Source organism: Saccopteryx bilineata, chromosome 6 (genome assembly GCF_036850765.1).
Source record: "Saccopteryx bilineata isolate mSacBil1 chromosome 6, mSacBil1_pri_phased_curated, whole genome shotgun sequence".
NCBI lineage: Eukaryota > Metazoa > Chordata > Mammalia > Chiroptera > Emballonuridae > Saccopteryx > Saccopteryx bilineata.
The window spans coordinates 208517842-208588187 of NC_089495.1; the positions used below are offsets into that span (position 1 = coordinate 208517842).

General features: G+C 56.9%; 1 non-coding gene across 1 annotated transcript; it reads right to left on the reverse strand.

Moving 5' to 3' along the window:
- Positions 1-49853: 49853 nt before the first annotated feature.
- Positions 49854-49929, reverse strand: TRNAG-ACC (transfer RNA glycine (anticodon ACC)). The gene has a single exon. It is a non-coding gene; the product is annotated as a tRNA-Gly (tRNA).
- Positions 49930-70346: the final 20417 nt, after the last annotated feature.

Below are 70346 nucleotides of genomic sequence, written 5' to 3' on the forward strand. Positions count from 1 at the left end.
AAATAAAACGGAAATAATGTAAGTTATTTATTCTTTCTCTGTGGACTGGTACCAAATGGCCCATGGATCGGTACTGGTCCGCAGCCCGGGGGTTGGGGACCACTGCTTTATACGATGTAGACATATGACAAGTATTTTGTGAAATAAACTTTAAAATGGCACATTAACAAATTAACTACTGGCACGCCCTCCAGAGAAAATAATATGACTGTCAGCGCTGCGCAGAGCTCAGGAACGTGCCTTCGCAGAGGTTTTGAGAGATGTGGACTGAGGCAGGCAGCGGGTCTGCTGGGCTAGCGAGCCCCTGCCAGTGCTCCTCTTCACCCTCCATCACCAGAGCCACAGGGAAGGACGGTTTATGGAGACCTGGAGGCTTTCTGCTGACTCACATGGGGGCTGGCCCTTTGGTAAAGTACTCGCAGAGCAAGGAAACAGGGCGAGCCCAGATGTTTGGGGAAGTCTTCACGGGGCCCTGTCCCCTCCTGCTGGTGGCAGGACTAGTGGACGGAAAAGGAGCTGGGCTTGGAGAGCAGCCTCTGGTGGACGAGGAGCCTTCCTGCGCGTCAGAGACGTCCTGCTGCCCCCCTGCCCCCCTGCCCCCCAGCCCTGACTGTCTCCTGGTTGTCCACACAGAAATAGTTCTCGAAAGTCCCCTGCCTTCCCACGCCCCATCCTTCCCACTCACAGGCGAGCTATGAGCTGTGTATTGCTCGGGTACGAACTTGATGTTGATGCGGTCGTGCTGGGTTCCTGTGGGAGGAGTGGGGGGTCATCAGCATATGTCAACCCCCCCCAGTTTCTAAATAAGTGAGAAATAAAATAGTGTCGTTCCCCTTGGGCACCTGGCCACCTATTTCCTTTTCCGTAGGCATAACGCATCCGTTTGCTGTTCCCTGTTCCCAGAATCAACCCAGATGGGAATAGTTGATGCTGCGGACAGGGAGCTCAGAGCGAGTCCTGAGTGCCAGGCCTCTGGGGCGGGGCCCGTGGGCTCCTGGCACAGCTCATGAGCAAGTGCAGGGGAGACCCGGCCACACGCCCCGGGGTGGGCTCCCTCTCTGGGCAGCACCGGTCACCTCCAGAATCGAGTGTAACTGGAAGTCTTGATTGGAATTACCCACGCCATTACCCCGGCGCTGCGTTCGCTCTGCCCTTGAGCGCTCTTGACTGCGTATCGTGGGGATGGAGTGCTTCGTCAATTGGAACTCAAGCCTCCGGTCTTAATTAGAGATGTGCCAGAGTACCTGCATTTAATGGAGAAGGTTGGCAGACAGTTCTCTCTCCATTTAATGACTTCATTACTGATTACTGTCCACGGCATGCAGAAATTGGACACGCTCTGCGGAGAGCAGCGAGCTGCCATGCAGCGGCCTCTGCACGTGGGTCCCAGGGCTGGTGCTGCCCGGCCTGCAGACCAGGGGACACCGCCTGCCCCTACCCGGCCCAGGGCAGCCCGGCCTCGCAGCCTAGCGGATGCCCGAGCTGGGCGGGATGCATTATTCATGCGCTGGTTCCGTCCTCAGATAATTCAATATTCCGCCCTCAGTACACTTCTCCTGCGTTATCTGGATTCATCCTCTTGGTGCGTAGAGAAGGCTGCTAAGTAATTGTTAAATATCTCTCCTGCTCCCGGAATAAATTGGAGATACAGAAAAATAATAGGGATATGACTGCAACATACTCATTGGGTTGTGTTTGCTCTGACTCAGCGATGCAGACCAGCAGCCAGAGCCGCTGCTTCCCAGAACTAACTGCCCAGGGGGCCCCGCCACTCCTCCCTTACCAACAGAGGCTCCCCCACGTGGCCCTCCTTCACGCGGGGTGGGGGTGGGGTGGGGGGGGTGAGGGGGCGAGGGGGGCCCCGCCACTGCTCCCTTACCAACAGAGGCTCCCCCACGTGGCCCTCCTTCACGCGGGGTGGGGCTGGGGGTGGGGGTGGGGTGGGGGGGTGAGGGGGCGAGGGGGGCCCGCCACTGCTCCCTTACCAACAGAGGCTCCCCCACGTGGCCCTCCTTCACACGCGGTGGGGCTGGGGGTGGGGGTGGGGGGGATGACACGCCACTTTACTGTCAGTGGGGGGGTGGGGGGCGACACGCCACTTTACTGTCAGTGGCTTGCTTTCCTCCAAGAACCAGGTGGCGGTCCCACTCACCTGGAAATGCGGCCAGCCTCGTTCTCTTATTTAAGCTAAATATTGCGTTTGAGGCAGGAACACTTGAATTGTTACATCATGTGCTTTGCAAAGCGAATTTGCAGGTTCGGTCTTTCCTAGTCCAAGCGTAGGCTTGTGAGCGCAGTGCGTGCAGTGGAGGGAACTGTGTCTGTGACGCTCCCCGCCCGGGAGGAGCACCCACACTGGGTGCTGAGGGGCGGTGAACTAGTCCCAGAGCTCTGAGCGTAGGCTTGTGAGCGCAGTGCGTGCAGTGGAGGGAACTGTGTCTGTGACGCTCCCCGCCCGGGAGGAGCACCCACACTGGGTGCTGAGGGGCGGTGAACTAGTCCCAGAGCTCTGAGCGTAGGCTTGTGAGCGCAGTGCGTGCAGTGGAGGGAACTGTGTCTGTGACGCTCCCCACCTGGGAGGAGCACCCACACTGGGTGCTGAGGGGGAAGGTGAACTAGTCCCAGAGCTCTGAGCGTAGGCTTGTGAGCGCAGTGCGTGCAGTGGAGGGAACTGTGTCTGTGACGCTCCCCACCTGGGAGGAGCACCCACACTGGGTGCTGAGGGGGAAGGTGAACGAGTCCCAGAGCTCTGAGCGTAGGCTTGTGAGCGCAGTGCGTGCAGCGGAGGGAACTGTGTCTGTGACGCTCCCCGCCCGGGAGGAGCACCCACACTGGGTTCTAGGGGAAGGTGAACTAGTCCCAGAGCTTTGGCCAGGGGAGGGGAACAGGAAGCCTCGCTGTCCTGGAGAAGAGCTTCACCTGGAAGAGCTTTGGTGCACAAAGAAGAGTCAAGGAGAGTGGTTTGGGATGACGACGATGGACGTGACCGTTGTTCCCGAGGGAACCCAGCATTAGCGGACCCTGGCTCTGGTCAGGGGGCCCCGTTTCGTCCCCTTCCTGTGGTCCCTGGGGCTCCCAGCAGGAAAGCAAGCAGGTGCTTTTGGGGAAGAGCCTGTAGGGGTGGGGTCTGCCTGGCTGTGTGGATGGAGCTCTGGAGAGGTGGCCAGCGTGGGTCACCCTGGGGGTGGTGGCCTTTGGACAGCTGGGCTCTGCTCTGATCAAGGCTGTTTGTGGCGCTGCTGCGGCCGTTGGCCTTGAGCTGTCACAGTACCCGGAGGCTCTGAACGCTTCCTATCCTGGGAGCTTCACCTAAGCCCACGGGTCACAGAGGCTACACCCTGGGGAGGAAACACCTGCCGGTCCGTCTCCCGGGGTCAGACCTGCCTTCTTCCTCCTGGCTGTCCCGTCTCCGTCAGCCTGTCCTCACCAGATTCTCCCGCCTGCCGCTGGCGGTGCTGCCGGGGCCACAGCGTCCTGCCCCCTCGGCCTCTGCCGGCAGCTTCTTGCTGCACACCCTCTCTCCTCCCCTTGTCCTCACTCACCGTCTGTGTTTGCTCCTGCTCTTCAGGTTAACGGCTCACACCCTTGACATCTGTTTTGCTCTGGAGCTTGTCCCACCAGTCCCTCCCCAGCCCTCCTCCACGGGCCCTCCAGAAATCTGGGATGCGCCCTCCACCAAACTAACGTCTCCTTCGGCTCTGAGAGCCTTTACCCAGAGCCACGGTCCTCCACTCGCCCGGCCCGGTGCCTGCCCACCGGTTGCCCTGGCCTGCTTCCCGTGCCCTTCGCTGACCTTTGCTTCTAGCCTGATCTCCCTGCCGGGCCCTGTCCCAGCCCCTGGTGCCCACACCCCCTGCTCCCCCACTCTCCGCGGGTGCGACAGGGGCTCTCTGGAGCAGGGGGGTGCGTGTGGGGGTGCGTGTGGGCTGCACCGTCACTGCTTTCTGAAACACAGCATGTTTGGTATTTGCACACCGCCCTGTGTGCGGGGTGTCGATGGCATTAGGGCGTGTGTCATCCAGAGGTAAAGATGGACGGTCAGGAACGTGGCAGAAAGCACCCCAGAATATGGACATTTCGGACCCGGCGCTCACCGGCTTCTCCCCAGCTCTGTGACCCGGGCTGGCCGCTGCTCTCCCCTGAGCTGTCTCTCCCCAGAAGACGGGGACAATACCAAGTATTTTACTGGGCGCTCAGGAAGCCGATGACATAGATAGTGGCTGTTTAAGCCCACTCACTGTTCTTCTCTGTTAGGCGGGCCCCCCTTTTCCCAGGCAGAGGACATTTGATTTGGATCAATCTACCCATACCCACTTAGAGATGGGCACACGCCCCAGCCTTGGCCAAAACAGCTCACCTAGGGACTGGTCACCTGGCCAGGACTGATCCATCAGCTCAGGAACACTTCCATAGCCCCAGTCAATTCCAGTCACACGCCTGACCAGGTAGCCCTGGACCTCCTCAATTCCAGTCACACACCTGACCAGGTAGCTCTGGACCTCCCCTTGAATCATTAGCAGGTGTGCATCCCGAGAAGAGGGTTGGACCGAAGGTTGCTCTTACAACACCTGGACTTAGGTCAGCCTGGAGCCACGGAGCTCTCTGAGTATGTGAGAGTTTTCTCTCCTCCTCGCCCAGGCTGGTGGGATGGAGAGTTCCTGTAACTGGAACCGGCCCAGCATACACAGCGCTCAGCACAGAGCAGAGGTCGGCGTTTGAGGGTGAAGTGGCACCCCGGTCTCTGGGGACACAGACGGGCCTTTCCCACTTCTGCCTGGGCCGGGTGGCAGCTGGCTGGGGGGGCGGGGGCGGGGGCGGAAGGGCCCTGCAATCCTGTCATGGAGGCCCCGACCCCTGAAGCATCTGGGAGGACCACAGGCACCTGTTTCACGCCCTCAGCGCTCAGCCGCTTAGCAGGATGAAGAGCCCCCATCTTTAGAATGGGCGCAGAAAGAAAATGTATTTCTTTAGTGCAGCTCGGAGAGAGATTTCCTTCTCACTCAGTGATTCCCCAGCCTCCAATAGAGGCTAATGAAAACGCACTTCCCTCCCAGTGGCTCACGCAGTGCATCCCCCTCAGCCGCGCGGAGTGTCGCCCGACACCCAGGGATCACAGCAAGGGCGGGGGTCCCCATTCCAGAGAAGAGACTCCAGGCTCAGCCCTGTGCTGTCACATCCTGATGTAACTCGAGTCAGCGTTTCAGGGGCAGAGTGCATTCAGCCCCTTCGAGCTTTGGCCTTGGAGGCAGGAGCTGTCCTGATGAGCTAGACTGAGTCAGGAAGGCCCTTGTTGGTACGTGACAGTCGACAGTCTCTCAGGATTTCGGGAAGTGGAGTAAACCGGGAGAGGCACTTAGGGCCGACATGGGGTCTGGCTCCCCGGAGCTTGGCAGTCGAGGGCCACACGTCACTAGGACTATTGGTCCCAAGCCATGAGCCATTCCCACATCAGGACAGACGCCCTTCCAGAGTGAGACAGAAGCTTGCGTCACCTCATTACTGGCCTGGGACTGTTCCGCAGAAACCACGAGGAAACACCCCCCATGGAGGACTGCATCCATCGGGTGGAAATGGTCTGCTCAGTCAAAGAGCTCTCAAATCAGGTGTCCTGGGTGATGAGAGTCCGGGAGGTCCCAGGAGGCTGAGCTGGAGGGGGACATCTTCACAGTACCCCTGCCGGGACATCTTTGCCCTGTGCCCAAGGAACGGCTACTTCTGATGTCCTGGAAGCCGTATGGCTGTGGATGAGAAAAGTCTGAGACCAGCCAGCCAAGGGCGCCTCCTCTAGGTCAGTTTGGGGATCTTCAGAGAGGGGGTTCTGGCAATGGGGTCACCCTTGGAGATGCACCGGTTGGGGCAGGCAATAATAATCTGGGGACCTGGGCACGACAGAGCTGGCTTGGTCCACAGGTTAGGTCTTCATGCCCGTCCTTCTCGGACCACTCAACACTGTGTGCCACTGGGCTCCGGGGGGCTTTCAGTGGTCTCAGGGCATGAAGGGAAGTCACAGGCATATACCCAGGCGGTGCCTTTTATCAGTGAGGCAAGTTAGGAGGCGTGCTTTAGAAGGAGCGGTGGAGGGGGCGTGAGCGTCTTACGAAGTGAGGCTCAGTGCTTTAGCACATGGGGGCTGCACCCAGGCTGCTGGGTCCCTTGTCGGCCTCTGCTGCTCACTGGCTAGGGACTCGGAGTCTTAGTCCACTGGGGCTGCTATCACAGACTACCCCAGCCTGGGTGATAAACGACCAACATTGATTTCCACAGCCCTGGAGCCTGGGCAGCCAGCCGCTCAGAGATCAGGCGCTGGCCGGTCTGGTGTCCCACGAGCCCTCGCTGCTGGTTCACAGCAGTGTCTTCTCACGTGTCCTCACTGGGCGGGAGGGGTGGGGGCTCTCTGGGCTCTCTTTTCAAAGGTCGCTGGCCCTGGCTGGTCAGCTCAGTAGGTTAGAGCATCATCCTGAAATGCCAAGGTTTCAGGTTTGATCCTCGGTCGGGGCACGTACAGGAGGCAACCAGTGAATGCACAACAAAGGGGAACAATAAACGAATGCTTCCCTCTCTGTCTCTGGGAAATCAATCAATCAATCACAAGGGTTTCATCTTAATGAGTTAATCACCTCCTAAAGTCCCTACCTCCTAAAACCACTGCCTTATGGGTCAGGATCTCAGCCCACGAATACGATAGGGGTGCGGGGAGGGTGGAGGCGGCCACACACATTCGGACTGTAGCCCTTGGGGAAGCGACGGACCCACCCTGTCTCAGTTTCTCCATAGCCCTTGGGGAAGTGACGGACCCGCCCTGTCTCAGTTTCTCCGACCATAGCACTTGGGGAAGTGACGGACCCGCCCTGTCTCAGTTTCTCGTGTGTGAATGCGATGCCGGCACCGTCTCCCTCCCAGGTAGGTGGTTAGTGAGGACCCAGCCTTTTAGCATATAAAACACATACTGTCAGGAACACAGGTGGAAATGCCAGCCTTCACTTTTCACAGGTCACGGCCTGAAATATTGAGTTGAAATCTTGACAGGGAAGAATAAAAACACTTACATTTTAGAAACCATGTTGATAGGCACTAAAAATGAATGCGTATTACCCCTCCAATGACAATGCAGGTTCACAGAAAATGACTACCCTGCCATACCCAGATTTCCACCGCCCCCCACATCTTCAGGAATAATCCATGTGCATAATAAAGTGGGGCCCTCCTCGTGAGCGAGCCCCCGTCCCAGAGAGAGTCGATGCCTCTACACTCCCAATCTGACCTGGCTCGATTTCTCTCCCGGAGAGGCCAGGAGGCGAGGAAGGAACGCCTCTTCCAGACGTTCTGTCACCCCTGTGATCCGACCCACCCGGGGGTGTCCCCAGAGGCGTTGCCACCCCAGGACGCAGGCTCCGGTATCTGAGGGCTGCGGCAGGAGGAAGCACAGGCTTCTTCCAGAGACGGGCTCCAGAGCGTCCCTGGAGGGCTGGCTGGTAGTGACTGCAGAATCTGTCTCCCCTGGAAGGCAGAGGAGGCTGGCGCAGCGTTAGCTCGGGCCTGGGAGAGGGAGGCTGGTCTGAGGAGGGAAAGCTCACCGGGCCCTCACCCCTGCCCCCCTGCCGGGCAGGAGCTTCGCAAAGCAAAGCTGATGTACTTATTCCCCCGTCCAGGCTGCCGCGCTGGTCCCAGGGGCCTGGGGCGGGACTTGGGCTCAGATCCCTGCGAGGCGTGCCTGAGGGTGGAGGGAGGTCAGGGGCGGTGGGGGCTGCTGTCGGATATTAGAGCCCAGCCTGACAAACTGGGAGTGCTTCAGGTGAGGAGAACTCAGAGAGGAGAGGTGGGCTTGGGAAGAGGATGGAAATCGAGATAACGGTGTCCCCGTTTTCTGGCGATGATGTTACGTGGCACAGAAGAAATCAAATGCAGCCGTTGCTTGGGAATGCTGACGGGGGCTGGGCGTGTGGGTTTCGGAGCAGCCGCGCTGGGGGAAGCGCAGGGTGTTGGGAAGGAGAGCGGTTTTATTTCTCCCAACACAGGGACTTTCCTCCAGACAGCAGTCTCCCCTGGCTTTCCGAGTAGACAGAAGGGGCTGCCACTCACGGGTCAATGGCCAGGGGCTTCTGGACTGCCTGAGGTGCTGGAAGAAGGACTCGGGTCTTGCCCACACTGTGTGTGCCGTGTAGTGACTCCGCCGTGCGGAGGGTGACACCTTCGGAAGGGGCCGATTGTCATGGTCTGAATGTGGCAGTTTCTGTATAATATTTGCCTCTGGTGCCTCGGTGAAAACAGCTGAAAATAAGGATTTTTGCACAGAAGACTCATCACGTGGGAGAGCTCAGGCCTGGAGGAGGGTCCTCAGGAGACAAGAAGATGAGCTTTCCTGTGGGCAGAGGCCGCTGGGACCCCATGAGGACTTTCCAAGAAGTCAGTTCCACAAAGGTGTCTAGACTATGCTATTGTTTATTTACCCGATGCCGGCCATTAAGAAATGCTTTCTCCCTACAAAGTAACCAGCATCTGCACTGGTGATCTGCGGTTTTCCCAGCCCTTTGGCGCTCGGGTCCGCATGCACCCGGGAGGAAAGGGAACGGGTTCTGTGACGCTGGGGCCTGAGAACGGCCTGAGCGACGAGGCCCCGCGGTCACATGGCTGAGCCGGGCTCTGACCCGGTCTTCCCACTGTCCGATTCCTGGGGTCCCTCTCCCCTGGCGAACCCCGTGCCCGCCGCGAGTCCCGAGGGAATTAGCACGTTCCGTGTGCAGGCTCTACCCTCCACGTTTATTTAGAGAACACAGAAATGGAGAGAGATGCCTCACTTCGAAAATTTCTTTCCCCTTCGCAAGAGTTTGCCATGAGTTTCTCTAAATAAAAAAGATTAGGCTGCACACTGTCATTCAATTTACAAAGAACATGGCGTAACTTTTTGGGGGCACACCCCCTGGGTCGATGGAGACACATCTAAGACCGGAGTCGTCCTGCTCAGGAAGGGCGGTGTCATGCCCCCAGCCTCGCTGCCTGGGCAGGGCAGGCCCAGCCTGTGTGTGTTTAAACCGCTCGTCTGTCTGGTTCCCGACTGGCGTGCGCGGCTGCGGAGTTTCAAACCTTGCTCAGCAACTGCACATGATTGGCAAACTGTTCCATGGTCTGGCTGCTCCTGTCCCGACTTTTAGCCACTTTTTTTTGAAAGACCGGGCAGATGAAGGTGTTCCTGAAAGTCTGGGCTTAAATGAAGTCCCCATATTTTAGCTTCAAGGATCGCTTCGCTTCCTGCCAACCCCTTCTAGGTGCACAGCAGAGTGCTTGCGTGCCCACAGTCTCTCCTCAGGTGAAGGGCGCACCGAGGCATCCTCTTCACAGCCTGAGCACTCCTGAGACCCTGACTGTGACGGCTTTTCTCAGCAGTCCTCTGGCCACGTCAGTGTTCACCGTCCTGTGTCTCTGGGTGGCTCTCCTAGCCTAACAGAGCATCCACTTGTCTTAAATCTATATAGTGGTTTTCAACGGAGGGTGATTTTGATCTGCCCTGGGGATGTCTGGGCAACATCTGGAGATATTCTTGGTGGTCAGACCGCAGGGCCTGCTACTGGCATCTGGTGAGCTGGGGCGAGGAAGCTGCTGACCACCCTCCATGCATAAGACAGCTGCCAGCAGGGAATGGTCCAGAGTAAATGTCACTCGTGCCGAGGCCAGGAAGCCCCGGTCTGTCGGGGACCCTGCGGAGGGGTCGAGTAACCCACAGTGAAGTGTGGACGAGGGACCCTGGACCACAGCGAGTGGCCAGCACTGGTACCTTTCTCTGGAAAACGGGCAAAGGAGGAACACCCTGCCCTCCCCCCTGCACCTCACAGAACCATGCATCATTAAGAACAGCAACGGTAACCTGGCGACGGAAACTTCTTGTAATCAAAAGGTAAGGCTCGGGAGCTCAGCACCAGGACTTCCGAGTCCGAGTCCTCTACGTGGCCCAGGCGGGAGAAGAAAGCCCCTCTGAGGATCACAGGTGAGCTGCAGGCGAGGAGAACAACGTGGTCTTTTCTGAAAGACTTTGCCTCCTGTGATTAAGAGATGGCACTGAAAAGAGACGCTTTACTAATTCTCCATCTGCGACTTCACCACATCCCCAGAGAAGCAGAGTTCCCAGTCCCTGCACCACCACACAGTTCTTGCTGGGCTGGACGGGCTGATGGAGACCGCCGGACGCAGGGGTTGCAGGGGCCTGCCCGCGCGCATGCGCATGCGTCCGCGCAGCGAGGAGGGGAGCCCTGCAATTTAACATGAGGGTGGCGTTTGAGTAGGAGCGGGAGCGTCACCACTGTGGGAAGTAGAAGCCTTCTTTTTGACTCATGAAAGTATTAGATACAGTTTGCCATGGAATGCACAAACTATATTTAGCTGGAAGTTGGAAAGGGGAGAAGAAGGATCTGTTTAAATAAAGGTTTGGACAGCCTGTCGTATGCGGACTCATCACACTGCCCGTGCACCTCTCTCCGCAAGTGAAGGGAGAAAGCGAGCTTCCAAGCGGTGGCTCCCCGAAACGCACGCGGTTTCTGCTCCCGTCCAATCTCGGGAACCCCGGGCGCTGCGGTCCTCCCTCATTAGCACAGATTTTAATGGGAGATATTTGTCTGCACCGCTCCGTCGTTTCCACTTGCGTGAGAATGCCATTTGCCAATAGCAAGTGTAATAGCATCTTTGAGCTTTTTAATTAAAAATTAATTAGGAGATTTAAGAACAAACTCATTGGGGGTTACTGTACAATAACATGTTTACAGAATTAGGCCTGGGCTTTCTGTTCCAGCTGTGTTTCAATCAATTCTCTGTCTATTAAATGTAATTACGTATGATGCTTCCTCAAGATTATAATGTAGCATTTAAAAAAAAGCAGCTGGGAGAAAAGTATGTAGTTTTAAGTTTGGAATTAGGGGAACCATCAAAATGCAAATAAAGGCAACCTTGGTTGGTTGGTTGGAGGGCGAGGGCGGGGACAAGACTCTTAGAAACAGAGTTTCAGCCTGGAGTCTGTTGGGAAGGCCTTTCTCTTGGTCTTGCCTTCTCCTGCGAGGGTATTTCCTTGGGGAACAGCCAGCAGAGTGATACAAAATGACAAGGACAGGGAGTGGAAAGATCATATCTTCTGGCACACGTCCTTGGCATACATTGTGGCTGTTATTGCTTTTTAATGGGAGGTATTAATTGATTAAATGTTCGTTTTGGACTTTGGCCCTTTAACAGCACATGCTTCCAGAACACTCTTTATTTTCTCAGTTCAGAGATAGCCATTGTAAAAACTCCAGAAAGCAGGTTCCGTATTAGATTCTTTTCCCAAGTACCTCTCTTCAGAGGGTAGTCATTAGAAGAGAGGGTTTCAACATGTGCGTGGACAAAAGTTTAGGCTGGGGGACATCTCCGTTCTTTCTCATCCCTTCATTCCTGCGGCTCCGTGCTGTGGCCTCCGTGTATGTGACAGAGTCAGTCCCAGCTGCTTGAGAGCCTCTGTTAGATGGATGGGACTGTGTCACAGCTCAGAAAACCACATGACATCCGTAATGAACAGTGCTTCCCAGAGAAGAAGGCCGGGTCTGGTCCTGCGGCCGCCCCCTTCTCCGAGACTCGTGGTGGGAGGGGAGAGGCTAGGCCACGTCTAACTAGAGCAGACACAGAAGCAGCTTGCCATGGTGGGGCTCTCCCCCGGATAGCAACATAAAGCCCAGATCAGAGCGACCTCTCTGAGCTGTCACAAAAGACAGAGAGACCCAGGCTCCTGGTGGACACAGGAGGCACGGCCCTTGACTTGCTGGTGCAGACAGGGGAGGCCCAGCAAGATGGTGCCTGTCTCCTTGCCTAACAGGACCTGCAGCCCATGGTGGCCTGTGCTTTGGGGGCCAGAGAGAGCACCATGGGGCTGTCCCCTGGACCGCAGTGCATTGGAGCCGCTTGTGTGAATCAAAGACCAGCCTGAGCGTGCTTCCGGAGTGCACTTTGCAAACGCGGCCCTGCGGCCTCCGTCAGCTGAGGAGCCCAGCGCTCCCCCCAGGGTGTCTCCTCCCGTGGCGTCTCCCCCCGTGGCGTCTCCTCCCGTGGCGTCTCCCCCCGGGGTGTCTCCCCCGTGGCGTCTCCTCCCGTGGCATCTCCCCCTGTGGCGTCTCCCACCATGGCATCTCCCCCGTGGCGTCTCCCCCCGTGGCATATCCCCCCGTGGCGTCTCCCCCCGTGGTGTCTCCCCCCATGGCGTCTCCCCCGTGGCATCTCCCCCCGTGGCGTCTCCCCCGTGGCGTCTCCCCCCGTGGCGTCTCCCCCGTGGCGTCTCCCCCCGTGGCGTCTCCCCCGTGGTGTCTCCCCCGTGGCGTCTCCCCCGTGGCGTCTCCCCCCGTGGCGTCTCCCCCGTGGCGTCTCCCCCCGTGGCGTCTCTTTTGCTGTGGTGCCTTCGGAACGTGCTTCTCAGTGAGAGGCCTGCTGGGGACCTGCAGAGAGTGACGTCTTAGTGCCCTGACGTCGCTCCTGGTCATCGTGTGGCCGCAGGTAGTGCAGAGGAGGGGGGATGCTCGCTCTCACCAGAGACCCACCTCCACTCAGCATCGTTCCAGCCTTTCCAAGGAAAAAGGGGACTCTGCTACCTCCCCACCCTCCCCGTTCTGTCCACAGGGACCAGTGAGCGGGCACAGCCCTGCGGGAAGGATCCCAGTGGGGGAAGCACGGCTTCTCTGTTTATACAGCATTTGGGGAGTTGGATGAAGGGTCAGACTTCTTTTCAAGGCTCCGTGGAGCCTCATGCAACTTAGTGGGGTTGCCTTCTTTTTGTTTCTTTCCTTAAGCGCAAAGTTAAAAATTCAAACTAAAAGGCTGTGGTGTTTCCCCCACTGGGCGTGCTGATAACCAGATCTCAGCCACGGTTGATTCACCGTAGCTCCTGAGTACAAAGATCTATTTTCCCAAAAGCCATTCATTCCTCAGAAAGTGTGTGTCACACTGTGTTTGCGTTTTTTAAATGTCTCTCCTTTCCTGTGGCTCAGTCTTCATTTTGAATAACGAAGTTTTGACTCAGGAAGGCCCGTGAAGCTGCGAGAGCCCCGTTCACTTCCAGCTCGGGAGGCTCCCGGAGGGCAGTGTCGGAGCTGGTGTTGGGGAGACTCTTTAAGGCAGTGGGAGAGTTCAGCATACGTTTGGCAATTATCCCATGGATGGGACTCCCTCACAAGCATTGCGTGTTCCTGTGCACGGGCCTTAGAAGAACCACTTTGAAGTGACACGGGAGGGAGTTACTTTGGTGATAGCTGAAGTACACCTGTAAGAAAAGTAAAAGAAGGGCCCTGGCCGGTTGGCTCAGTGGTAGAGCATCAGCCCAGTGTGTGGAAGTCCCGGGTTCGATTCCTGGCCAGGGCACACAGGAGAAGCGCGCATCTGCTTCTCCACCCCTCCCCCTCTCCTTCCTCTCTGTCTCTCTCTTCCCCTCCTGCAGCCAGGGCTCCACTGGAGCAAAGTTGGCCCGGGTGCTGAGGATGGCTCTGTGGCCTCTGCCTCAGGCGCTGGAATGGCTCTGGTTGCAACAGAGCGACGCCCCAGATGGGCAGAGCATCGCCCCCCGGTGGGCATGCCAGTGGATCCTGGTCGAGCGCATGCGGGAGTCTGTCTCTCTGCCTCCCTGCTTCTAACTTCAGAAAAATACAAAAAAAAAAAAAAGTCAAAAAGAAAAACAAACTGCCCCATGTTATGTAAGTGAGTCCTTGGATTAGGGACCTATTTCCAGAAACACATTCATTCATGGCATCAGAAAGTGCTTGTTTTGTGGACATCATAGGTGAAAGGTGGAGGAACGCACCCCGGGACACTGTGAAGAGTGATCAGTGGCCCTCGAGGCGACAGAGACGTGATGTCAGAACTGTGTGCCGTGTCAATAAAATCCTCATCTCACCACATGTGAGGAGGGAAAAGCTGTGCTTTCAGATGGGTCTTTTCTGTGACTCACTGCACACCTGTGCCTGAATCAGCCACTGAAACGTCAGTAACAGACGCTGGGCTCCTCCTGCCCCGGACGGGGGTCTTTGCAGTCGCACCCCGTCCTTAGAAAGGTGACACTTCTGTGGAGGTAACACATTTCTTAACCACTGCAACTAGCAGGCAGCCCCGCCCAGGTGTCCAACGCAATGACCCACCGCCCTCAATTCTGGCAGTGTACGGCTCCGGTGTCAGCTGCGGACCCAGGGCCACGCCCCACGCAGGTTAAATGAGGCCTGTCAAATTCTAGCTATGCGTTTTGTCAACAGTTCCAGTAAAAACTGGTGATAATTAGATGAGAAGGAACCTATAGGTTTTTCACGTGGAAGGAGAAATCAGTTGCTTAGATAGGTCAGTTTGAAAAAAAACCCCACGAAACTGCTTGTATTATGTATTTCTGGAGTAGAAACCCATTTTTCCATCCAATTTTAGCTTGCTATTTTATGTCGGGTAACAGGCTCTTCCGAGAGCAGCCACCACCTCTGATGGAAAACGCAGGTGCTGTCTCACAATTGGTTCCCTTTGGACCCAGATCAGTGATTGAAAATGGTTGTTGAGGTTTGAACACCTCCATCGACCCAGGCTAACTACAGTGGGGGTGGCATTTACCACCTGCTTTCCATCCCTCTGTGCCCTGTTTCTGTTCTTTATAATTCTTACCTCGGTGCTTAAACTTGAAGCTCCCTCCTCCGTGAAGTCTGCCATGGTTGCCTCTGGATGGAGTGAGCTGTGCTTGCTGGTCACCATTGCCTCTCAGACCTGTCCTCTGACCTCTCTAACTCTGTTCTCAGGACAAGTCTGAGAAGAAGAGGAAACATTTGCCATTTTGCCGCCCGATTTCTGCTCAGCCCCCTCACAGGAAATCTGTTGGTGGAACTGACAGGCCACTCCCCAGCTCTAGGGGGGTGTCCTCTGCCAGCCTGGGTCCTTCCCAGCTCATGGGAAGAGTCAGGACCTTGGGTGGGAGGCCGGGAAGGAGACCATGAGGCAGAGGAAGTCACCAGTGAAGGTGGACTTGGGGAAGACTTGCTCTCTGGAAAGCAAGAGTCAGAGGCGGCCCTGGCCAGTTGGCTCAGTGGTAGAGCATCGGCCTGGCATGTGGAAGTCCTGGGTTCGATTCCTGGCCAGGGCACACAGGAGAAGCGCCCATCTGCTTCTCCATCCCTCCCCCTCTCCTTCCTCTCTGTCTCTCTCTTCCCCTCCCGCAGCCAAGGCTCCATTGGAGCAAAGTTGGCCCGGGCGCTGAGGATGGCTCCATGGCCTCCACCTCAGGCGCTAGAGTGGCTCTGGTTGCAACGGAGCAACAGCCCCTCGTGGGCGTGCCAGGTGGATCCCAGTCGGGCACATGTGGGAGTCTGTCTGTCTGCCTCCCTGCTTCTCACTTCAGAAAAATACAAAAAACAAACAAACAAAAAAGTCAGAGGAGAGTGGAAAGGGGAGATGAGCACTAGGTTTGTGAAGAATTTTCAGGTTTTTTTTTTTAAAGTTCTCTCTTTTTTTTAAATTTTATTTATTCATTTTTAAGAGGAGAGAGAGAGGGAGAGAGAGAAACAGAGAGAGAGAAAGGGGAGGAGCTAGAAGCATCAACTCCCATATGTGCCTTGACCAGGCAAGCCCAGGGTTTTGAACCGGCGACCTCAGCATTTCCAGGTTGACGCTTTATCCACTGTGCCACCACAGGTCAGGCAGAATTTTCAGTTTTTTTGGATTGGAAGTCGAGAGGGAAATAGAGAGAGAGAGAGAGGGTTTGAGGGCACAGCATGAGGGAGAGACTGGGAGTGGGTGGGAAGGGGAAGGGAGACTGAAAATGAAAGTCTCCTTGTTACTCTGACAAAAAACAGGAAGGACCTCTGACTGCTCCGTGTGAGGCCGTGTGGGTGTGGTTTTTAAGTGACTCCATTAGGGGCTGGGTTGTCCCCTGTGGGTTACACCTGGCCGCCTTGTGTAGGACCTGGAGCCAGAGACCTGGGTTCGAATCCTGGCTTGGCCACTGGAAAGCTGGATGGGAGACCCTGAGCAGGGTGCTTAGCAGTCTCTAGGCCTCCCACGTCCTGAGCTGTGGAACAGGCACGCAACATTGTATCTTCTTGCTGAGTTGTTTTGAGAGCAACATGAGAGAAAGTGAAGACAGGGCGCGGTCAGTGGTTAGTGGGTGTTCCCTTCTTCATCCTCCTCCTCCTCACCGTCCCCGTGTTTATGCTCTTGGTAGAAAGGACCAGGCCCGTGACTTGTCAGTGGCCCGGAGCTGTCCCGGGTGGGTGCGCGTGGGAGCTCAGGGAGGCCAGCTGGTTGTTGCGTCCATCCCGTAACTGCAGTAGGACCAGTCCTATGGTCACACACTTGCCTGGTGGGCCTCCCCCTCTCTGGCTGCGTCGGAGCTTCCAGACTCTGACTGTGGGGGTCTCAGGGGAGGCTCTTGGGTCCGGTCTGCTTTGTCAACCTCGAGCAACATAGCACATGCACAAGTCGGCTCTCACCGAGGTCCCTGCAAGGAATCACCAATTCCTAACCACATTTAATTCCTCAACAAAAGACATGCACTTGACTCAGGGCTAACCACTGAAAAATTCATAGAGCAGGGAAGAACCGTCAACAAGAATGTAACTTAGAGCCCCATGACTAATTATTAATTTAAAGTGTTTTGGCTTGATCAAAGCCGGCTGTGTTTGTAAACAGCAGATCGCGTGGGAGGCGGAGAGCGGCTCCAGGTCATCCTGAGCAGGGCTGGCAGGTGGGTGGGAGCCCTTGCGTGTGACCCAGGTGGCTCTGGCAGACGTGGCACCGCCCTGGACCTCAGTTTCCCCGTCTGTGCAGAAGAAACTGAGATGCTGTGTGCAAACTGACCAGCACCCGGCCGAGTGCTCAGGAGTGCTAATACCATCTGCTCCTCCTGAGAAATAACAGTATCTTTATTTTTAAAAATTTTTTTTGTATCCTGAAGTGAGATAAATATTTTACTTGATTGGTACAGCATCTGACATCCTAAAGCACACTCACTGGTTATAAAAGAAGCAGAGTGTCAGTTCTGCAAAAAGACGGATCTTTTCAACCAACAGACGTATTGTTCATCACTGTAGACACCAGTGGGCTTCCAGCTGTGTGAATGTGTGCCCTCACCAAAAATACAGGGGCTGTTGCACGACATTAAATATTTACATTGGAACAACAGGTAGCCATGAACATACAAACTCTTGCACCAAAACTAAGAGCAAAGACAGTTGTGAACATTTCATACAGAGGAGGATGAAAATCCCGTTCCCTCCCAAGCTTGTACCTTCTCACTTGGAAGGGATTTTACTGAGGAAAACATGGGGACAGTGGGGTGATTTCTCAGACCAGAGTCCCCAGGATCTGTGGAAAAGACCCAGGTGTTTGATGGAGACCCAGTGCCTGTGCTTTAGGACTGTTTTAAGATAAATAGCCTGAAAGGCATACATACTGACTGAGCTTGATTCAATACTTGTGAGGAAAAAAGAACTAAGATAGGCAAAGAGAAGCTATCAGAGGTTGGGTGATTGTGGGGTGTTGGGCTTCTCCACTGCTCCACCCCAAAGCCCAGGCTGGGCGTTACCCATGACTTCTGCTGCCTCTTGGATCCGACGCGGCAACAGGGGCCAGCCAGGGTCTCGGTTTTTCTGTGAGAATAACGAGAAGTTACTGAAGGGTTATAGGCAGAGGGAGAGGATGAGACTCCATTCTGCCAAGTTCCCTTCCCTGCGGTGGGGACAGGAATGTTAGCCCCAGAAGGGGCCCGGTGGGCAGGTCCCCGCATGAGGGGAGATGAGAAACATGGACCTGCCAACAGTGTTGACCGATGGAGATTTCGGAGAAGGGCCTCCGTCTTCTGTTCTGGGTCCCCAGGCTGGCTCTTAGCAAAGAGCTTTCGAGCGGGGGCGAGAGCTGACCCGTCCCTCTCCTGAGCAGAAAGGATACCCCCTAGAGCAGGGGTCAGGAACCTATGGCTCGGGAGCCAGACGTGGCTCTTTTGATGGCTGATCTGGCTCGCAGACAAATCTTTAATAAAAAAAAATGTTAAAAATATGAAACATTCTCATGTACTACAATTCATTCATTTCCTACTGCTCATGTTCATGGTTGCAGGTGGCTGGAGCCAATCACAGCTGTCCTCTGGACAGCACCAAATTTTTATTGGATAATGCCTAACGTACACGGGTCATTGTGAGGTCAGGAAGTAAACTTACCTCCTTTTAATCAAGTAGTCAGCTAGCTAATTGCAGAAACCCTTTTGATGAAGAAGATGGCTAAAAGAAAAAAGATGAGGAGTATCGTACTTTTCAGCAGGAGTGGACAGAGGAATTCGCCTTTGTGGAGAGAGCAGGTTCTGCAGTGTGTCTAATATGCAATGATACAATTGCATCAACGAAACAGTCAAATATAAAGCGGCACTTTGACACACGCCATACTACATTTGCATCGAAATATCCAGCAGGGGACAGCAGGAAGAAAGCATGTCAAGAGCTACTGTGCAGAGTGCAAGCTAGTCAGCAGCACTCTGAGTTTGGACCCAACAAGGTGACTGGAATTCTGCTAGCTTTGCTGGTGCTTTAGCAACTGTGAGAAACAGAAAGCCATTCACAGATGGGGAGTATGCCAAAACATTCATGCTTGATGTTGCCAGTGAACTTTATGATGACTTTTCAGATAAAGACAAGAAAATCAAATGAATAAAAGACATGCCTCTGTTGGCAAGAACTATTCACGATCATACTATCATGATGGCAAATCAAATTGAGGCAACACAAGTGAAGGACATAAATGCAGCACCATTCTTTTCTCTCACTTTGGATGAGTCAACAGACGTAAGCCATTTATCCCAGTTCAGCGTGATTGCAAGGTATGCTGTCAGTGACACACTATGAGGAAAGTCTTGCTGTTTGCCTATGAAAGAGACAACAAGAGGGGAGGATTTATTCAAGTCTTTCTCTGAGTTTGCTAAAGAAAGAAATCTACCATTGAATAAGCTTATTTTGGTGTGTACTGATGGTGCTCCGTGCATGGTGGGGAAAAACAGAGGATTCGTAGAGCTTCCTCGTGAACATGAAAAGAGAACCATCCTAAGTTTTCACTGCATTCTACATCAGGAGGCGCTTTGTGCTCAGATGTGTGGCGAGCAGCTTGGTGAGGTGATGTCGCTGGTCATTCGGTGGTCAACTTTATTGTTGCCCGAGCTTTAAATGATCGTCAGTTTAAAACACTGCTGGATGAAGTTGGGAATAATTATCCTGGTCTGCTTCTGCACAGCAATGTGCGTTGGTTGTCAAGAGAGAAGGTGCTCAGCTGTTTCGCGGCTTGTCTGAGCGAAATCCAGACTTTTCTTGAAATGAAAAATGTCGAGCATCCTGAGTTAGCTAATACTGAGTGGCTCCTGAAGTTCTACTATCTCGTAAACATGACTGAACATCTGAACCAGCTTAATGTAAAAATGCGAGGCATTGGAAATACAGTCTTATCCCTTCAACAAGCAGGGTTTGCATTTGAAAACAAGCTGGAACTCTTCATCGCTGACATTGAAACAGGTCGTTTACTACACTTTGAAAAACTGGGAGAGTTTAAAGATGCATGCACAGCAAGTGACCCTGCTCAACATCTTGATCTCCAGCAGCTAGCAGGCTTCACATCTAATCTCCTGCAGTCATTCAAAGCGCGCTTTGGAGAATTTCGTGAGCACACTCGTCTTTTTAAGTTCATCACCCATCCACACGAGTGTGCAGTGGACAGCGGCGACCTGAGTTACATCCCCGGTGTCTCTGTCAGAGATTTTGAGCTACAAGCTGCTGACCTGAAGGCCTCAGACATGTGGGTGAATAAGTTCAAGTCACTGAGTGAAGATTTGGAAAGACTTGCACGACAGCAAGCAGAGTTGGCGAGCAAACACAAGTGGGGAGAAATGGAAAAACTTCAACCCGCAGACCAGCTGATTGTCAAAACTTGGAATGCGCTTCCCGTCACATACCACACACTGCAGCGTGTGAGTATTGCTGTACTGACAATGTTTGGCTCTACGTATGCATGTGAGCAGTCTTTCTTACATCTAAAGAACGTTAAGACCAACCTACAATCACATTTAACGGATGGAAGTCTCAACGCCTGCATGAAGCTTAACCTCACCATGTATCAATCAGACTACAAAGCCGTCAGCAAAACCATGCAGCACCAGAAGTCGCATTAATGGTAAGAAGTGCTTTATTCATCATTGGTTAGCAACAGCATAACAATGTTATTAAAAAGAATTCAGAGACTTATTGTACTTTAAAAGTGTTGGTCTTACATAAAATGCACACATTTACTTGTATTTAGTATTAAACATATTGTATGGCTCTCACGGAATTACATGTTAAAGTATGTGGCGTTCATGGCTCTCTCAGCCACAAAGGTTCCCGACCCCAGGGCTAGAGACCTTCTGCCAGCTCGCCGCCCCTGCTGGTGCCAGATGGGACCTGGCTCCCCAGACAGGACCCGGCTCCCCAGACGGGACCGGGCTCCCCAGACGGGACCCGGCTCCCCAGTCGGGACCCGGCTCCCCAGACGGGACCCGGCTCCCCAGACAGGACCCGGCTCTCCAGATGGCAGTGCTGTGGGTTCTTGATTTTCTGCTGGAAGAAATTCACAATATGTGTCCAGGTGATTTTGAGAGTAAGGTTAACAAAGCTGGGGACAGTGAAACACGGGAGGGCCTGGGACAGAAGCAGCAACAAGAGAGCCCGGGCGGGGCGCCTCGGCCCCTGGGAGTCAGGGAGAAGCGGCCTTGGAGCCTGGTTCAGGGGTCAGCCAGGGCCAAGCTGCTGCTGCCCACTGCTCCCTGGTTGCATGTCTGTGGGGACCCCTAGGGTTTGGGAGGTACATACCCATGGGGGAAAGAGGGGAGGTGGAAGGGAAAGGCATGGATGGGCACACTCCTGAGAAGGAGAGCGCCCTGGGCCCTCCATCCCAAGGTCTTTTAAAGGTGCAGATCTTAGCGGAGATCCCAGGGGAGACCCCAACAGAGCATTCACCAGCCCTGCAGTCCACACTGCATGACCAGAGAGATGCTGGGGGAGGGGAGGAGAGATGGGGGAGGGTCCACACTGCACGACCAGAGAGATGCTGGGGAGGGGAGGTCGGGGAGGGTCCACACTGCACGACCAGAGAGATGCTGGGGGAGGGGAGGGAGGGGAGGGTCCACACTGCACGACCAGAGAGATGCTGGGGAGGGGAGGTCGGGGAGGGTCCACACTGCACGACCAGAGAGATGCTGGGGGAGGGGAGGCTTCTGGGGACAAGGTCCCTGTCCTCCCAGTTGTGCCCATTGCTAGGCACCTGGGGCTGTCTGTCTGGTGACCTTCTGTGCTCGGCCCAACGTCCTTGCTCTGCGCATGTCTAGCAGCCTACCACACTGCCACCTGGACCTCCACGGGGAAGTGGCCCTCGCCTCGGACCCACACGGGTCTGCCGCAGCAGAGGTTGGAAAGTAGAGCTCATGTTTGCAGCTGAACTTGCGTTCTTTCCACGTGGACTCTGAGCAGCAGCTTTACCCCACGCGGAGCAATGTTGGCTGCAAGTGACAAATGCAGGAGATGCGGAAGAGGAACTGTTTTTGATGTCGGCTATGCTTTGAAACGTGAAGAGCCCCTCTCCTCAGCGGGGCTTCTCTCAGCCCCCACTCTCTCACGGTGCAGGCACAGCCCAGGTCTGAGCCGCGCCAGGCGGTGTTTATCCGTGCTCCTCGCACAGGTGGGGGTGGGGGGGGGCAGGTGTGCAAACCGGCATCGTTTCCACGAGTAAGGTGAGAAGAGGCCTGAATGAGTGGGCGTGGCAGGGGCCCCAGGAAACCTGCCTGCTGCCCTCCCTGGGGGCTGGCATCTCGCGGGGAGAGAATTCGGGGTTCAAGGCTTCTGTCTGGGGTGGGACACTCAGTCCTAGGCCAGCCTTTCAAGGGCATAACGTTGTCAGTTTCCTAAGCTTATTTGTCACACTCACATGGGTGCCATAATTAGTTACTTAATTATGATGTGTAAAACCAGAAATTAATGAGGATACAAATGGTGGAATTTAATCATCTTGCCACCCCAAGGTGATGAACTCCTATCCTGACCTCCTGTGTCGGGGCTGAAGGCAGGTTTGTGTAAAACAGCTCTGGGTGGGCAGAACTCGAGGTGTAGGGACTTTAATGATACACGTTCTGTGTGCGCAGGAGGGGCACGAGGGGACAGACTCAGCGTGGCGGCGTGGCAGTGGCCGTATCCAGAGACCAAGAGGAGCCAGGCAGGCGCCTTCCAGGCCCGCGTTTCCGCTCTAACGAGCTCTCCCAGTCCGCATGGGGAGCAGAGGTGGTCGGGGACACTCCTCGGGGACACTCGGAGCGATCCTCTGATCTCTAATAACAAACATGCATTTGATCTTCGTCACGGAGTACCTAACACCCTCGGGGAGGGGAGCCACAGTGGAGTCTTCTGCTGTGGTAATGATGTGAGTGAGGGGCCGCAGCCAAGCTTGGGGGCTGGTGGCTGAGAGAGAAATGAATCGTGTGGGTCAAGGATTGGGCCTCTCAGTCTGACCCCCTGATTTCTGGGGACAGCAGAAGGACTTCAGTTTGAGTTACTCGCTAGTGTTCAGTGACTTCATCAGTCATGACTGTGGAATGAAGATGCCATCAGACACCGAAAGGAAGTGCTGGTTGACCCCTTGGAGAGCTTCCATTGGGGAGCCAGAGTGCCCCCATGTGCCCCTGTGCTGGGCCCCACACTCCACCGGACAGCAGCCCCTGGGTTCGGGCCTTCTCCCTTCCCCTGGCTGCGGACACGTCCTTCAGTGGCCTCGGTCACTCACCAGGGTTCCACTGAGCAAACGGCTTTCCTGAGTTCTGTGAGCCGTTCCAGCCAATCAGTGGAACCCAAGGAAAGGGGCCGTGGGGACCTCTGATCTGCAGCCAGCCGGTCGGCAACACCGGCCACAGCCTGGGCTTGTTCTGCAGTCTGCAGTGGGCGGTGGCTGGCGTGGCACCGGGCTGCTAGCCGGTGGAATCTCATTCTGTCTCCAGGGAGATAGGGTTAGAGCTGAGCTGAGCTCTCGGACACCTTGCCGACGTCTGAGAATTGCTTGCTGGCAAGGGCAAGCTTCCACACAGATGCTGGAATTGGGTTGGGAACTCAGATTACCTGGTATCAGGAAACTGAAGGCAAAATCCAGCAAATGTTCTCCTTCAACTCGAGGCAAAACAGATGCTACATCCGCAGCCCTGGATGGTTCTCTGGAAACAGCTTGCCTGTTGCATTGACTTCACAGCAGACACAATGTAAAATTCCCATTCTTTTAAGTTACTGCTGTAGACTCAGTGTGTGTGTGTCCTCCCAATGTGACGTGTTAGGAGGCGGGGCCTCTGGGAGGTGATTAGTTCATGACAGTGGAGCCCTCATGAATGGGATTAGTGCCTTTATAAGAAGAGGCCCCAGAGAACTCCCTCGCCCTTCCTCGTATATGAGGACACGGGTGCTGATGCCACTGTGAACTAGGAGGCGGCCCCCACCAGACTCCGAATCTGCCCGTGCCCTGACCTTGGACTTTGAGGCCCCAGAACTGTGAAAAGTAAATCTCTGTTGTTTATAAGCCACCAGTCTATGGTTTATGTCATAGCAACCCAATATGACTAAGATGGCTACTTAGTGCTCTTGTTTTGAGAGACGTAAGTGTGACTAGTGATCAGACTTTGTGCTGGGTGTGGCCGGTGGAGTCCTGTGTCCCTTAGGACATCTGGGGCCCGGCACAGAGTACCGACGGGGTAGAATCAGGCCGTCCTCATCGGCCCCGTCGCCGTCTGCAGGGGTCGCAGGCCCTCCGCACTCTCTCCGGCTCTCGCCAGGCTGAGGGCTGGCCTCGGAGCGCCCCAGGCCGCTGCAGGGGTCGCAGGCCCTCCGCACTCTCTCCGGCTCTCACCGGGCTGGAGGCTGGCCTCGGAGCGCCCCAGGCCGCAGCCCGTGAGCAGCGTGCTCCCCACAGGCTGGTCGGGGACATTCTCAGATCTGTGTGCAGCGCAATCACGTCATGTGACTGAATGTCGGCTAAAACCAGGACGTCTGAGTGCAGGTAGAAGGCTGTGTTTCTACAAACACAGTGGAGGTTTTGGGAAGACGAGAAAGGCAAGGTGAGTATTTTCTTTCCAGTTTGTTTCGGTGCGACGGCAGGGAAGGAGGAGGGAGAGAGTGAGTGACGGCTACGCCCACTTCGACGGCTCACCCCGGGTCCAGAGACTGGTACGGCGTCGTGGGGTGGTCCGTGCAGACCCAGGGTCGGCAGGAGAGGGCCGCTGTTTCCGCAGGGTTGGCAGAGAGGGGCCTGAGCATACCCCGAGTGCTTGTTAGAAAGTTGGAGGCGTGTGTCGCGGTGCAAGGTCTTCCCTCTAAGTGACTTTCTTGATTCCCGGTCTGGTCCCTGTTGTGCTGGGTGAGAGGTGGCCGCCCTGTGACAGAGGGACAGTGTCTCCACGAGGGCACACGGGGGCTGAGGTCGCTCTGAGGCGCAGGCCCGTGGTGCATGGGCTGGAGAAGCCAGGACTCGTGTCCCCGGCAGGGCTGAGCAGCTGAGGAGCGATGGAGCAGCCGTGTGTGGGGGGTCAGCAGCCCGCACGGCACACAGCGAGCGTGAAGCACGATGTGTTTGTCTTACTGTTTTGTTTGTTGTTGTTGTTACAACTCTATGAACGTTTATTAAGTCCCTTCTATGTGTAAACCCCTGTAAGCAGGAAAAGGGGGTGCAGAATGTAACCAAGTCACAGCAAACTCCCGAACTCACAATGTGGTCCGAGCGGCACACGCCCTTCTCTCCACAGGCGTCTGTCAGGGGCCTATCTGGGGGCAGGTACAGTGCGGACATGGGGTGGGAGTGCAGGGGTGTTGGTGGGTGTGTCCTGTGTCTGCACCACGGCCCACAGGGCAGACTCGTGGGAGGAGAGGGAGGCATGCGTGCACTTGCCACTCTCCACCTGGGGAGCACCTCCTGGGGAGCACCACCTGGGGAGCACCACCACCTGGGGAGCATCACCACCTGGGGAGCACCTCCTGCGGAGCACCACCTGGGGAGCACCACCACCCGCGGAGCACCACCACCCGCGGAGCACCACCACCCGCGGAGCACCACCCAGGGAGCACCCCCCCGGGGAGCATCACCACCTGCGGAGCACCACCTGGGGAGCACCTCCTGCGGAGCACCACCTGGGGAGCACCACCACCTGCGGAGCACCACCACCTGTGGAGCACCACCTGGGGAGCAGCACCACCTGGGGAGCACCACCACCCGCGGAGCATCACCCAGGGAGCACCCCCGGGGAGCACCACCACCTGCGGAGCAGCACCTGGGGAGCATCACCTGCGCAGCACCACCTGGGGAGCACCACTTGCGGAGCACCACCTGGGGAGCACCACCACCTGGGGAGCACTACCACCTGCGGAGCAGCACCTGGGGAGCACCACCACCTGGGGAGCACCACCACCTGGGGAGCACCACCTCGAATGAGACGAGGAGCTCCTCATGGGGTTGATGCCCAGGCTGCCCTGCAGGGGAGCGGAATCGTAGTATCTGGAGAAGCCTCCAATTTTCATTGTTATCAGTCAAAGAAGGAGGAACTAACCAATCAAAGTGATTATTTCTCCAAAGAATTGCATATAATCTATACCTAATCTATACATCCATATCCATCTCTAATCTATATACCTCTATCCATAGTTATATCTATATCATGTCTTCCTCTGTTTCTTAGTGGGTAACCCTAAGGACTTTCTTTTCAGTTAATTAAAAAAAAGAAAAGATAATGTTGAATGCATGTGGACTGAGAGAAAAAGGAAGTGTGGACTGAAGATGAGGTGTAAGCAGCAATTCGCCGCTTGTCAGGCCTCCTGATGTCCCCAGGATGGCTGTCAACGGCCACTTGACTTGCAAGTGCTGTCCTGTGGAGTGGAGGGGCCACCTGGACACTCACCACCGACCCCTGGTATGTTTTGCTTGCAAAGCCTGTCCCACTCAGTTGTCTAGTTAGATGGCAATATCTTTTACAAGGTGAAATATAGCTCTTGTAGGTCATTTAACACTTTTTTTAGCTCCTTCTGTAATAAAAAAGAAACACATAGCATTGAAATGAGCGATTTATGGAAACACATAAAGGAACACATTTTCTTAGCAAGTCATTGAGATTTAATCTGGAGATGGAGACCCAGACGAAGGACGCCTCTCAGAGCTGCTGGCTCCTCTCGGTGGGCGACTTTGCCTCGCCGTTGTGAGAACAGCTGCGTGTGGACAAGGAGCTGCAAGGTCTCCAGAGTGGCCAGGCCACCTCTCTGAGTTCCGCTGTCAGAGAAGGTTGGACACTGGTGTCACCACGCGTTCTGGGGGGCACAGGGCAGGAAGTCCACTCCAGCACTCAGAGGTGCATGAAGTACTTAGTGTCTGCTTCTTTCCCTCTGTTTCCAAATCACTGGAAATACCATTGGAAAGTCATTCAACAAACACAGTGTTTGCTAAGTATTAGCTGTATGCCAGGCAGGTACTGGGTGTTTAGGTACAAAAATAAATGGAAGCAACTTTCTGCTTTTATGTTGCCAGTGGGCGTCACTCGTCAGGAGTTCACACAGAGTTTCAGGGGCTTGTCTGCACGTTAGAATCTGCAGGGGCTGCTCCCAGACAGTTTATTTGTCCAAGGGGGGCATGGGGTGAGGCTTTCTAAGTGCTCCCCAGGGGACTAATGTGCGGTCTAGCTTAAGGACCTCTGGGCTAACGTGTTGCGGACTCCAGGGACCACTTTCTAAGATGCGAGGATGCTCTGAGGGAATGCACGAACCCACTCACCCCGGACTCCGAGTTAGCTCCCGGCTCTGCCAGCAGCTCCAGGGACGGGGTGGAGACGACTCCTGCCCAGGACCTGAGGGGCCGCAGAGAGGGTGGGGCTGCCCTGGCCTGGTGGGTCGGAGGCAGGGGACGGCAGTGGGAGAAGCCTGAAGGGCATCGTGGGCTGCGAGTCCCGAGAACGGGAGCCGGGGGGACAGCAGACCCCTCAGGGACACAGGCAGCATGGCGGGGGGGGGGGGCATCCCCGAGCGGGTCTCAGGCCCATGGGCGTTCTCTGTGAGTAGGGGCTTCCGTCCGAACCCATGTGGAGCGGTCAGGGAGCTGCACCCTCCTGAGTGAAGTGAGTGTGACTTCCCTGCTGCACCGGGCGCTGGGCCATGCCGACAACACCACGCGCAGCCGTGATCGGAATGCTTCCTGCCACGCTGAAGAAGGACACAGAGGCCGGCCTGTCACTCAGTCTGGGAGTCCCGCCCTTCTCCGTAACTGCACCCATCCCTCCCTCGGCTGGCTGCTCACATCGGCCATAAAGCTGCCCATCACCCACCTTGTTATTCACAGGCGTCCCCGCCCCTCCCTCGTTCTTAAAGGCATTGGTGCCCGCCTCCCTGCACCAAGCCCCCACGGCTTGGGGGCGTGCCTGGCGACCTCCGTCTCCTGCTGGATGAAGCCTTCGACCTTCTCTCTTCTAAAGACCCTGTACTCCTCTCCACTGCTGCCACTCAGTCCCTCTGGTCAGATGCCAGACCACTGGTCAGCCTCGGGGAGCGAGAGACAGTTCCCACGTGCAGGCTCGCCCCAGGACTTCTGTATCATAACCCACAGGGATGAGGACCAGGCGACCGTGTTGAAAGCTCCCCCAGATGATGATTTAATTCGGTGGCCACGGCCGAGGAGAACCACTGCTCTCGGCCTTGCCCCGCCTGTCAGCGCGCAGTGTCCAGCCCCCACACGTGAAAGCCGCACATCCCTCCTTCCAGGTGCCCCGACTCCAGCACCTCGCCGACTTCACCACGACCCACATTCTTCCGTTTCTTCTCAGCGGTCACCGCCCTTGGGGTCTGCACCTCCTTCTCTCGAGCAGAAGGAAGAGCCAGTCCACGGCCGTGTTCATGCCGAATGGCCCAGACCTCAGGACCTGCCATTGAGCCCTTCAGAGATGCGCCACTTCCCGGGAGAGGAAGTAAGTGTGTGTGGCTCCCAGTCGCCCCGAGAGACGCCTCCAGAGCCGGGCAGAGGGTGTCACACCCGCAGCCGAGTCCAGGGACACTGGACACTCGCAGCCTGAGTCTCTGCCTCTTCAGCTCCTACAGTGTGACGAGAGGAGCACACAGACCAGGAAAAAAAAGTTGCGGCTCGTGTCACAGGAGGGGGCGAGCAGCGGTTCCTGTCGGCCTCTCCTCTCCCGGGCACGGGTCCTGCAGGTGACCTGGCAGAGCAGGTGGCTCTCAGCCCTCCCCCCGCCCCTGCCCCTGCCCTTCTTAAAAGGCTCTGTGGTGTCCCCAAGCCTTGGTCCCTGGATCCACTTGCCTTGAAATGCGTTTTGAAAGAAATGCCTAGAGAGGTCCCAGGCCCCTCATTTTCTTTTCAGTAATTTGTACTGAGCCCTCCCCCACACCAAAATGAACAGTTGGGCCTTCGCTCCAGATAAAAAACGCAGCAGGAGACAAACGGGAGCTGAAATAAAGAGCACCGTGTCTCTGGCCGAACAGGCTGGCAGGAGCAGCTGAGACGCCCACCCCCCTGAGGAGATCTGATTGTGAACCTGACCCGGTGAAGCCATGGCCACGGCCGCCACGGAATCATGACAGGCGAGCGGGGCCTGCCGTGGGTCCTCTTCACAGCTTTGCTCAGGAAGAGTTCACCGGACTGAAGCTGACTGCAGAGCCAGGGTCCCCATGGTGTTGAAGTGCCAGGTTCCCTTAGCCCTGGGCGGTCCAGCCCCATCTCTCTCTCTCTCTCTCTGCCTCTTTTCTATGGAAACAGCGCCCGTGCACACGTGCTCCCTGTGAGACATCGTGCACCCTCCAACCTGGAAAAGGGGCCTGCGGTTTCCGAGGGGAGGTGTGGAGGTGGGAGAAGTGATCAAAGGGGCGGCCAGTCTTCCGCGGCCTCCAGCTTCTGTCCTCAGGGCTGGTGGGGGACGCACAGCCGCAAAGCACGGCGGTCACCGTGCTGTCCTTGCTCCTGCACAAGGCCGAGGGGCCGGCTGTGCTGCTCGGGGTCCAAAGGCCAGACAGAGCCCCTCTGCCGGTGGAGGGCGGAGGGGCCGAGCTCAGATGCTCATGGGTGCTTGATGGAAGAGCAGGAGAGGGCTCTGGCGGGGCCCCACGCCCCCTCCTCGAGGCCAGCATAGTGGGCCTGCCGGGCCGGCACCAACCACCGTGGCCCGAAGGCTCGGAACAGAGAGTCAGTGTGGTGCCTGTGGGGACCCCTTCCTTAGGTGTACCCCAGGATGAGGAGGCCCATGTCTGATTCTGTGGCCAGTGCCCCGCTGCCTCTCAGCACCCCCGACGGCATTCTGGAGGCTGGACAGCAGCTGCAGGAGACCGAGCACCTGCCTGAGCGGCTGCCCGCGTGGAAGTGAGCTCAGTCGCGTGGCGGGGGACAGTCGTGCCTACTCCCACCCGCCTCCCGCCAAGCCCGTGTGTACCCAGGGCCCACTTGCGGGGGTCTGCTGAGACGTCACACTGTACCCAGGGCCACCTGCGGGGGTCTGCTGAGGAGACGTCACGCTGTACCCAGGGCCACCTGCGGGGGTCTGCTGAGATGTCACACTGTACCCAGGGCCCACCTGCAGGGGTCTGCTGAGACATCACACTGTACCCGGGGCCCACCTGCAGGAGTCTGCTGAGGAGACGTCCCACGCAGTCAGCACAGCCCCAGGAGGCCTCCGGGGAGGCTGTCTGGACGCGGGCCAGTCCATCTGCACGCGAGGCAGTGCCCCGGTCCTGGAGTGAGGTGGTCCTCTCCTCCCTACAGGCACGCACACGAGCCACACACCAGGTCCCCCGTGCCACGTGCCGCCCCGAGCACGTCACCCTCGGCCGCCATTTCCTTCTCCGTGGTCCTGGTCACCTTCACAATGTTGCCACCTCTCGTCGTGTTTACTTATTGTGTCCTCTTAGTTGACTTTAAAAAAAAATCGACCTTATTGTTTAGAGCAGTTTTAGGTTCAGAGCAAAATGGAGGACCGATGACAGAGACTGGACGTATAGCCCGCCTCACAGGCACCAACCCCTCGTTACCCAGAGAACGTGGTCGCGGTGAGGGTGATGACAGTTGGAACTCCAGGTCCAGCTGGGAAATGGGACGTGCAGTTTTCACGTGTGGGACACTTGATGCTGAGCTTAGAGAGGGGGCAAGGCTAAGGCAGCGAGTCTCAGCCTTGGCTCCTGAGTTCAGTCGCCTGGGAGCTTTCAAGGCGCCCCTCAGCAGAGTGGTTTGTTACAGCCGGCGAACCCACCCTGACTCACCATGATCAACCCAGGTCTGTAGTTCCTGTTAGGACCACTCTTGGGGCTGTGTGTTCTGCAAGTCTGGAGAAATGGGTAATGGCATGCCTGTGCTGTTACAGGGTCACGTGGAATAGTTCCACATTCTACTGTCTTTGCTGCCTTGCCTTTTCCAGAATATCCTGTCGCTGGAATCCGATTGCCTTCTCTCAGTTAGCGGCATGCATTTAAGTTTCCTTAGTTGACTTCTCAATTGAAGTGAATTTTCTAGAAAAGTATCCATCCTCGATGGAAAACTAGTATCATTTGCATGAACAGGAGAGAACGAGGAAACAATGGATACTATAAAAAGGGGATAAGTTTTAGCCAGATGTCATTAGCTGTCAAAGGATCTGAGGTCAAGACGGGTTTCCTTTACTGCAAAGATAAACCGGTGAGTAGGAGGTATTGATACGCCGCCATGGAGCTGAGACTTTCTCCTGCGTCAGAAAATCTGCAAAGCAGCCAGAGGGAAGCCACACACAGCATGGTGTCTATCGGCTACGATGGTGCGGCGCAGGGGTGCTGAGCACACGCCTATGTTTTCTCCTTTTCTTATATGCTGGAACGCGTCTTCTTATTCCCTGTTTAAAGATGAGGAAACTGAGGCTCCGAGAGGTGAAACAAGGTGCCGAATTGAGAAGGTGCCGGGGTTGGGTCTGAGCCCAGCTTCTGGGACCTCTGCTCGCACGCCCCACACACCGGGTTCTGTCTGGATGGGAGGGTGGTGGTTTGCGTTCGGGCTGTCAGCTCCGTGAGGTGCTCACGTGGGGTCACGAAGCCTCTGCCTCTCCAGGGCTTTGACCAAGACGGGCTTTCTTCTCCTACGTCGTCTCCGTCCCGGAGACCTCGGAGCCGTCTAGAATGCTTTCCCCGCCCTGGGCTGGCTCTCTACCAGGACAGGTGCACAGGGTGGCTCCTCACACTGCCAGCACTGGCCGGCCGCCTGGGGAAGAGCTCTAACCTTCCTAAGCACTTTCCTCTCTGCCTTGTCTCGGGTGGGGGGCGGGGGACTGGAAAGTGACATATGGTGACCTTCCTCCACAAGCAGAGCTTTCCAGCCCTGGGGTGTCTGTCTCCATTAGTGCGCGGCCCCTGGAGAGATTAGGGCCCGAACCAGGAGCCAGGTTCCCGCAGACGCTCTCCAGCAGCCCTGCGGTGGCTTTTTAATTACTTGCGGTGAAGGATACGAAGGCATGGGTAGAACGTCTGCCCCGGCAGGTGGACGGTTTTTTTAGCAGAAACCTGGGGAAAATGACCTGCTGTGCTCGTCAGAAGGGTAGGAGCTGGACGACCCTCACCTGGGAACATCTGGCAGAGGTCGTTATGCATGCAAATTTTATGCATGAAATTCGAACATGGAAGGAGATGCCCCCCCCACCTTTATGACCCGAGGATAAGTTATGTGCTGTAGTATTCTGCATCTCACTGCTGTGCCCGCAGACCCCTGAGCGCCTGCCTGGGGGTTCTGCGCTGGCTGTGTCTTCTGTGCGGGGCAGGAAGGGGGCTGCTCCTCCGGGTCCTGTCCTGCATCCCGCCCATCTCCCTCTCTCCTGTCCTCTCTCCCCCTGCCTGCCTCCTCTTCCATCCAGCAGAGAGAAAAGCGTGGCTGCCGTATGCCAGGCAGTGTGCCCCATGCGACAGGTCCAGCCCTCGTGTCTGCCTCCATCACCCTTTCCCCCCGTCTGCCCTCCCTGCCTCCGCCCGCTCCTGCCCCTCTGGTGGCCGCCACGCACTGGCCTGTGTCTGCGCGGCTTTCGAGGTGTCTTTTTCTTCTCTTTCACCTTTTTCATCCAGCCCCCCGCCCCTTCTCCTCTTAACAGCTGTCGGTCTGTTTTTTGAATCTGTGAGTCTGTTTCTTTTTCTAGGGGATCTGTGTATTTCACCTATCCACTTCCTGCTTGTTATCTGTATTGCAAATATTTATTATTTTTTACATCCTTTGTTGACATGATCTGCAATGGCTTTTGCATGAAATTTCTCAGTTTTTATGTAGCTGGGTGAGACTCGCTTTTCTCTCTTCTACAGCATCTGAGGTCGGTCTTAGGAAGGGATGTTGACCCTGTTTCTTTGATTCTGGCTAGAATTTCCCAGATCTCTTCTGAGAGAGCACCCCTCCCCGTACACCCAGTAGAGAGTTATAGTTTTCGAAGCTTTAATTAAATGTGAAGTGGGAGAGCTGTGAACAGGGATGGACTGGTTGCTTCAATATTATTTTATAATCCAGCATCAACACGATTGATATTGCTAGAAAATGAGTGTTTTGACAAAACTTCTGGTGGAAATTGGCTTGGCATGATTTTAACAGCGGATAGTTCTTTCTTTTCAAATATATATATATTTTTCCCACTGATTTGAGAGAGAGAAAGAGAAGAGAGAGAGAGAGAAAGAGGAAGCAGGGGGTGGGGAGGGGGAAGCATCAGCTCATTGTTCCATAGCTGGTCCACTTCACTGTGCACTCACTCATTCGTTGCTTTTCCTGTGTGCCTTGACGGGGGCTCAAACCCATGACCTCAGCATGCCAGTACGATGCTCTGTCCACTTAGCTGCCCAGCCAGGGCTGGACAGTCGTTTCTGAATCGTCCAGCGCCATCCCTTCTTCTCTAGACAGTGCCCCTCCCATTACTTTAGGGCAGTTAACGCCTCCTGGTCACCAAGGTGGTCTGGATGAGGCCAGGGGGTCCCCTCCCTCCCAGCTGGCCCGGCAGACCCGCTCTTGAGCTGAGTGGGCACTCCGAGGAAGGAGAAGGCAGCCCTGTGGTCAGGCTCTTCTCTGTCCAGTCCCAGCGGGTCTGTTTTCCAGGCGCAGCTCGGCAGGCTCTGGGCAGAACACCACACAGTCTGACCATACGCTGTGGCGGCTGTGTCCACGCTCTATCCCTCAGCAGCGCGTCTGGAGATGAGCTGACACTGAACACAGTGGTGTCGGCACTGCAGGCCTGGGCGGGAGGAAAGCTGGACAGGCGTTGGCCTGGCAGCAGAGCTCATCTGGCCCGAGCTTTGCAGAACGCAGGTGACTGCAGGCTTACCTGGGCCAAGTAATTTGATTCCTGCTGTTCAGTGGGAACCCTGGGGTGCTCACATAGAGAACTGGACACCGGCTAGTGAGACCTCTCTCAGGGCTGCCCTCCGTGGGCTCGGGCACAGGACACGGCCCTGAGGTCTGGGTGCACTGAGGGTGGGTGTTGGCTGGGGGCAACGCTCATGCTTTGCGGCCTTGATTCAAGCGCCTGAGCCCCATGGCCCCAGGAAGCTGTCCCAGGACGTGATGGTGCATTGTGCTCCGTGAGCCGGAGGGAGCCCGCGACCACCCCGTCCTGATGCTCGTTCTTCACATTCAACACTGTGTGCACTGCAAGCTCGTTCCCAGTATTTTATTACCCGGTGGCCTCGGGACAACATGGCAAACTGTGTGACCGTGTTTTCCCAAACTGAGTGGAGTTGGTCTAGTCTCAGTACAGGAAGAAGTCAGTAGAAGCCTGAGTTTCTGAAAACTCGGATCATTTATGGTGGTTTTCATAAGGTGATTTAAGGCAACCCCCTCTCCCAGCCACGCCCACCAGGGCCTGGAGGAAGCGCGCCCTCGCTGCCTGGCCTCCCAGCCACGCCCACCAGGGCCTGGAGGAAGCGCGCCCTCGCTGCCTGGCCTCCCAGCCACGCCCACCAGGGCCTGGAGGAAGCGCGCCCTCTCTGCCTGTGCCTCCCAGCCACGCCCACCAGGGCCTGGAGGAAGCGCGCCCTCGCTGCCTGGCCTCCCAGCCACGCCCACCAGGGCCTGGAGGAAGCGCGCCCTCTCTGCCTGTGCCTCCCAGCCACGCCCACCAGGGTCTGGAGGAAGCGCGCCCTCGCTGCCTGGCCTCCCAGCCACGCCCACCAGGGCCTGGAGGAAGTGCGCCCTCGCTGCCTGGCCTCTCTCTCCTGTGGTCCGGGCCTGGGCGGCGTTCTTCCAGAACATTCGCTCATTTACACATTTTTCTGTTGAAACATTGATTTCACTCCTGCTGTGCAGATTCCACGTTGAATGAACTTGTGTGTGGTTCCTGCCTGTCCTCAAGCAGCTGAAATCCTAGAGAGAAGACAGATAATGAATTTCTAAAAAAATTATATCAACATGAGTAAATGTCAATGCAGATGAGGTCCAGGGAGGTCCAGTCGTGAGCAACGGGAGGATTTGAGCTAGTCTTGGAGAAGGAGAGGACAGGGAAGCCTTCCTGGAGGAGGTGATGATTGCACTGAGGGCGAGAGAGAGAATGAGTGAGTGTTCCAAGCAGAGGACACTGCTGGAGCTTGGTATTCAGGGAACCGGAAGAGGTCCTGGGCCTGGTGAGGGGGATGGTGGGCAGTGGAGCTGAAGAAGCAGGCAAGGCCACGCCACACTGGACCTTGTGATGGCCGCAGGAGTCTGGGCTCACCTGTCCAGGTGCACACCCACCCACGTGTCCAAGATCGAGGAGGCGGGTGTGGACATGGGTCTTATGACAGGTATTCTGAGTTCTTTCTCCACATCCCAGGGCCATCCACCCACACGACCCGGCTTTCTTGTCTCTGATGTGTCTAACCCCTTCCCCACCCCCCACCTGATACCCATCCCAGACACCCACAGCTGTGGGGAGACGGCATCACACTGGCCCCTGGGCTTTCAGACCAGCCACCCCTCCATCTCTCTTCTCCCCCTTCCCTGGCTCTGCCCGCTCACACTTCTCTGCACACCCCAGTCAGCCCAGATCCCCCATGGCCGATCAGAAAGAAGTGAGTCCGAGGACCTCCCAGGACGGGAGCCTGTCACCACGGGGATTGCAATCATCCCTGACTCTGTCTGTCTGTCCCCCAGACTGAGCGGTTCAAGAGGCCAGGGCCCTGTCTGGCTCCTTCCCGGGCGTAGCTGGTGCCCAGCGCAAGGTCAGGGTGTGGGAAGGGAGAGGTGCAGGACAGATGGAACCACGCTGCCTTCCTGCCCTCCCCCTGCTCCGCAGGCCCTGCCTAGCAAGGCCCGCGTGCAGCACAGGGGTCCGCTTGTCCTGCACACACAGACAGACAGACTGACAGTGGCTGGCAGGCCGGCGATGGTGAGAGACAGGCTCTCTAAGCTTCCTGGCTGCGTGTTTAACACCCAGAGCTATTTTCAAATGCTAGTCACAGACATTTTGAACCGCATTAGAATAAATAGAATTCTGAATTATCTTCTCAGTGGTACATGAAATAACTGTCTGTCACCCCAAAAGGGATGGAGAAGATGATGGATTTCTATTAGAAATCCTGGAAGCGGGGAAGAGAAGGCAGGCTGGTCCTCATACCCACCGGGTGGTTCTGTCTCCAGCCGTGGCTGGGCTTGGGGTCTGAAGAGTGGGGCGCTCGGGCAGACCAGGGCTCTGGGCAGTGCGTGCCATGTGCTCACGCCCACCAGGTGGTTCTCTGTCTCCAGCCACGGCTCGGGGGGCTGGAGAGTGGGGTGCTTGGGCAGAGCAGGGCTCTGGGCAGTGCGTGTCATGTGCTCACGCCCACCAGGTGGTTCTCTGTCTCCAGCCGGCTCTGCTCGGGGGGCTGGAGAGTGGGGTGCTCGGGCAGACCAGGGCTCTGGGCAGTGCGTGCCATGTGCTCACGCCCACCAGGTGGTTCTCTGTCTCCAGCCGCGGCTTGGCTCGGGGGGCTGGACAGTGGGGCGCTCGGGCAGACCAGGGCTCTGGGCAGTGTGTGCCATGTGCTCATGCTAACAGGCAGCGGGTCAGAACAGACAGTGCTTGGGCATGAACACAGAGCCCGTGAAGGACGCAGGGAGGGGAGGCCGTGCAGCCCGGGGCCCGGCTGGCCTGGCAGCGGAGGCCACAGGACACACCCAGCAGCCAGCGAGGCTCTGGCCTGCCTGTGCCCTGCAGCGCCGGTCAGCCCTCGAGGGGTCTTCACACACGCACATGCACACACGCACACATGCACACACGTGCACACGCACACATGCACACACGTGCACACGCACACATGCACACACACACATGCACACACACACATGCACACACGTGCACACGCACACATGCACACACGCACATAAGCGGTTCTTGTGTAGAGCTGGGAAGCCATCTCAAACCCCTTCCCCTTTCATTCCCCGGTCTCCCACCAAAGCTGGGCACCGGCCACGGGGCTCCCACAGCGAGGCCTTGGGCACAGTGTCCCCCAACCCCTGCCTGTGTCTCCCCTTGGCTCACTCCCACCCTGCGCTGCAGCCACACTGGTCACCCTCAGACCCTCCTGCAGACCACGTCCTGACCCCACCCGCACCGCAGAGGCCTGTGCACACGCTGCCTCGGCTCCCGAAGGTCCTGCCATTATCCACTCGCTGCTCCTCTTCCTCAGGTCCCGCTCGATGTCCTCTCCCCGAGGTGCCCTTCTGCCCACCCCCACTGTGGTCGGTTCAGTTTACTTCCCACTCACTCCTGTTGGTCCCGCTGTCAGAATTCATCTCCATGCTCCACGCCCAAGGAGGCGGCGGGCCCTTCCTGCGTCTGCCCAGAGCACTGGGTCGGCCCCTGCTGGGGGCCCAGGAAAGAACTCGACTGGTGAAAACGGAAGTCCCCTCCGGCAGGCCCGGGGTCAAGCACTCGGGGTGTGCCAGGCCGACATCTCTGCAGAAAAGCTGGTCCTAGGTCACAGCCTCCAGGTTCTCTGCCCGTAAAGTCTGCCCAACCAACAAAGCAGGCAGTGATCTGGCACATCGGAATATTCAGGTTTTGCCCCCGATCAGTTCTGACGGTAGCAGCCAAATCCCCGGGCGGCAGTGTGCTTTCTTCAGAACCAATAAGGAGCGACAGATTCCTGCCCAGTCGAAGGGGAAGCTGGGGTCTGTGCGGACACTCGGGGGCAGCCCCGTCCCTCGCGCAGCAGCTGCCCCTCCCCACAGGGCCCCTCCCCACCGGGCCCCTCCCCACAGGGCAGCTCTGGTTGTCATGAGGCTGTGCTGTAGGGTCAGAGCCACACACAGCTGCACCTGTGCCTCTTCTGTCCAGGGGCTTTCACTGGACAGGCTGTTTCTCCCCTGAATCTCAGGTCTCCCATAGCTTTGTCAGGGGAAGTAAGACTGGTGATCGGACTGCCCATCTGCTGTGCGGCCAGCGCCGTCCACCTGCGCTCTAGGTGAGGGCACTGCCCCCCCCCCCCGCAGTGCCGTCCTGTGCTCTGGAGGAGGCCGTCAGGGGCTGCGGTCAGCAGACGCTCCAGGCGTTGCAGACGCTGTGGCTTTATGCTGTCCCTGAGTTTCCATGCCTCGGAGCCGGGCTGTTGGGTCATCCCACCCGTGAGTCAGGGCGGAGCTCCCCGTGTGCCGAGCTGGTGCCCACACGTCGGCTCTGTGTGTGCTGTAAGCCACGCAGGGTCCGGCGTGGGTCCCGCCTTCCTGGAGATCAAGGTCTGAGGAAGAGACAGCCGTGAGGACCAGCCCCCCCCCCAACATGCCACATGCCGCTGCAGGTGCCCCCGAGTGCCCCGGGCAGCAGGGGTCAGTCACTGCAGCTCAGCTTGTGACAGCCACTGTAGACCCACTGTGTCCTTCGGGGTCACAACCACCGCAGAGAGAAGGGGCAGGTCTCTTGTCTGAAGGGCTGGCCTGCACCCCGTGGGCGATCCTGCGCGGGTGACGCCTCCCAGTGCGTCCGCAGCTGGCCGCTTAGAGGGCACTGGTCCTGCACCCGCGACGCTCCTGCAGTGGTCATGGCAGGTGGTCACCTTCTCACTTTCAAGCTGCTGGGAAAACAGTGTCATCTCAGCCACCCTTCCCTGTGCTCGCCACACAGACCACCTTACAGGGACCGCTGTCATTCCGCGTCAGGGCAGACAGGACAGCAAAGGACCATTTCTGAAGAGAAACGAGACGAATGCAGATTCCTCAGCTTAAATATGTGCACACAGGGGCCGAGTCTGTGACTCCAGAGGAGGCACCGTGACTGCCCCTGGCTGGCGGTGTTTGGAGGAGGACGGCGTCTCCGAGTTGAAAAGGAATCCTCTCCGCTTTGATATCTGTAGAAAGTGCCCAGCCCGTCATGCGTGTGTGTCTGCCTGCTTTGCCTTGGACGGCACCAGCGGGAGCCCACATTAAAGGCCCCTCTCCCTTCTGAGAGAAGACCTCTAATTGAAAGGCTCTTGCTGCTGCTTGGGTTAGCCTCGTTTCTCGGAGTCGGTGGCACACGAATTCGGGGACGACTGGGAAGGACAGGAGTGTGCGTGCCATCAGACCGGACTGAGGAAGAGCTGAGACATCCGCGTGTCATCAGACCAGACTGAGGAAGAGCCGGGACGTCCGCGTGTCATCAGACCGGACTGAGGAAGAGCCGGGACGTCCGCGTGTCATCAGACGGGACTGAGGAAGAGCCGGGACGTCCGCGTGTCATCAGACGGGACTGAGGAAGAGCCGGGACGTCCGCGTGTCATCAGACGGGACTGAGGAAGAGCCGGGACGTCCGCGTGCCATCAGACCGGACTGAGGAAGAGCCGAGACATCCGCGTGTCATCAGACCAGACTGAGGAAGAGCCGGGACGTCCGCGTGTCATCAGACCAGACTGAGGAAGAGCCGGGACGTCCACGTGTCATCAGACGGGACTGAGGAAGAGCCGGGACGTCCGCGTGTCATCAGACGGGACTGAGGAAGAGCCGGGACGTCCGCGTGTCATCAGACGGGACTGAGGAAGAGCCGGGACGTCCGCGTGTCATCAGACCGGACTGAGGAAGAGCCGGGACGTCCGCGTGTCATCAGACGGGACTGAGGAAGAGCCGGGACGTCCGCGTGTCATCAGACGGGACTGAGGAAGAGCCGGGACGTCCGCGTGTCATCAGACCGGACTGAGGAAGAGCCGGGACGTCCGCGTGTCATCAGACGGGACTGAGGAAGAGCCGGGACGTCCGCGTGTCATCAGACGGGACTGAGGAAGAGCCGGGACGTCCGCGTGCCATCAGACGGGACTGAGGAAGAGCCGGGACGTCCACGTGTCATCAGACCAGACTGAGGAAGAGCCGGGACGTCCACGTGCCATCAGACGGGACTGAGGAAGAGCTGGGACGTCCGCGTGTCATCAGACGGGACTGAGGAAGAGCTGGGACGTCTGCTGGGGGGGCGGGGGCATCTCTGCACCCCCTCAATCAGGGTCAGGGCTTGTGCAGGGCTCGTGCACACGTGTGGTTATGGCTGCGCATGGATGGCCAGCTCAGGCCGCCACACGCACAGCGCTGCCGCTCACTCTGCCCCCCGGCCCCTTGCTGCCATCTGCCCAACCCCACCGGGCTTCTTCCTCCCCGGATCCCCCCGTTCCCCTCAGCACGTGGGCACACACTGCGTCCACCAGCGGGAACCCTCTCTCCCAGCGCTTGCCCTGCGCGGCCCCTTGTCTCTGCTCTCGTGTCACCTACTCAGAGGGCGCCCTGGACCAGCCCTGGCCAGTCCCAGTCACCCCTTCGTAGTGTCACCCCCGGGGGGGGGCGAGACCCGCGTCTTGATCTCTGCTGTGCCCCCGGGAGCTCGCTGAGCGTCGCTGAGCCAGTGCCGGGACCAGCAGAGCCCTGCAGACCCCAGTGGGCCGTGTGGACTGTAAACAAACAAGAATGCAAGCGACGTGGGCTCGTCAGCCAGGAAGGACATTCACTGAGACTCTAGGACGACTGTGTTTCAAAAACATGACAAAACCGATACAATTATTGAATATTTTAATCAACTAGTTCCCTGATCGTACAACACTTTCCCCTTACATTGTTCTCTGCGGCACACTTAATGCCTCTTCACGTGACAGAATATTTTGGAATGTTTTTCAGCAGAAAGCACAGAAAGATAATTCCATGTGTTTTCTAGAGTGTTTGGGTGGAAGTGGGTTTTCTTTATCGTGACGAGTTGACTGCACACAGCGGGCAGATTGGCACAGGGACACATGCGCTGTCGCACTGTAAAAAGGTTGTTGCCCAATAGACACAACCATTCTGATGAATTCTGTTTCATCCCATCACAAAGAAGTGGAGTGTTGACAGCAGTGTGCGGGCATTATGAAATACCTCTCACCGTGGGACGTGCATTTGACTGGCTGCTGAGGAGAACGGAGTCCCTCCGAATGGTAACTTCTTTACGGTCGGAATAGTCCACTGCTGAGGTCCGGCCGCATCCGCTCCGAGCCTTGCTTCTCCTCCTCGACAGCACAGCTGCGGCGTTGGGCACCGGCGGGCGGGCTCATGGCACAGTGCCACCTCCGGTTGCCCTGGTGACAGGACGTGGGTGGAGCTGGCACGGCGTCCGGAGCGTGGCGACTCCAAGGCTGCCAGGGTAACGGAACCCTACGCGGAATCGGCTTCATACAGAGCTGCCGCGGAACGAGCATGTCCCCACAAGTGCCACAGCCCCTCGGCACTGTCCAGTGTGAGGGGGACGTGCTGGGAGAAGTCGGAGCAGGAGGAGACAGTCCTCTGAACCGACGGACGCTGAAGTGTCTTCTCGCGAGTCTCACACGGCCCGTGGCGACCTGAGCACGTGGCGAGGGCCCCCCTGCTTAGTCTTGGAAGGGGCCCCATGCACTCCACGTTTCCAGTGGCTCTAGGAGCTGCTGCGGGGACTGCGGAGGAAAGCTGGTTTATGACAGAGCGAGCACCGAGGTCTTGTGCTCCACTCCGGCCGCCAGCCTGCCTCGTGGCTGACAAGTCCTCAGGGGTGGGTGGGACTCATTCTCCGCTGGGCTTTGAGCAGTCAGGAAGGGCCTCAAAGCTCAGTGCGCACCCGAGTCACACCCAGAGCTGTGGGGGTCTCACGTCGGGGCCTTCGTTTCCCCGGCTGAGTGGAGAACGGTGCAGGGTCCGTGGTTCCAGATGCTCGGGGTGCCGGTGCGCTGTATGGAGGGGGTTAGGGGAGGGTTTCCATTACCCAGTGGGAGACTGGCTGGGCTCCCCGCAGTGCCCCAGGTCGGTCCCACGGGCAGCGGGACCCGTGTGAGGGACCAGTCCTGCCTGGACTGCTCAGGGGGACAGTGTTCTGTAAACCCTCCGCCCAGCACACTGGGTAGAATTCACACTCCAGCTGGCGTAGCGCCGGCCTTGGACCTTGTCTCTCCAGCTGCATCCGGCTTTGAAGAGCAATTAGGGAATCAGTTGACATCTTCCCCGAGAATTCTCAGGTCACAGAAGCTAATTAACCTCCCTGCTGCCTTCTAAACAAAGTATCAACCAGCAGAGCCCAATCTCCTGGACCAAACCGGTGGGAGAGAGAGGAAAAATATATAAACACCATAGCTGTTTTAAAAAAATGGCAGAAAAATGCCTAAATAAAATAAACTCCAGCCATGGCCAAGGTGGATTTCAGGGATGACCACGCTCACCTCTAGAGTGGGCTTCTGTCCAGCTGCAGAAACACGGAGGCTTCTGTGTTCTCTGGGAGCTCCGGGGGGGGGGGCGTGACGTGGAAAGTCGGGGGTTACCCTCAGCGTGGAGGTGGGGCTGGTGGCACCACAGACACGGGCTGTTCTGCTTACGTGGACTTGCTTGGGCAGCTCCAGGTGGCCTGGACGTCCTGCGCTGACCAAGAGAGGACTCACACGTCTTTAGCCCAGAAGCCATTCCAACCCAGAGCACAGTGCACGGCTGGTGGGTTCCATTGCTTTCTGAGAAGACATGTGGCCAAACAGTAAGGCCTGAGCTCTTTTTTTCTTTGTATAATACTTTTCTGAAGTGAGAAGTCTGAGCTCAGATACCTGTCCTGACTCTTGCTGGCTGTGTGGCCCAATGCTGTGTTTCCCAAACCCTCCCCTATCCACACACCACTGAGCCCCACGGTGTGAGTCCCCTGAGGCGCTGGGGCCCGAGGGCAACGGGCATTTACTGCCTCCCAGTTCTGGAGGCTGGAGTCGGAAATCGGCTGTTGGCAGGACTGTCTCCTCTCTGAAGGTTTTTGGGAAGAATCCTCCCTTGCCTGTTCCTCGCTTCTGCAGGTGGTCGGCAGCCCTTGGAGTTCCCTGGCTCGTAGCTGCATCCCCTCCCCATCTGATCCCTCCCTGTCCCCGTCCCTGTCCCCATCCCCCTCCCGGCCGTCCCCCCCCCCCCGTCCCTGCCCTGTCCCCATCCCCATTCCTGGCCCCCCCATCCCCACCCCGTCCCTGTCCCCACCCTGTCCCCCGTCTCTGCCCTGTCCCCACCCCGTCCCTGTCCCTGCCCCCCCGTCCCCTTCCCTGCCCCCCCCGTCCCTGCCCCGTCCCCATCTCTGCCCTGTCCGCACAGGCTTCTCCCCTGTCCTTCCCACATCATTTTTCCTCGGTGTGTTTCAGCCCCTTGGCAGAAAGCCCGACCGCCCCCGGAGACCAGTACTTCCCAGCGCTCACAGCTGAATCAGCACAGGGCCGAGGGCCACAACCGGAAGGAACTCCAGCAGCACCCCTGAAACAGAAGGTGCTAGAACAGGAGTCAGGAACCTTTGTGGCTGAGAGAGTCATGAATGCCACATATTTTAAAATGTAATTCCGTGAGAGCCATACAATATGTTTAACACTAAATACAAGTAAATGTGTGCATTTTATGTAAGACCAACACTTTGAAAGTATTGGGTTGGGGAATAAGTTCATAGTGTTTTTACCGAAGACTTTTATTTAAACAAAAAACAATAATTATATCAATAAGTTAATCAATTATATATTCGCCATTGCTGTTTACAACCTCTTCCCACCTCTCGACCAATTTGTTGGTGCTGTTCCGCCAAAAATCGCCTGGTCTGGTGTCAAAGAAGTTGTTGAGCCAGTTTTTAAGGACCTCTTTGTTATTGAAGGTAACACCCTTCATATGGTTTGACAGGGAGCGGAAAAGATGGTAATCGGTCTGTGCAAGGTCCGGAGAATACGGCGGATGCTGAAGGACCTCCCATTCGAGCTCTTGGAGTGCGGCTTTGACGACTTGTGCAACATGGGGCCTGGCGTTGTCGTGAAGGAGTATGGTTTGACCATGTCGATCAGGTCTTTTCAGTCGAATAGCCTCATTCACGCGGTGTAGCTGGGCAATGTAGAGCTCCTTGTTGACCGTGGCATTCTTTTCGAGCATTTCCCAGTTCTTCATCGAATTCACAAGGCCTTCCGCTGCGGCACGTGTCATTGACGTCAAAGTCGCCATTTTTGAACTTTGCAAACCATTTCCGTGCTGTAGACTCGCCTATGACACCTTCTCCATACACGTCGCAAATGTCCCGGGCTGCTTCGGCAGCTTTTTGACCTCCATGAAAAGCAAAGAAGAGCAGGTGTCGAAAATGTTGATTTTTGCCTCCTGGGTATTCCATTTCTAAGCCTCAAAACTAATAAAAAATTAAATAACTCAAAAATACAATTAACATAGTTTTGTAGAGCAGAAAGAGTTTTATCGAATGAATACTTACCCTTTGCCAAATAGCAAACAAATCGTTGTAAAATAAAATATAAAAACGCTACGAACTTACTCCCCAACCCAATACAATAAGTCTCTGAATTATTTTTAATAACGTTGTTATGCTGTTGCTAACCAATGATGAATAAAGTACTTCTTACCATTAATGCGACTTCTGGTGCTGCATAGTTTTGCTGATGGCTTTGTAGTCCGGTTGACACATGGTGAGGTTAAGCTTCATGCAGTTGTTGAGACTTCTATCTGTTAAACGTGATCGTAGGTTGGTCTTAACGTTCTTTAGATGTGAGAAAGACTGCTCACATGCATACGTAGAGCCAGACATTGTCAGTTCAGCAATACTCACACGCTGCAGTGTGTGGTATGTGACGGGAAGCGTGTTCCAAGTTTTGACAATCAGCTGGTCCGTGGGTTGAAGTTTTTTCATTTCTCCCCACTTGTGTTTGCTCGCCAACTCTGCTTGCTGTTGTGCAAGTCTTTTCAAATCTTCATTCAGTGACTTGAACTTATTCACCCACATGTCTGAGGCCTTCAGGTCAGCAGCTTGTAGCTCAAAATCTCTGACAGAGACACCGGGGATGTAACTCAGGTTAGTGCTGAACTTAAAAAGACAAGTGCGCTCACGAAATTCTCCAAAGTGCGCTTTGAATGACTGACTGCAGGAGATTAGATGTGAAGCCCGCTAGCTGCTGGAGATCAAGATGTTGAGCAGGGTCACTTGCTGTGCATGCATCTTTAAACTCTCCCAGTTTTTCAAAGTGTAGTAAATGACCTGTTTCAATGTCGGCGATGAAGAGTTCCAGCTTGTTTTCAAATGCAAACACTGCTTGTTGAAGGGATATAAGACTGTATTTCCAACACCTTGCATTTTCACATTGAGCTGGTTCAGATGTTCAGTCATGTCCACGAGATAGTAGAACTTCAGGAGCCACCCAGTGTTAGCTAACTCAGGATGTCTATAAGTTTTTCATTTCAAGAAAAGTCCGGATTTTGCTCAGACAAGCCGCGAAACAGCTGAGCACCTTCCCTCTTGACAACCAACGCACATTGCTGTGCAGAAGCAGACCAGGATAATTATTCCCAACTTCATCCAGCAGTGTTTTAAACTGGCGATCATTTAAAGCTCGGGCAACAATAAAGTTGACCACCCGGATGACCAGCAACATCACCTCACCAAGCTGCTCGCCACACATCTGAGCACAAAGCGACTCCTGATAGAGGATGCAGTGAAAACTTAGGATGGGTCTCTTCATGTTCATGAGGAAGCGCTATGAATCCTCTGTTTTTCCCACCATGCACGGAGCACCATCAGTACACATCAAAATAAGTTTATCCATCGGTAGATTTTTTTCTTTAGTGAACTCAGTGAAAGACTTGCATAAATCCTCCCCTCTTGTTGTCTCTTTCATAGGCAAAACAGCAAGACTTTCCTCATAGTGTGTCACTGACAGCATACCTTGCAATCACGCTGAACTGGGATAAATGGCTTACGTCTGTTGACTCATCCAAAGTGAGAGAAAAGAATGGTGCTGCATTTATGTCCTTCACTTGTGTTGCCTCAATTTGATTTGCCATTATGATGGTGTGATCGTAAACAGTTCTTGCCGAAAGAGGCATGTCTTTTATTCATTTGATTATCTTGTCTTTATCTGAAAAGTTGTCAAAAAGTTCATTGGCAACGTTAAGCACGAATGTTTTGGCATACTCCCCATCTGTGAATGGCTTTCTGTTTCTCACAGTTGCTAAAGCACCAGCAAAGCTAGCAGAATTCCAGTCACCTTGTTGGGTCCAAACACAGAGTGCTGCTGACTAGCTTGCACTCTGCACAGTAGCTCTTGACATGCTTTCTTCCTGCTGTCCCCTGCTGGATATTTCAATGCAAATGTAGTATGGCGTGTGTCAAAGTGCCGCTTTATATTTGACCATTTCATCGATGCAATTTTATCATTGCATATTATACACACTGCCGAACCTGCTCTCTCCACAAAGGTGAATTCCTCTGTCCATTCCTGCTGAAAAGTACGATACTCCTCATCTTTTTTCTTTTAGCCATCTTCGTCAAAAGGGTTTCTGTAATTAGCTAGCTGACCACTTGATTAAAAGGAGGGAGGTTTACTTCCTGACCTCACAACGACCCATGTACGTTAGGCATTATCCAATAAAAATTTGGTGTTGTCCCGGAGGACAGCTGTGATTGGCTCCAGCCACCCACAACCATGAACACGAGCAGTAGGAAATGAATGGATTGTAATACATGAGAATGTTTTATATTTTTAATGTTATTTTTATTTTTTATTAAAGATTTGTCTGCGAGCCAGATGTAGCCATCAAAAGAACCACATCTGGCTCACGAGCCATAGGTTCCCGACTCCTGTGCTAGAAAGAGGAGAATGAGGCCAATTAGATAGACTTGCAGAATTCTCGCCAGACCCCCTGCCGTGCCCAAGGCCCCGAGTCTGGCGTCTCCTACTGTCCTGGAGACTTGAGCAGCGTCCGAGAGGCGGTGCGGACAGGTGGGGGGCAGATGCAGTCTAGCGCCGTGTGTAAGAGGACAGACGGGGGAGATGCAACAGCTCCCACCCCGTGTGGTTCCGTGACACCGCGTGTAGTGTCCTTCGAGGTTTCTGGCTGCCACCCGGCGGGGGCAGGGGCATGGCCCGCATGTGGGGACCTCTGCACTGAGACCCGGTTATTTCTCAGGGTGGTAAAGCTGTTGGACTGACCATTCCCCCCCCCACTTTCTCCCCAGAGTGAGCCCCTTCCTCCCATGATCCGAGGACCTAGCGTGGCTTTTTGGGGAACATGAAAAGTGACTCGAGCGATTGTTTACTGTCTTCTCTCAGTTATCGCACTTCAGGCTCTAATTCCACAGCTCTGACATCATTTTAAAGCCATCTGGCCTCAATCTAGAACGAATGGTACGAACCCCCGTGTGATAAATTAAAATACTTCCCACTCTGTCACACTGCAAACAAGTAGCTACTCCCAAGTCTTTGAAAAAGTACTTTCGAGATGAAATATGTCCTTGCGGCTTCTGCAGGTTTTTTAAAAAGCCCTGAATCTTCACGGATTTACTGGGCGGGGGGAGGGTTTCATGTAAAATGTGTTTTTCCTTGACATTATAGGTCCTGCAAAGTAGTTTATGATATATCTTGTGGACATCTTGATATTTAATTAAATTTCAGAAATATATTCTCTGTGCCCATAGGAAGGAATATGAAGAATGTATTTATTCACTGTCTGTTTGTTACTCTTTTTCTGTTCCTAACACAAAATTATCAATTGAAAGTAAGTCATCAGAGGCACTTAACATTTCTCAGGGTTAGAAGTCTAATTAACCCCAGAAACTGTGCTTCAAATGTTGAATAACACGAGACAAATCCTCACAGGAGTCTTTGGTAACATTCCGTCTGGGTGATACATTTACAACTAGTTTTTGTTTTGTTTTGTTTTGTGAAACTGACCTTTAATGTCCACTTTCAAAAGGCATGAGGAAGAGGAAGCAGATTGGGAAACTAGTCCCTCGTGAGGGCTCCGCCCGTACGTTTCAGGAAATTATTGCTGAGTGCAAACAGCTGGGTTTGTAAACCACCTCTCCCCTCTCCGCTTTCCCAGACGGAGCTGAGCATGAGTTCACAGTAAATGCAACACGTGTCTGGAGAGCGTCGTGTCCGCCCCCATTTAAACTTGAACTCCGTAGGATCAAAGCCAGATGTGCTCACCCTGCAGATTTGGAGAGAAATGTCCTGCAGACCAGCTGACGGTGGGCTTGCTCGTGGCAGTTCAGGCCTCTGCTCTCTCCTCGGGAGCTGTTTTGTTTCTCTGCAAGTGGGGTTCCCGTTGGCAGTGGAAACACTTTCTCCTCCAGGCCACTGTGAAAATGCTGTCAGGATCACGTTCCTCTCCGGGAGACTGGAAGTTTTGTCCCCAGCTACCGGGATAAGAGCTGACGGAAGTGGTCAGAGCAGGACCGAAACCCGGGAGAGGTCGCAGAACGTGTGGGCAGGCAGTGTGGAAGGTCTGGGGGGCGGTAGAGCGAGAGCAATGGGGGCAGCCGGGCGGGTAACCTGGACAGGCTGGTGCTGGGGGAGGGGAGCTGGCACAGCTGGCAGGAGCTCCCAGCCCATTAAGAGCAGGGAGCCCCAGAGGCAGGCCGGACTGTCCGGGAGGAGCCTGGGGCAGCGTCCATCTCTGGGGGACAGATGGCCAGAGGTCGAGAGGCTGAGTGGAGTCAGCGCTGGCTGGAGGTGAGGAAGGGAAGCGAACCCCCGGGAGAGGGGGTGTAAAGAGCCCTTTCTGCATGGACGTTCACTCAGAGTGTCGCTGTTCATCTGAGAATCTAATGCCGTTGGTCATTGTTTGTGCCCTGTTGCTGTTGAATGCGGTCCCTGCAAACTCGGCAGCTTCAGACAACACGGACTGAGGACCTCACCGTGCTGGACGTCAGTCTGACGTGGGTCCCGCTGGGCTCCAGGCCGGTGCCTTCGGGGCTGTCTCCCGTCCAGGCTCCGGGGAGAACCCGTTTCCTTGCCTTTTCCGGCCTCCAGGGCTGGCCCCATTCCTGGGCTCACAGCCCCGCCCCCACCTTCAAAGCCAGCGCCCCCCCCCCCCCCCCCCCCCCCGACATCTCTGCAGGTCCTTCCCTCCGCTCTGTCTCCTGCTTCTCAGGGCCCTGTGCTTACACTGGGCTCATCCGTCCAGCACGGCGTGATTGTCTCACCTCAACATCAGCTGTTAACGATCTTAAATCCGCTTGGAACCTGGTCCTCTCTGTCAGTGTCAGGCAACACAGTCACAGGTGCTGGGTGTTAGGGGTGGGCATCTTTGGGGTGCTGTTATTCTGCCAGCTCAGAACGAAGGCCCCCCACTCAGGGGAAAAGTAGCCGGAACCGGTGCTACACAGGACAGGGCTGGAGGCGTGCTGACCTCGGTTCTGCGGCACGCCACACCCCGCCACGAGCTCCTGGTGTGGACTACTGTCTCGTCCTGCTCTCAGAGCCCGCGGGTCAGGAGCTCATCCAGAGTGATGTCTGAGGCCTCCGCTGGGGAGGTTAAAAGACAGGGAGGCTCGCTGGCCGGGGGCTACAGTCTCCTCGAGGCCTCGTCACTCCTGCGGTTGACCTTTGATGCAGGCAGGCTGTTGACAAGGATCACGAAACCTCCGAGTCTCAGCTGGAGCATCGTAGGTGGCCCGGGCTTCCTCCCAGTGGGGCTGCCTCGGGGTGGCTGAACTGCACACGTGCGGAGGGCTCCAAGGCAAGTGCCCCAGCTGGCGCAGTGCGATCCACACCGACACTTCTGCCACGTTCTGCTGGTTAGGAGCAAGTGACAGCCCTCCACCGTCCACACACAAGGAGGGCTGGCCCAGGTCCGCACTGGCGGGAGAAACTGAGGCACTCACTTCTCCCGGGGAGAGCCGTGGGCCGCACTCGCCCAGGGTGCAGGCATGGCCGGCCCCCGTCTGGAGTGCCCTGCTTGTACCTGGCCGAGTCCATCCCAGGGTTTCCAGATTTAGCAAACAGCACAGACTGTCCAGCGAAGCCACGGCCTCAGAGAAGCAATGAATTTTCATATGTGCTGCTCACAAATATATTAGGGGGTTTTTCAAAATGAATATGAAGTGATAAAAGAAGCATTTGATTTTTTTTTTTATGAAACAAGAACATCAGAAAAGCAAACGACAAATCAAAGAAAGTTGTTTGATTATGCAAATGAGGTACAAAACCAACTCTTATTTCATTGGTGAAAATGCACCATCTAAAGGCTGAGAGGACTGGAGTGTCTGCATGTCCCCTGGTCCCCTCGTTTCTGTGAGCACAACTATGTTCGTGCGGCATTTAGGATGTGGTTATACCAAGAATTATGTTTCTGAGATTCTCATTTACCAGGGTGCCATATATATATTTATTTATTTTTCTCCCCCAAAGTGAGGAGCAGGGGGCAGCAGGCAGATAGACTCCTGCATGCGCCCAACCGGGATCCACCCGGCATGCCCACCAGGGGGCGATGCTCTGCCCATCTGGGGTGTTGCTCTGTTGCAACCAGAGCCACTCTAGAGCCTGAGGTGGAGGCCATGGAGCCATCCTCAGTGCCCAGGCCAACTTTGCTCAATGGAGCTTTGGCTGTGGGAGAGGAAGAGAGAGAGAGAAAGGAGAGGGGGAAGGGTGGAGAGGCAGATGGGCACTTCTCCTGTGTGCCCTGGCCAGGAATCGAACCCGGGACTTCCACATGGTGGGCCGATGCTCTACCACTGAGCCAACTGGTCAGGGCCCTATTTACCTGGGTGCCCTATATTATTTTAGGCAACCCTAATCCATTCTGAATGTGCATTGTGAGATAATTTGGGCATGACCTCTGGAACCTAGGAAGGTGACAGGGAGTGACAAGGAGCAGCTACTGAGGGTGTCCTGGCGGAGGGGACGGGTTCGGGGTGCTGCCCCAGACTACCTGAGCCCGTTCTCCCTGCCTTGCTGTCTCCTCACCCACCTCCCCTCACTGCAGTCTGTGAAAATACCACCCAGCCTCCTGGTAATTCGTGGGAAGCGTGGAACCCATTCTTCTGATGAGCTTTCAATTAGTCTGTGTCTAATTTTCAAATGCTCATGAATAAATGATTAACTCAGATCAGAACAGAATCAAAGACCTCGCCACTTCCGAGCAGAACGGCTTAGAGATGACTTCATCGACAGTTCTGCCAGCGCACCCCCTGCTCCCCCCTCCCCACCGCCTTCCTCAGCTCAGGAGCACGGGCCTTCCTCTGCCAGACACAGCCCGGGTTCTCTGATCTCTCGGTGTTGTTTCTATTATTATCCGAACCGTGCAAACCAGGAGGCTGGTGGCCAGCCAGAGGCCCCGCAGCTTGGCTGGAAAGAGGAGGGGCCGGGAGGACTCCGCCCGGCCCCGCTTCTGGCCGGGTTCATAGTTCTCTGCTCCATTCATGGTCCCTATGTTTCTTCAAGAGCAATGTCCTTTCTCTGAGGATGGAAAAGTGACCTTGTGTCCACTAGCCCTGATAGCCCTCACAGAGCCTCTTGGCTGGAGTTGTGGATTAGAGTCCTTGCAGAGGTAACTAAGTTAAGGATGGCATTATCCTGGACTTAGGGCCAGGTCATCAGTCCAAGGACGGGTGCTCTTATAAGAGAAAGGAGAGGGAGATTTGAGACGCAGACAGAGAGGGAAGATGGCCGTGTGGAGGGGAAGGCAGAGAAGGGAGTGATGCTTCTTCAAGCCAAGAAACAGCAGGGATTGCTGTTGCCATCAGCACCAGAAAGGAGTCAAGGAATGGGTCTCCCTCAGAGCCTCCAGAGGAGGCAACCCTCCCGGCACCGTGAGCTTGGACTTCTGGGCCCCAGTTCAGTGAGACGATAAGTGTCTGCCGCTTTCACTGGTCACCGCAGCCCCAGGACACGCACGCAGGTGTGCCTGAATGCGGATGCTGTCTAGTTCCTGGTGTGAGCGGCTCGGCTGCCCCGCCCCACAGCTGGGACCCCCACGCTGCGCTCCGCCTCACAGAGTACAGCGCTCTCCCCTCCAGCTCGGCTGCCCCGCCCCACAGCTGGGACCCCCACGCTGCGCTCCGCCTCACAGAGTACAGCGCTCTCCCCTCCAGCTCGGCTGCCCCGCCCCACAGCTGGGACCCCCACGCTGCGCTCCGCCTCACAGAGCACAGCGCTCTACCCTCCAGCTCGGCTGCCCCGCCCCACACCCGAGACCCCCACGCTGCGCTCCGCCTCACAGAGTACAGCGCTCTCCCCTCCAGCTCGGCTGCCCCGCCCCACACCCGGGACCCCCACGCTGCGCTCCGCCCCACAGAGCACAGGGCTCTCTCCTCCAGCTCAGCTGCCCCGCCCCACACCTGGGACCCCCACGCTGCGCCCCGCCCCACAGAGCACAGGGCTCTCCCCTCTCCAGCTCAGCTGCCCCGCCCCACACCTGGGACCCCCACGCTGCGCTCCGCCCCACAGAGCACAGGGCTCTCCCCTCCAGCTCAGCTGCCCCGCCCCACACCCGAGACCCCCACGCTGCGCTCCGCCCCACAGAGCACAGGGCTCCCCCTCCAGCTCAGCTGCCCCGCCCCACACCTGGGACCCCCACGCTGCGCTCCGCCCCACAGAGCACAGGGCTCTCTCCCTTCCAGCTCAGCTGCCCCGCCCCACACCTGGGACCCCCACGCTGCGCTCCGCCCCACAGAGCACAGGGCTCTCCCCTCTCCAGCTCGGCTGCCCCGCCCCACACCTGGGACCCCCACGCTGCGCCCCGCCCCACAGAGCACAGGGCTCTCCCCTCCAGCTCAGCTGCCCCGCCCCACACCTGGGACCCCCACGCTGCGCTCCGCCCCACAGAGCACAGGGCTCTCTCCCTTCCAGCTCAGCTGCCCCGCCCCACACCTGGGACCCCCACGCTGCGCTCCGCCCCACAGAGCACAGGGCTCTCCCCTCTCCAGCTCGGCTGCCCCGCCCCACACCTGGGACCCCCACGCTGCGCTCGCCCCACAGAGCACAGCTCTCTCCCCTCCAGCTCAGCTGCCCCGCCCCACACCTGGGACCCCCACGCTGCCCCGCGCCCCACAGAGCACAGGGCTCTCTCCTCCAGCTCGGCTGCCCCGCCCCACACCTGGGACCCCCACGCTGCGCTCCGCCCCACAGAGCACAGGGCTCTCTCCTCCAGCTCGGCTGCCCCGCCCCACACCTGGGACCCCCACGCTGCGCTCCGCCCCACAGAGCACAGGGCTCTCCTCTCCCCGTTCTTATGTGGAGCCGTGAATGCTGATTTGTGGCTGGTGCGGGTGGTGCTGGAGAAAGACAGATTGTGCCCGCGGTTCCCCTACTGGGGTCTTCAGAGGGAAGTTCAGAGTAACGTGGACTCTATGTGCTTTTCTTAGTCAGGGATTCAAAATGACAGTTTTTATAACTTGAACCACGAAAGCACTTAAATCAAGTGCAGTGAGCCGGTCAGCCACTTCCATACGCGGCCCCTGAGACGGGGACGCACACGAGTGTTTGCCAGATGAGAAATCACTTGCTAAGTACGGAGCTTGCTGAGTTTAAATCAAAGCCTGGCGCCCCTGGTTCCAGCAGACGTTTTAGACGTATCGCTGCCCCTGCCTTCCTTTGTGCAGACGCCCCTGGACCCGGCTGCCGCGGAACTGAACTTGGCCGGCTCGCTCCTCCCTTTGGGGCGACTGGGCGGGCTCACCCCCAGCCCTGGCCTAAATACTGTGAAGATAAACACTGTCATCTGTCAGCCAGCCAGTTCCCAACAGTTCTTTCCTCTGTTAGCTGGTGAGAAAGCAGGTCTCAGACTGTGGGGCTCTGCTTAGCTACCTGTCAAACAAAGGTTTTTCTGCAGAGCCGGATACATTCTCGCTCCTTCCCCCACCCCCACCCCCGACCTCACAAAATGCCAGATGAACCCCAGCGTCCCCACCAGAGCCGTTGCCCTGGGAAAAAACATTGCAGGGGCTTTGCTTAAGATCAACTTTAAAGACCTCAAATAGGGTGACAGTAAGCTCAGCGGGAAGCCAGCCAGTCAGCCCAGGGCCCTTTGGGCTTATCTGTAATTTGCAAATGTGAGCACAGAGAAGGAAGGGCGATGAGAGGAGAGAGAAGGGGCATCGGTGGCACAGCACACGTCTTCCCTGCTCTCAGTGCGGAGAAGTGTTCTGATTGGCTGAGCCCCGTGTGCCCAGGGGTGTAGACGAGCGAAGAAACTCTGGTGCCCGGGGAACCAAGGCAGGGAGACGAACAGATTAGAATGATATCCGCAGACGTCTACTCCACCTGCGGTCAGACAGACGGCCGCCTGGCCTCCCACCGTTGGCAGTCACCTTCTCTAGAAGGCTCCTCATGTCCCCGGCTCTCTCTGTCGTCAATGTGGGTTAAGACCATTCCCCTAATTCCTCAAAAGGGGATTAAAACCAAGCTGTTCTAACCTTTCTCAAAACTTTATTGAAAGCTTGAAGGGGTGGAAAGGCGTTGAGAGGCCATGATTTCAAGCCAAGCTGCACCTGGGCAGTGGGTCCCTCCGAGATGTGCATCTCCTTTACCCCCCTCTGGACGCCCTGTTCTGCAGCCCGTCCACCAGCCCCAGGACCCCACCTCCTTCCTGCCCGCTGTTCACACAGAAGTATGTTGGAAACAACAGAAGGAGAACTCCGCGCACACACACACACTCACACACACACACACGCATACACGCACACACAGACACGCTCACTCCTGGGCTCACCTCCCAGGACACATCACCCACTCGGAGGGAGATTTCACCCACAGCAGGACACCCCTCCCACAGTTGTGTGGGAGATTTCACTTGTCCATGTTTAAAATCTCTCCAGTTCCAGGTGGGGTTTCAACCTCCCCTTTGCTAAACCAAGGGCTCATTGAAATGCTTTGGGTTTTTTGGGGGTTTTTTTTTTTTTTTTGCTTTTCTGAAATTAAAGAGCAGTCTTCCCTCCCAAAGATAGTTGAGAAAATTGCTGGGAGCTTTCAAGTAGCAGTGTGTTCCTGTTTCCACCCATCAAGTATTCACAAAGACAGGGGGTCTCGATCCAGAGCATCCCAGTTTATACAGGGGTACCTTAAAATCAGAGCGCATGATTGTAAAAATCTGTCTCCTGCTGGGGAAAATTGGGCTGCCACGTGTCCGGGGGAACATTCTAGAAAGGCATCTCAATTTTCCCTCCCGGTGGAGAGTCATAGCCGGACCTCTGGGGCCGACAGGTCGGGGGGCTCTGTCGATTTGGGAAAAGGCACTATCTCTGCTTCCACCCACGTCTGGAGTGTGTTATAATCAATCCTTCCCAGGGTCCATTCTCACTTTTTTCAGAAAAGAAAAAAGAGGTTTTTAGTAGATGCACTCTCTCTGCCCCCCCCCCCCCGCCAGCCGAGTCTCCAAGAGGTCCAAATGGCCGAGGACACTGGTTCTGCGGTCCTGCAGGGCCCCCGAGCCGGGGGTGGGGGGCATTGTGCTCAACAGGGCTGTAATTGGCACCTTCGAGTTCTGAGGATGCGGCTGCTCCATTATCAGCTATTGTTATAAACATTTGATGGTTTTAGAGAAAACACATTTTTTTTTCCTTTTTTTTTTTTTTTTTTACGCGCCTCTGCTCCACAGTCTCATTGTCTCCTTTATCTGGGGAATGTTTACCGCTGCATTGGGAACTCCCTGGTTTCTGTGAGGAAACGGGTTGAGATCAATACGGGCATTAAGTATGGATCCAAGAGGCAGGGCGATGGGGGCGGGGGGGCGGCCAGCAGCTGCCATCTCTGTGCCAAGCTGGGCTAGAAATCCAGAGATGGGGGGACAGCCTCTGGGGTGTGAAGGTCAGGGTCACCTCACTGGCGGGTGAGTGACTCACACCCGGGCCCGCTGACCCCAGATGTTGGAAACATCGGTTAGAAACCAAACATAAAAACTAATCAGGGTTTTTATTCTCTTTTTTCCTCTGTCCCTACATTCTCTCGTGATGTTATTATGCATGAGGAGAAGGAACCCACACTGAAAAGTGGGTAGACATCCCCTCTGTGGCCAGGGCAAGAGGTCACGAGACCTCCGCCCGACCTGTCCCTACAGCAGAGGCAGCGTCGAACGTGTCCACTGGGGAGTCACGCAGGTCGGACGCCTCGCGCTCTGGCCTGCGTCGGTCCTGCAGGCGCCGGTTAGACCCGGGCGTTGTGTGGGGCGGCCTGGCGGTCGGAGCCCTGCTGGGGTCAGAGGTAGACCCGGGCGTTGTGTGGGGCGGCCTGGCGGTCGGAGCCCTGCTGGGGTCAGAGGTAGACCCGGGCGTTGTGTGGGGCGGCCTGGCGGTCGGAGCCCTGCTGGGGTCAGAGGTAGACCCGAGCGTTGTGTGGGGCGGCCTGGCGGTCGGAGCCCTGCTGGGGTCAGAGGTAGACCCGGGCGTTGTGTGGGGCGGCCTGGCGGTCGGAGCCCTGCTGGGGTCAGAGGTAGACCCGGGCGTTGTGTGGGGCGGCCTGGCGGTCGGAGCCCTGCTGGGGTCAGAGGTAGACCCGGGCGTTGTGTGGGGCGGCCTGGCGGTCGGAGCCCTGCTGGGGTCGCCGGTTAGACCCGGGCGTTGTGTGGGGCGGCCTGGCGGTCAGAGCCCTGCTGGGGTCAGAGGTAGACCCGGGCGTTGTGTGGGGCGGCCTGGCGGTCGGAGCCCTGCTGGGGTCAGAGGCCTCATCCCCACAGCCTTCTGCTGATTTCCTCGGTGCCTTGCACCGTCTGTGGGCGCTCGGAGAACAATCCCAGGTGACCGTCGGAGCTGGCGGGCGCCCTTTCTCTCAGGATGCTGCTGGTGCTTGTGCACGTGACCCCTGCCGATGGCCGCAGCTCGCCCGTTAGCGCTAACGAGACGCACCGCGGGAGTGAGTTACTCGGAATCCCTCTTTGTCCACCTGTCATCCACTGGCCGGGCCCTGCCTCCAGCCGGAACTCGGGGTCTGACGGACCGATGCCGGACGCGGTCTCACTCCTTGCTCAGGCTTCATGCACTGTGTGGCCTGGGCGAGTTTCTCAACCTCTCTGAGCCCAGGCCCACCTTCACAAAGTGAGCGAGTCACCTTAGCTCTGCCCTGCCGCGCTGTCGTGAAATTACGTGCCCGTGTTTAATCCTGCCAGCGTGGTCCTTGTCAGTATCGTCATCTTTGTGCCCACAGTCAGAGTCCAGCAGATACGGGCTGGGCCCGCGGTGATGCTCCTGTCCTCATGGGCCACCCTCACCAGCTCACGTGAGCCCCCTGCCTGAGCCGCCTGCAAGGGCTCGCTGTAGCCCGGACCTGGCTCAGCCCAGCTCGTGCCCACCCTGAACGCCCTGAGTCTCCTGTCCTCATGGGCTGCCCCGTCGCCCTCCACAGCTCACGTGGGCCCCCTGCCTGAGCCGCCTGCAAGGGCTCGCTGTGGCCCAGACCTGGCTAAGCCCAGCTCGCGCCCACCCTGAACGCCCTGAGGTCTCCTCCCTCGCAGTCCCCGGCAGTCTTGTTCTGTCTTCTGACCTTACTGGGCTCTCTGTTCTTCCTGATTCACACGTACCTGCTCCACACTCCTGCCCCTCCCACCTGCCCTAGCTCACAAGGGTCTGTGTGTCTGGGGGTGGGGGCTCTCCATTGCAGAGTGCCTATGTCTGGCCATCACGTCCTTGAACCCGTCTGAGAAGCCCTGGATGCCTTCAGTGATGGCACTAACACGTCCCGCCCTTCTCTTCCTCCCTGGCCTGCCCGCCCTCTCTGCGCTCTCCAGCCCCAGGGCCGGTGCCTACCTGCAATCCCCTCCCCTCCAGGAAGACATGGTGATTTCAGCAAGAGCAGGAGGCTCTGCTCCTGGCTCCTTGACCCCCCAGTCTGAGCATCTTTGACCAGTGTCTCCCCGAACCACTCACCCAGAGAGACCCCCTTATCCACTTCTGTCATCTCCCTGCTGGCACCAGTTGGTCCCACAGAGAGTGTGACCTCTTTAAGGAGTGGAAAACTGTTAGAAGGCTGTGTATGAAAAGGGGCCGTTTGTACTCCGTGGAGGGCCTTTGGGCTCCTGTCCGAGGTGCTGAACCCGTAGAACCACAGTGAAATCTGTTTGGAGAGGACCTCCTTGAGATGGACAGGTCAACACTGGGCACCACGTGAAGAGTTAAAAGGGAAAGGTGCTATCCATTTTCCATTTTTAGCCATGAAATTTGCAGCTTATGAGAAGTATTATTTTAACCTTTACATTTCTCTTTACATTACTTTCTTGAGACAAAATTAAAACTTGAAAATTGATACCTGACATCAAAAGCCCAGCATGCTAAAGGGAACAAGCCATGAAAAATAAATGTGTGTGTGTGTGTGTGTGTGTGTGTGTGTGTGTGTGTGTGTGGAGAAGTGGTGGCCTTTGAAGGCATTGGAAATGGAAATGTACCAGGAAGAGCCTGAATTGTCGATGAAGACACACGTCAGAGGAACAAGGACGTTAGGACCCCTGTAATTAACACCTGAAGAGGTTTCCAGAAGATAATCGGGACAGTCTACAATGGTGCATCGCAGTCAGCTAGCCTGTATTTCCTTCCTAGTCACACACTGTGGGTTTTCCGGTACCTGCAAGGCTAATGAAAGATCACGCGTCAGCTCAGCCCCCCTGGCTTAGCCCACCTGATCCTGGGGCTGATCACCCATGGGGGCAGAAGCTTCTTGTTCGACCCTCATTGAAGCCCGAAGACAGAACCTTGCGTATCTCTTTTCTGGTTATAAGAAAAGTCTCCGTAAATGAGCCATGAGTGTAAAATATATACATAAACTAGATATTGTATTTCTGGTTATAAGAAAAGTCTCTGTAAATGAGCCGTGAGTGTAAAATACATAAAGTAGGTAGTTATTGTATTGGGGGAAAATAGATCCATCAAGGCAAAAGGTAGATCAGATAATCTGAAATAACGACGACAGTAACCGTGACGGAACAGGGAGGATGCTGGTGTTGATTCCGTGCTTTCACATCAGGCGCTGAAGCCGTTCCCTCCTTCCTTCCTTCCTTCCTTCCTTCCTTCCTTCCTTCCTTCCTTCCTTCCTTCTTTCTTTCCTTCTTTCTTTCCTTCCTCCCTCCCTCCCTCCCTCCCTCCCTCCCTCCCTCCCTTCCTTCCTTCCTTCTTTCTTTCCTTCTTTCTTTCCTTCCTTCCTTCCTTCCTTCCTTCCTTCCTTCCTTCCTTCCTTCCTTCCCTCCCTCCCTCCCTCCCTCCCTCCCTCCCTCCCTTCCTTCCTTCCTTCTTTCTTTCCTTCTTTCCTTCCTTCCTTCCTTCCTTCCTTCCTTCCTTCCTTCCTTCCTTCCTTTCTTTTTTTTTGTACAATGAACATGTTAAGTAAGTATTGTTATCTCCATCTTGTCCCGAGGAAACCGAGGCTGGGAGAGGTCTGTGGTGGCCGTGGGCGTGCGGGCAGGAGCCCGGGAGTCGGGCGGTGGACCCCGTGCTGTGGCCCAGTGCCCGGCGCACCGTGTGTTTGTACAGGATGGTTCCCGTTCTCTTCCCTCAGCAGCTGCCAGTTTCCATGAGCATCACCGTTAGGAACCATTCACTCACTCATTTCCAACCTGTCACCTGGCCAGGGTCCCCGGAGGCAGCGTGGCCTCCGCGCCACAGTCAGGGCCAGCGTCCATCCAGGTGCTTCCACTTCTCCTGTCTTCTCTTCCTCCAGCCCGAACAGCACAGACCCTGTCTCTCTCTTTTTTGTATTTTTCCGAAGTGAGAAGTGGGAGGCAGAGAGACAGACTCCTGAATACGCCTGACCGGGATCCACCTGGCATGCCCACTGGGGTGATGCTCTGCCCATCTGGGGCATCACTTTGTTGTAACCAGAGCCATTCTAGCGCCTGAGGCAGAGGCCACAGAGCCATCCCCAGCGCCCGGGCCAACTTTGCTCCAATGGAGCCTCAGCTGCAGGAGGGGAAGAGAGAGACAGAGAGGAAGGGGAGGGGGAGGGGTGGAGAAGCAGATGGGCGCTTCTCCTGTGTGCCCTGGCCGGGATTCAAACCCGGGACTCCTGCACGCCAGGCCAATGCTCTGCTGCTGGGCCAGCCAGCCAGACCCAGACCCTGTCTCAATGCGGCCGGTCTCCCTTCACTGGTTCGTGTCTCAGGACCTCGTGAGTGATGGACTCTTCACGACCCCTTGAGACATTGCCTCTTGTTTCTGTCACTTCACCCCATCCGTCTTCCACCCGCACCTGTGTTACTGAGACACAGTGGACAGCAGACAGGCCAGCTGGCCACCAGCACCAGTGTGGGCTTCTGCTCCGAGAGGGACTGCTCGGGGCGGGGCCCCCCCGGCCTGACCCTGCCACATGCCCTCTTAGACGCAGTGCCCTGGGACCTAGACCCCATACAGCCAGCCTGGACTTATGCTTTGCTGCCCAGCCGGGCAGTCTTCCGGATGCCTGGCCTCCTCATTATTTTTCTGAAGCTGGAAAAGGGGAGAGACAGTCAGACAGACTCCTGCATGCGCCCGACCGGGATCCACCCGGCACGCCCACCAGGGGGCGACGCTCTGCCCCTCCGAGGCGTCGCTCTGCTGCGACCAGAGCCACTCTAGCGCCTGGGGCAGAGGCCAAGGAGCCATCCCCAGTGCCCGGGCCATCTTTGCTCCAATGGAGCCTTGGCTGCGGGAGGGGAAGAGAGAGACAGAGAGGAAGGAGGGGGGAGGTGGAGAAGCAAATGGGCACTTCTCCTATGTGCCCTGGCCGGGAATTGAACCCGGGTCCCCCGCACGCCAGGCCGACGCTCTACCGCTGAGCCAACCGGCCAGGGCCCCTCCTCATTTTTTCATTTCAGCCCGACCCCTGCTCGTGTGGGCAGGCCCACCCTAGTGCCCACAAGGGTCTTTCCTGTCTGGCACCCGAGACTGTCAGCTCTCACTGTAGGATCCGTTCTGTCAGAAAATACAGCTTGGGGTTCAGGGAACTTTTGACACCAGGAGGAGAAAGTGGACAGGCCAGGAGGCCTTTGCTTTGACAAACAACCTGACAGGTGTCCATGGGCCACACACACAGTGGCTCCTAAACAGAAATGGGAATCAACGTGAGCAGTGGAAGGATCTCCCCACTGCCCCCGCCCCACTGCCCCCGCCCCACTGCCCCCATCCCACTGCCCCCACCGCACTGCCCCCCATCCCACTGCCCCCCCCGCCCCACTGCACCCCCACCCCACTGCACCCTGCCCCACTGCACCCCACCCCACTGCACCCCCACCCCACTGCACCCCGCCCCACTGCACCCCCACCCCACTGAACCCTGCCCCCTGCCCCACTGCACCCTCACCCCACTGCACCCCCTGCCCCACTGCACCCCCTGCCCCACTGCACCCCCGCCCCACTGCACCCCCCATCCCACTGCCCCCCGCCCCACTGCACCCCCTGCCCCACTGCACCCCCTTCCCCACTGCCCCCCTGCCCCACTGCACCCCCATCCCACTGCCCCCCGCCCCACTGCACCCTCACCCCACTGCCCCACTGCACCCCCTGCCCCACTGCACCCCACCCCACTGCACCCCACCCCACTGAACCCTCACCCCACTGCCCCCTGCCCCACTGCACCCCCATCCCACTGCCCCCCTGCCCCACTGCACCCCCATCCTACTGCACCCCCGCCCCACTGCACCCCCATCCCACTGCACCCCCTGCCCCACTGCACCCCTTGCCCCACTGCACCCCGCCCCACTGCACCCTCACCCCACTGCACCTCCACCCCACTGCACCCGCCCCACTGCACCCTGCCCCACTGCACCCTCACCCCACTGCACCCCCGCCCCACTGCACCCCGCCCCACTGCACCCTCACCCCACTGCCCCCCCGCCCCACTGCACCCCCACCCCACTGCCTCCTGCCCCACTGCACCCCCGCCCCACTGCCCCCCATCCCGCTGCCCCCCCCGCCCCACTGCCCCCATCATTAACACGTGGACACGTGGTTCAGCTGCACACCTTTCTGAACATACAAATAAGCCAACGAAACATGTGGCCCTCGGTGTGCTCTATGCTCTGGCTAAGAGCCTGGTGGAAAGGTGCCCCAGCTCTGCAGGCTTGCTTAGGGATCGTCTGATCCTGGCTCTATTGGCTTGCTTAGGGATCGTCTGAGCACTTCTTTTGCAGTGAGTGTGAGAAGCTGATTTTTGTCACCTTGTGGTTCTATGTGGGTCCTATTCTCCTGTCCTCTAAGAGAGAAGGAACTTGAGCATGTCCATTCCAGCCAGCACAGATTGGCTTCCGCCGTCCTGTGAACCTTGGAGGCATGGGGAGATGTGCTGAGGGTGTGACCACACGCACGCACACACCCGTGCACACACACACACACACCTGCACACACACACGTGCATGGGCATCAGGGTGACCAGTCCATGCCAGTTTGCCTGACTTCCCTGGTTTTAGCACTGGAAGTCCTCTGTCCCGGGGCAGCCCACAGTCCGGGCCAACCAGACAGACGGCCACCTCCTGTCTGTCCATTGCTTCCTCGTCCGTCAGCTCCTGGGAGTCACTCCTTTTCCTCTCTCTTCCTAGCAGTTTCTCAATCTCACCTCTTTGTGTCCTTTCCACCCTCTGCCCCTTGTAGCACCTGCCAAGGTCCTCCTGCACCAGGGGACACGCCTGCCACCAGGGGACACGCCTGCCACTCCCTGTGCCATCAGTGCTCTCTCTGGAGGGCGTCTTGCTGCGTCCTCCTGGCCTTGACCTCAGCTCAAAGTCACTTCCAGGGTCCCTCGACCTTCACGGGTTCTCATCCCTCGTCCCTTTTCTGCCACATGTGTTTGCTTCTCTTTATGAAAATGTATCATCACCTCATTGCACTCTGCTTGTTGACTGCGCCCATGCCATGAGGGTATGGACATGTCCCGTCTTGTCCACCACTGAATCCCCAGTGACCTTCTGGGAACGTAGTAGGTGCTCAGTGAAGGACAGGTGAGCTCAGGAAGTCTGAGGTCTGGCTTCTCCGGTGCTGACGGACTGCAGCTCCTCGGGACCCCTCCTCCCGACTCCACAGAGCTCCCCTGACGGGAGCCGACTGACTTGAGAAGTGGGCTGTTTTATCTCCTTCCTAGATCTTATAGAAGACCTCCGTTTCTCTCTTAATTAAAAAACAAGGAGAGACAATAAAATGCATCGTTGCGGATTGGATGGGTTAAACAAGCGGCTTGACAGTTATCTAGGAATTTAATTATAGCAAAACGGGCCTGTAACACACACATTCAGGAAGGAGGAATTGAAGAGGTCCAATAAATCATTATTTTCAAAAACAGAAGAAGCCTTTGTAATTGTCCGGTTACTGCTGATGAAACCATAAAAAGCCCACGGCGGCCGGGTGCCGAGCACCACAAGCTCTGACGTGCGGGCGTCTCTCGGAGAGGAGAGCTGCGGGGAAAGGGCAGAGCTCTGTGGCTGTGTGTCTTGCGTGGAAGGCCGTCCCTCGGGGCGGGGGAGCTGCCGGGGAAAGGGCAGAGCTCTGTGGCTGTGTGTCTTGCGCGGAAGGCCGTCCCTCGGGGCGGGGGAGCTGGCCAGTGAAGACCGTTCACGCTGAGTGCATGGTCTGGCCCATCCCTGAGCAGCCGTCTCAAGGAGCAAGCAGTGGGGTGGGGGAGACGGAAAATGGATGGGACGCAGCTGCAGCCCCCAGCAGGGAACGCACCAGCCCCCGCCGGACGGGCCTGCCCCTCCTCAGGCCTCCAGAGGGCTGAGAGCGTTGTTCCGGGGCCCCCTGCCCTGGGGACGGGCAGGTACCAGGCATTTCTCCCAGCCTGTCTGCTCTGGCACCTCCTTCGAATGCCAGCTTCTCAGAGAGCCCTCCTGCTTGTCCACCTGAGGAACCTCCCGCCACCACCCTCTCCTCACTGCCCATGCCGTTACCTGCTCATCTTCCTCAGACGTGTGTCGCCTGCGAGTGTGGTGTGTCTGATGGTGTATCTCCTCACCGTGGGTCTCCCCGGCTGAGCGTGAACTCGAGGAGGGGAGGGCAGGCTCTGACTTGCCACAGCCCTGCCTCCGGGCCTGGAGCAGTGCCAGGCCTGCATGTGCGTGTGTGTGTGCGCGCGCGCGCGTGTGTGTGAGTGTGCGTGTGTGTGGTGTGTGTGTGTGAGCGTGTGTGTGGTGTGTGTGTGTGAGCGTGTGTGTGGTGTGTGTGTGAGCGTGTGTGTGGTGTGTGTGTGTGGTGTATGTGTGGTGTGTGAGCGTGTGTGAGTGTGTGTGAGCGTGTGTGTGGTGTGTGTGTGTGAGCGTGTGTGGTGTGTGTGTGTGAGCGTGTGTGTGGTGTGTGTGTGAGTGTGTGTGTGCGTGTGTGGTGTGTGTGGTGTGTGAGCGTGTGTGTGTGTGTGCGTGTGTGTGTGGTGTGTGTGTGGTGTGTGTGTGAGCGTGTGTGGTGTGTGTGTGAGTGTGTGTGTGAGCGTGTGTGTGGTGTGTGTGTGGTGTGTGAGCGTGTGTGAGTGTGTGTGTGTGAGCATGTGTGGTGTGTGTGTGAGCGTGTGTGTATGTGGTGTGTGTGTGTGAGCATGTGTGTGGTGTGTGTGTGAGCGTGTGTGTGGTGTGTGTGTGTAGTAGTTAATGGGGTGCAGCAGGACACCACTCTCTGCCTGACTTGGAAATAGAGGCTTCCCCACGCGTCTGCTCCTCAGAGAAGTCAGAGTGTGGTTGGGAGGGTGGGTTCCCAGTGGGGGCCTCCACCCTGCCCAAGATCTGTAGGAGGGTCCACGGATTGCGGCCATAATTTGTTTTCAACCTTTTAAAGCATTTATGGAGGGCAAGACCCTGTGAGACGACTCTCACTGTGTACACACGTACACACATACGTGTGGATGCACATACATACCCACAAAGTATACATGTAACAGCATTACACGCGTGTATGTGTCATACAAGATGCATACACCTGTAACGTTACACGTATATTCATATAGCACAAGATGTGCACATGTTCTCCGTAGTCATATTGTGGTTGTTAGTGAGCGTATTATACGAGTCATCAGTGTGAATCATCATATGTAACTGGCCCACTCCTGCATACGTCACCAGTTCTGGTCAGTGAGCTGTGGGAAGGGTTGGCAGGCGTCCCTCCTGGGGCGCACCCTTCCCTGTTGCTGTGGGACCCAGGAGAGCCCTCCCTTCTTCCGTGACCCCCCGGGAGGCAAGGAAGCTGCTCCATCCGCCTGGCTCCTTCCTGGGCAGGAGCCTCGCAGAGCCCAGCTGCGCCCCTGCCTTCCGAGAGTGTGTCCCTGCGTCAGAAACAGACGTGCGCTGGGCTGGGCCCCTGTGGTCAGGAGACTGTAACTCTGACACCATAGTTAACAGGTCGGTCCATCCTGACTTACAGAGTTTTATTGAGTGTTTTTTTCCTTTATGTAAAAGTAAAGTAAAGCATAAAAACTGCTATGTCACAAAAATCAGTGAAACTCACCCAAACCATAACACTAAGAGACTTGATGTTGCAGAGAATATCCCTGCAGCGTGTTTGTGTGTGTGCACGTGTGTAGCTGTGTGTGTGTGCGTGCCTGTAAATAATACATGCGACAGAGAGAGCTGGCCGTGCGCCCGCGTGCCTGACTCGGTGTTGAATCACGGTCGGCCTGCAGGCTTTCGAATCTTCCAGCCTTCCCAGGTGAGCAGATTGGAGCCCACGGCTGGTCTGGATGTGCCTCAGGTCTCTGAGTCGAAAACAGAGGTGCCTGGCCCCAACTCTGCGGCCAATCCCGAAGAGCACTGTGACCACTCCCGCTGGCTGCATCCTCCCTCTCTCTTTCCCTCTCTCTCTCTCTCTCTCTCTCTCTCTCTCTCTCTCTCTCTCTCTCCCGGTTTCCCCTGACGGCAGGCGCTGGCTTCAGTTTACTTGTTACCCGAGAGCGTGGTGCACAGGAGGGATTTCTAAGTGCCGTCTCCTTTGAGGAGCGGAGTCATCCTTCACCTTCCTCCGCACTCTCCTCCCCTCTGGTCTTCAGGTTGCGGGCATACCCTCAGGCTGTCTTGTTCCTCTAAAGACAGGAAGTCATTTCCCAGCCCCAGGTGCTTCTCTGTGGATTAAAGCAGGCCCTTCAAATTGCTGCGCCAGGACCCACGTGCGGCAGTGCCAGCGTTGTTGTCTGAGCTGCGCGCCCCACGGCCAGTTTTCTGTTCCCCCTGCAGACCTCCTGGGGGGAAGCTTCCAGAGCCAGGGCCCAGGGCGTGTGGAATGGTCACCTCCCAGAAGGGCCACCCTCACCCCGACCCTGGGACGTGTCACCGTGACTGTCACACAGCAGAGTCCCGCGAGATCACTTTCCTTATCTTCGGGGAGCGATTTGGTGACTGGCACTCAGCGTTCACAGAGCAGCCACGGTGGAGGAGGAGCCGTGAAGACTGGGTTTGTCCCCGTTGTCCCGACAGGGTTGGCACCGAGCTGTGGCCTTCCGTCCAGGGGACAGCTGTGCGTGTCTGCCCGCACCTCCGTCCCGTTTTCCTTTCTGGAACTGCCCTGCTCGCGCCCTTCGTCTGGTGCTCTGGGTGGGAGCTGACTGTACCCTCCACCGAGAGCCGATTGGCCCAGCCTAGCTCCTCGGGTTAGTCCACGTGTCGGCCACAGTCACTTGCGCAGCGATGAGCTTCATACGCAGCAGTCAGTGCAGCGAGCCCTGAGACTTGTGCCGGGTCCCTGGTGACTCTGCTGGCACGGCCGCGTGGGAGGTGAGCCGGAGCTGCTGGTGGTCCTCTGAGCCACCCCGGGGGGGCCTGGCCCAGACGCAGGTCGGAGGACATGCCGGGCTCCGCCCTGCCATTGGCCCTGCCCTGAGCTGCCGGGTCACGGGGGCCAGTAATTTTGTTGGTTTTCAACAAGCCAGTTGTGTCCAGTTCCTGTCACTTATACCTGAAGGAAAGAGTCCCTCCTAAGACGCCAGCCCCTCACTGCCCAGTGCTGGGCTCCCTGATGCTCGTGAGGCTGGGCCTGGCGCTCGGAGCTGACGGAGGGGTTCGCAGGAGGTGACTGGCATTTCTGGAAGGTGTTCCTCTAGTGACAGTCGAGCCAAGCGACTCCTGATGCCCCCTGAATGCACCACCAGGACAGTCACGCACAAGTGCCCGGTCTGTCCCGGCAGACGGGGGCACCAGCTCCCTCTCAGCCGAAGTCCCCGCACGGGACAGACCTGCTGGTGTCCCGTCTCCTGCTGCCTCTGAGGACGCAGAGCACTCCGACGCCGGGCGCCTCACGGTCCGTTCCGTGGTTCTGCTGTTTATTCTCTGCTGGCCCGGGCTCCGGTGCCCACGGCGGGCTGTGTCCGGTACCCGGGGACCGGGTGGGGCACTGCCCACTGGGTGTTCAGTGTCTTCATCTTAAAGAAGAGAGCAAGTCAAGACCGTCCTCAGGAATTCCAGCGTGTGAGTGACAGACAGGATGCCTCTGAGTGGGGCTCACACGGGGGGGGGGGGCTGGTCCGAGTAAAGCCGGGCGGACCTGGTGCCGCAGGGACCCCAGACCTCCTCACTCCACCTGAGCCCCCGTCCCCCCCCAGGCAGGGACGGCGTGACTGTGGCCCATCAGCTGGCCACAGGACCCTTGTTCGGGGAGGACTTGTTGAGATGACATGTTCCGCAGAGCGCTTCTCGGGAGTGTTGTCAGGACGAAGCTGCACAAGGGTCTCCCGTCCCCCGCTTCAGCCGGAAGTCCTCGGGCGAGTGTGCAGGGCTGGAGACGGCAGCAGCTGCAGGAGCGGGCGCCACCGCCCACTGCCCACCGCGCTCGCCCCTAAGCTCCGGGAGGGCCACTGGGGGCTGGCCCGCTGCCACCCTGTCTGCAGCGCCGACCACGGTGCCTGCTGCCGGCCTGGCCCTCCAGGGTGCCCGTGGGCAGAGGGGGTGGACGGTGAGGGTCGCAGCCACGTCCGCTCGGCGCGGGACGGGGTGTGGAGGTGGGGAATTTCCGTAGCCTCCGAAAGACTTCGATGTGAAGTGGGGGATTACTTGTTCTCTGCGTAGCTTTAGAAGCCAGAACTGGGGTCACTTTGTGGAATTGTCAGGGAAGAGGAACTCAGCTCAGGATAAAAGAGGCTTTCCTGGCCATTGGCTGACGGTCAGCGAATGTCGGGCTGCCTCCAAAGGGTTTACAGCGGAGTGAGGTCTTGCCCTCTCTGACCGGACAGGAAGTCCCTGAGTCTGCATTCAGAGTGAAATTACCATATGTTGTCCCTCTGTCACTTTATCTGTGATCAAGCTGTTTCTGAAAGCTGCTGGCATTGAACTCTGTGTTTACAGAGCTGACTGCAAATATTTGAGGGTATTGGCAGTGTTTATTTATTTGCCCCGAGAAGCCCTGAATCCGAGCTACTGGGTACAGTTTGGTTTTCTTTTATAAATTCAGCATCTATCATAGTAAAAGAATGAACTGGAAGCGTTGAAAGCAAAGTGTGTCTTCCACTTGCAGAGCTAAAAGAGTCCCGGTGTCTGAAACCAGCTCGCAGATGTTTCCATACACACAGAAACAAGTGTATCCTGCACACACGCACATAAATGAGTCTTCTCCCTCCCGGCCAGTTCCCCTGCTGACGCCTTGCACCGTGTGGTCCATGGGATACAATTGATGAGCCGCTGCTGATACATTGTTACTGAGAAAGCCCACAGGTTGCATTAGCATTAGCATTCGCTCTGGTCTTGTGCAGTCTGTGGGTTTTCACCCACGTGTAATGATACGCAGCCACCATGGCAGTGTCACGCGGAAGAGTGTCACTGTCCTAACTCCTGTGGTGGTGTTAAGAATAGAGGGGCACTGTGGGACTCTTGAGGGGCTCCACCGGGGCATTGTGGGGCTATTGAACACATAGTCTGGGGCCTCGTGGGACAGGGCCGAGGGGGTATTTGTAGCTCGGTCTGCGTCCCCACAGCCGCGCCCCCAGGGCCGAGGGGGTATTTGTAGCTCAGTCTGCGTCCCCACAGCCGTGCCCCCAGGGCCTGGGGGCTGAGGGGGTATTTGTAGCTCCGTCTGCGTCCCCACAGCCGCGCCCCCAGGGCCGAGGGGGTATTTGTAGCTCGGTCTGCGTCCCCACAGCTGCGCCCCCAGGGCCTGGGGGCTGAGGGGGTATTTGTAGCTCCGTCTGTGTCCCCACAGCCGCACCCCCAGGGCTGAGGGGGTATTTGTAGCTCGGTCTGCGTCCCCACAGCCGCACCCCCAGGGCCTGGGGGCCGAGGGGGTATTTGTAGCTCCGTCTGCGTCCCCACAGAGACAGAAACCGTTTGGCTGGTTGACGCTGAGCCGGGGTTAGTGCCGTATGATTCCTCGCACCGTGGGGATTGATCGATGTCCTGGACCAGGCCTGAGCCAGACAGCAAACCTCTTGAGAGAGGTTTCATAAGCTCCAAATGACATAAATTCTCAGGGCCCCTCCCATCACTTTCCTGCCTGGCCAGCACTGCCTCGATCCACAGTGTGTGTGTGTGTGGGGGGGGGTGAGGTAGGAAGAGGAGAGGAGAGAAGCAATAGAGACATGGGTGGTCGTCCCAGCTCGTCCCAAGAGGTCTGAGCTTGTCGTTAGCACTCTCAGTAACCCGTGTCCACACTGCCTGGGCTCCTTGCTGTACCCTGAGTCCCTGATCCTAGACGGGAGAGACCAGGGGTCCTGCAGGTATGGCCCCGGAGCAGCAGCATCGCCTGGCCTCCTGAGTCAGGGGTGCTGAGGTGGGGGTGGGGCTGGGAGGGTGGGGGGGTTCCCAGGGGGTGGGGGTGGGGGGGCGGGGGGGTTCCCAGGGGGTGGGGGTGGGAGGGTGGGGGGGTTCCCAGGGGGTGGGGATGGGGGGGCGGGGGGTTCCCAGGGGGTGGGGGTGGGGGTGGAGGTGGGAGGGCGGGGGGGTTCCCGGGGTGGGGGTGGGAGGGTGGGGGGGTTCCCAGGGGGTGGGGGGGTGGGGTGAGGGTGGGAGGGTGGGGGTTCCCAGGGGGTGGGGGTGGGGGTGGGGGCGGGGGGGTTCCCAGCAGGTGGGCTGTAGCTGTGGGAGAGCCACCAGGGGACACAGCACATCACTCTCATCCCTAGCCTTGCTCACAGAGGGCTCTCAATTTCCTGGTGAGCTGGGCTACTCTAAATTAGCCGAGAACCAGAAGGTGAAGGGAAGCCATTGTGCAGACGGCAGACCGTTCAGGGCGGACGAGGAATGGAGTAGTGGTCACTGCCGCGAACCTGCACAGCTAGTAATTCCAGGTCCTGAGTGGAACTGAGAAAATAGACTTTAAGAGAAATAGGGTGGGGTTAGGAGGCCTCTGCAATGCTGAGGGCAAGAACAGAGTGCGCTCTCTACCCCTCACCCTGCTTTACTTACAGGGCAAAGTGAGATCATTAGCAAATCAATGATATCTCTGATCACATTTCCAAGGCAACCCAAGAAGTCTACCAAGTGCAGAAAACCCTCATCATACATAGCATCTTAACTTCACAAAACAAAGGATGAAAAGGAAATCGCCTCAAGTCTTTCTGAGGGAGAGGGGGGACAGGACCAGTATAAACAATCCAGCACCACAGCTAACATGGAGGTGTGGAAAAAAATAGCTTTTAGCAACTTCACTCAGCAAGTGAGGCGGGTGGTTGGGCAGACTGTCAGCTCACTGCCAGTTCCCTACACCTCTGTCCCCCAAAACTCTAAACTGCAAAAACTCTATTGGCTTGCGGTCCCCAACAGGTCACAGAGCAGGACTCGGGCCCGACATCAGGTTCAAATTCAAGCCAGCGGCTCCTAGCTGGGTGCTCCGGACACATCTCGTAACTTCTTTGTATCTCCGTTTTCTCTTTTATAAAAACAGTGGCCTCGAATACCTGCCTTCTGGAGATGCCAGTACACGGGTAGAGCAGCGAGAGGCTGCCTGGCAAAGGCTGGTGGTTGTTGGCGGTTTTCTTTATCTGAACTAAGACTGCTTTCAGCTCTGCTCCCCGTGAGTGCCGCGTCTCAGCCTCCACAGCCCCAGTGTGCAGACCACAAACAGAGACCACCCTCTCTGTCCTCATCACAGGCACCGTCACCCTCTCTGTCCTCATCACAGGCGCCGTCACCCTCTCTGTCCCCATCACAGGCGCCGTCACCCTCTCTGTCCCCATCACAGGCGCCGTCACCCTCTCTGTCCTCATCACAGGCGCCGTCACCCTCTCTGTCCTCATCACAGGCGCCGTCACCCTCTCTGTCCTCATCACAGGCGCTGTCACCCTCTCTGTCCTCAGGAGGAGCGCAGTCACCCTCTCTGTCCTCACCACAGGCGC